Genomic DNA, 72089 nt, shown 5'->3' with positions numbered 1-72089 from the left:
TCTGTTGCTGTTTTGTAGATAGGTTCATTTGTGCCGTATTTTAGATTCTGCATACAAGTGATATCATATGGTATTTGTCTTTCTCTTTCTGACTTCACTTAGTATGATAATCTCTAGTTGCATCCATGTTGCTGCAAATGGCATTATTTTCTTCTGTTTTTTGGCTGAGTAGTATTCCATTGTATATATGTACCACATCTTTATCCGTTCATCTGTCAGTGGACATTTAGGTTGTTTCCATGTTTTGGCTATTGTGAACAGTGCTGCTATGAACATAGGGGTGCATGTATCTTTTTGAATTATAGTTTTGTCTGGGTATACGCCCAGGAGTAGGATTGCTGGATCATGAACAGTACCCTAAGTTATAATTTCTATTTATATTATTTTTATTTAACATATTCATTGACTTAAAATAAGTCATCATGTTTTCTATTGTTTATTAGCATCAAAGAAAAAATTCATATAATTGCAGCTGGCACTAGACATGTAAATGATATTAGCACTGCAAATTTTGTTTTCCATTTTATTCAAATTTCTACTTTGCCCATAATTTCTGTAAGACCAACATTTACAAAACTATCAATAAATCATAATTATAAATGTTACTATCTCAGCTAATGAACTCTTAAAATATTGGGAAGCAGATAAAAATGTACAATTCAAGTGATCAAATATTTTCCTGTATAATGTTACATAACTAGGCGATATTCTTTCTTTATCCCAAATAGTAATTGTTTATCATTTTTACTGTCTCTTGGTCAAGGTAACTTTGAATTCTACTGGTCAAACTTCTTTACTTTGACCAGAAAATAATGACTCTGCCATTGGTAAAGCATATGGTGGGTCACTGTGCTGATAACAAGAAAATATTGTATGCCTTCGTGTATCTAAGATGCCATCGGTTGTAAGACACATAATTATTTATTCAATGTATGAACAAAGGAAAAGTGCTTGAATTAATTGTAAGACAGTGTAAAATGTAAGAGATATGCTGATTCAGAGATGTTAAAATGTGGGACTTCCCTGGTGGTGCAGTGGTTGAGAGTCCGCCTGCTGATGCAGGGGACGCGGGTTCGTGTCCCGGTCCGGGAAGATCCCACATGCCGCGAAGCGGCTGGGCCCATGAGCCATGGCCGCTGAGCTTGCGCATCCGGAACCTGTTCTCCGCAACGGGAGATGCCACAACAGTCAGAGGCCCGCGTACCGCAATTAAGTTGAAAGAAAAGCTGTTTTCTTTGTATTATTATAATATTGTACTTCTAAAACTGGAAGGTGGTTTGGTGTGTTAGTTTAATAGCCTATAGGCTGCAGGCTGCTTGAGCACCATCAGACCACATCACATTTGAACACTCTGCTGTTATTCATAAATTGGGTCTTATGGAAACCTTGGCTGGTTTCAGCTTCTTTTCTCAGATTGGCCTGCCACAATTTCCAGTGAGCTCGCTGTGACAATTTTATGTTTGTTCTTAGGGTCATCAATCTGTAAAAAATTAATAAACAGAAACCTCAATTAAATAGAGGTGGAGACCACTAGGGGGAGCTCTCACACCCTGGGACAATAGCAGAGCCCAACAGCAAGAAGAAAGACTCCTTTTTCCTGGCAAGGACTCAGCCAATGAAAAGCCATGGACTCTTTGTTTACTGCAGGCCTCCCAACTTCCTTTTCCTCTCTATAAAAAACGATCCTTCCCTTGCTGTTGGGGGAGACTTGCACGTGGCTGGCCATGGTTGCAGACCCTGAACTGTAATTCTCTGTTGATCCATCTTTGTGGGAGAAATCTCTGGCAGTCTATTTTTTCAGGTCGACAAAGCCCTTTCCCTTCCCTCCACTTCCTGTCACTCAGATGCTAATTCTATCTGGGTCTTGTAGGCCTTTATGGTTGTTCCTGTGTGCTCACATGGTGAGGTTATGGTGTTTTGTCCTAGATGTTGTCCAAAGGTTTTTGGTTTTGCTCTTCTTGTTTTGGCCTGTCTGGTCTGTTTTTATGGATGAATTAAGGGAGATTCCAAAACTACACCACCACTGCTAGAACTTTACTATAGTCCTTTTTTTTTTTTCCTTTAAACTGCCACTTCCAGCCCATTAAATTAATTCATGAACTTCTGAAGGGTGGGGATCTGCAATTTGAAAAGCAATAGTCTATGTAGTCCATGAATCATGGAATTTATTAAAATACTGTACCTGCATACAGATTATTGTGCTTGTGTGCATCTCTCTTTGGTGATGTGCTGCTATTCACTCCCCTCCCCTCTCCCCATTCTCATCAGATTTCCAAAAAAATCTAGAAAACCTGCTTTAGAACGTGTCCATAGATTAAACAAGATCAACAGAATGTATACCTCAACTATATTGTTTTACAAACCCATTAATCTCCACAGTGTCCCTTTTATGGAACATTTTTTTTTGTTTTTATTGAATAAACGCTGCTTTACATTGAGGGATGCTAAAAGATGTTAAAATAAATATTATTGTATTTATTATAAGAATGCTCTTACATTATTATGTCCTCTTAACAAGTATCTGTAGGAAAAATTTCTCTCATGTCTCAGTTTCAAGAATTGTCAAGTGTCTTAATTATTATTTGAACAACATAGAAGCAAATAACTTATGAGTATTTTTAGGGTATAAATAGTTAAAATACATGGCTGATTCTTAAGCTTTTAGAATTTGATTATAGACAGATATTTTCATATTGTGATATCAACATGAATGCCCCTGTAAATTTGCCTGCTTTTATAGTACTATTCAGCAATATTCATTCTCTATTTATTCTTTTTTTTAAGTATAATTTAAAAAAATATTTATTTATTTATCTTGGCTACACCAGGTCTTAGTTGTGGAACGTGGACTTCTTAGTTGTGGCATGCGGGATCTAGTTCCCCGACCAGGGATCAAACCCAGGCCCACTGCATTGGGAGCGTGGAGTCTTACCCACTGGACCACCAGGGAAGTCCCTTCACTTATTCTTTTTCTTGTCTACTTGTGAGACTCTTTTGCCTGTTGCTGATAATATAATAAAAACCTTGCAATGAAGTACTAAAACATAGGTAGATAATGTACTAGCTTCCTGACCTGGTGAAATGTCTTTATATTTTCAATTATGACAAATCTTGGCTTTTCATCGTCTCAGACAATAGAATGAACATACTTTCACTTTTCTTAGTTGCAGTATTTCCTAGAAATAGGAATCTTTTTTAGAGATACTTGTGTATTTCTTAACATTCTTTACAGGGCAATGTTTCTATCTCACTGCCTTTAAGATGCTGAGATTTCAGATTGTTTGGTTCTCTTCTGAGTAGAAATACTTCTCCATTGATTTTAACTTGAGCCAGTGAAAGTATTATTCCAATAAATATAAACAAAGTTGAAATTTTTTTTTTTTTTTTTTTTTGCTGTACGCGGGCCTCTCACTGTTGTGGCCTCTCCCGTTGCGGAGCACAGACTCCGGACGCGCAGACTCAGCAGCCATGGCTCACGGGCCCAGCCGCTCCGCGGCATGTGGGATCTTCCCGGACCGGGGCACGAACCCGTGTTCCCTGCATCGGCAGGCGGACTCTCAACCACTGCGCCACCAGGGAAGCCCCAAAGTTGAAATTTTGTGTCCTTTTAAGAATATTATTGCAATCTTCCTTTCCAATTACATCCTTTAAAGAACAAGGGGATATGTAAATGTGGAGTTTCAATTTCTTTTTGAGGTGTTTTGGGCCCTTGGGGGAAATTTAGGGCATGAAAATATGAAACAATTTATTCTTTCATCAGAAAAGTTACAGGAATTTCCCATTCTGTGAAAGAATGCATTTTCCTTTTAGACTGATCTGAACCATGTAAAGAGATACCTTGAAAAGTCTGATGGTCGCTATGTACCACTAAAGAGTGCCATCATGGTGTCAGTGTAAATATCTTTATCTTTTTTTTCTTCCAGTTTTATTGAGATACAATTGACATACAGCACTGTGTAAGTTTAAGGTGTTCAGCATGATGATTTGACTTAAATACATTATAAAATAATTATTACAATAAGTTTAGTGAACATTCATCATCTCATATAGAAACAAAATTAAAGAAATAAAAAAAAAGTTTGTGATGAGGGCTCCTAGGATTTACTCTCATATATAACATACAGCTGTGTTAATTATATTTGTCATGTTGTATACTACATCTTAGTACTTATTTATCTTGTAACTGAAAGTAACAGCCTTCATCCAATTCACTCTCCCCCCATCGCCACCTCTGGTAACCACAAATCTGCATATATATCTTTAAAAGTTTTTTTCAGGGGAGGGGGAGGGCTCAGAAAATCACCATGCTATTTTTATTATCAGTATGAAATCTCAATATATAGTAAAGTAGAACTAGGCATTGCCTATACATAAGCCAGATCTACTTTAGTCAAATAACTAATCCAACTGTTTGACAAGATTTAACCAGTTCTTAACCCTTATCAAAATAGATTTGGAGACCACACCCAGAGCCCAGGTATTGATCTCTAAGACCTTTCCACACCATAATGGCTCCTTGGAGAAATGGCTGATTCCTAGAAGGAAACAAGGTAACTATAAGATGAGACAGTAATAAAAAATCTTTATGCTACCTTTATGCTGTAAGGTAAGAAAGAACAAAACAACCACCACACAACAACAACAAAAAAAAAAAAAGAAAAGAAAGGAAGGAAGGAAGGAAGGAAAAAAATACATATGTTACAGCAGGAAGCAAAGAAATAGGTGAGGGAGATTAAGAGGTACAAACTTCCAGCTGCAAAATAAATGCCTCATGGGTATGAAATGTACAGCCAGGGGAATACAGTCCATAACTGTGTAATATCTTTGGGTGGTCACATATTGTAACTAGACTTATCCCTGTGATCATTTTGAAATGTATAGAAACATCAAAACACTATGTTTTGTATCAGGAACTAACATAGTGTTGTAGGTCAATTATCCTTCACAAACAAACAAACTCATGGAAAAAGAGATCAGATTTGTGGTTACTAGAACTGGGGGGCCAGGGGGCAGGCAGTAATTGGATGAAGGCAGTCAAAAGGTACAAACTTCCAGTTAGAAGATACATAAGTACGATGGATGTAATGTACAACATGATAAATATTAATTAATACTGCTGTATGTTATATATGAAAGTTGTTGAGTTGTCATCACAAAAAATTTTTTCTATTTCTTTAATTTTGTATTTGTATGAGATGACTGATGTTCACTAAACTTATTGTGATAATCATTTTATGATGTATTTAAGTGAAATAATTATTCTTAAATTTATACAGTGCTATATGTCAATTATATCTCAATAAAATACTGAGGGTCGAGTTGTAAATGTGGAGGGAATGCTGGAGTTGAAAAATCAGCTTTTGCAACCACCACAGTAGAGATCTGAAGAGGAAAGAATCGTAAGTAGATACTAAGTCTAGAGGATCAGCATATTTGCATAGTCTTAAAGAGTTTCCTCCAAAACTTTTTCTCAGTTACATGGGAAAAATTAGTAATTGCACAGTTGAGAAATCAGAGGACACCTTGACTCGTGACCAAAATTATTATCATCAGTGAAGAACAGATGGACATTGTATGCCCCCTAAGAGGATACAACATCACCAATGCAGTACTCTAACTGGAAATGCACACCCTGAGTCTAATTGTGAGGAAATATCAGACAAATCTAAAATGAGAAATGGTCTATTTGAAAAAAGAAGACCCAATTCTTTAAAAGTGTCAATGTCACGAGAGACAAAGAAAAGCTAAGGAAATGTTCCATTTCCAGTCTTCCTGAAGAAGGCTAATGAGGCTTAACAACTCAATGCCGTATCTGACTCTAGTTTGGATTCTATACTAAAGGAGAAAATATTATAAAGTACATTACTGTGTCAATTGACAAAGCTGGAAGAATGATGGTTGACTAAACAAAAGTAATTTGTCTGTTAATTGCTGAAGTTAGTAATTGTACTGTGATTCAGTAAGAGGATATCCCTATTCAATGCAGGAAATTCACACTGAGACACTTAAGGGAAAGTGTCATGAAGTATATTTTTTACCCTCAAATGTTTCAGAAAAGACATCCCCCACACACACACTTACATATATGTATACACAGATCTAATTATAAAGCAAATGGGATAAAATTTTAACAATATATGAAAGGGTATATAGATTTTTTTTACTGTTCTCACTTTTGCAATTTTTCATAAGTTTGAAATTATTTCCAAATAAAAAGTTGAAAATCTATTTATATCATAAAGTTATTTTAAAATTTTAATGCTAAATATTATTTTAATGATGTAAAAGTTTAGACAAAAATGAAGCTTATTATATTAAATAATTCAAAATCTGAAAAGAGTTAGCATGTAACATTCTGCTTAGGAAGTATTACATTTTATTGATTTAAAAATGTTATTTTTAGTATGATGTGTCTTTATGTATTTACTTATTGTCTGAAAGACACTGATTTAAGGATAGATGGATCAATAGATCAATTGATATATAATATTTTAAGGAAATTCAAAAAATTTTTAATTATAGCTTCTCTTGGAGAACTAGTAATAAGATGGTATTTTTAAGGACAATTTAAAAAATCAATAAAAACCTCACTTTTTCACTTTACTTCACTTTTATTTCAGTTTTTCACTATTTATTTCACTTTTTTCAAATTATTTACTGTTACCTCATGAATATAGTTAATATAACAGCTCTTATCTTAACCAAACACAGGGCTGATAGTTATAAAGTTTTTGAAACACAACCTTTTTCTCCCATAGACACAACATTCCCTTATCAGTTGTAACAAATACCTCTTCTGTTCATTGATATTCAGTTAATAAGTGAATGTTTCTGTTCCATAATTTACATAAGACGATTTCAGTGGACTTTGCTAAATGACACACTGTGCTGACCCAAAGATGAAAGCCTTGATGTTGTTCTTGCTTGGAGAATGTGAAAAATGATGAGCAATTCTAAACTCTTTCCATTTAATTTTCAACAGACATCTAAAGTATAGTTGGCAGCAAGATTTTTGAAACGTATATCAACAGTGGATAAGCCCTTTAAACTCTAAGTTAACCTATATCCCCAACATTGATGTTTTAAGGGGTAGTCATCTGACAGTACGATTGGTAAGCAAAATAATGGATTAATAACTTTGTATTATTTATTTACAGTTGTTATCAATCTGAAATCTGTTAATAAAAACAAAGAGCACACATTTGTAGTAACCAAAACCTCTTTTTCATTTATGAAATTATATAATGAAAAGACCCTTAACACTATACATACACATAGTGAACTTTGTACAAAAATGCTAACTAATTGAATTTAATTAGATTATCATAAAGAAATTAGTAATAGTTGAAGTTATTTAATAACCAATTCCTTGAATGTATCTTGAAACCGAATCTACCTTGTATAGCTAAAATTTGAAGCTATATCTCTATAGTCCAAAGAGTTAGATAATTCAATAAGTAACTCAAATATATAAATTGTTGTCTGCTTTGTTCTAAACAACTAGATTCAGTATTTATAAATATACAAATAATTGACAACCATTTTCAGTTTCCTTCTGTACATTAGATCCTCAGATCTTATTCATCTTATTGTTGAATGTCTGTGCTGTTTGACCAACATCTACCCATTTTCTCTTCCTTCCACTTGTTGTCAACCACCATTCTACTCTGTTTCTATGAGTTTGACTTTGTTTTTTAGATTCCAAACGTAAGTGACACTGTTTTTCTGTCTGGCTTAGCCTAATGTCTTCTATGTTCATCCATGTTGTCACAAATGACACTATTTCTTTCTTTTTTATGGCTGAATAAAGTTCCATTACATATATAATGAAATATAATGTGATATGTATCTCACATTTTCTTTATCCATTCATCCATCAACAAGCTTAGGTTGTTTCCATGTCATGGTTATTGTGACTAATGCTCCACTGAACATAGAAGTGCAGATATCTCACTGAGATAATGATTTTATTTCCTTCATATGTATATCCAGAAGGGGGATTACTCTATCCTATGGTAATTCTAATTTTAATATTTTGAAGACCCTCCATACTGTTTGCATAACAGCTATACCAATTTACATTTTTGCTAACAGTGCACAAGGGTTCCCTTTTCTCCATATCCTTGCCAATATTTGTTTTCTTGACTTTTTGATAACAGCTATCCTAACAGGTGTCGGGTAATATCTCACTGTGGTTTTCATTTCCATTTCCCTGATGATTAATGATCTTGAGCATATTTTTGTGTACTTGTTGGCCATTTGTATATCTTCTTTGGAAAAATGTCTATTCAGGTCCTCTGCCTATTTTCCAATCAGATTATTGGGGGTTTTTTGTTTGTTTGTTTTTGTGCTACTAAGTTGTATGAGTTCCTCATAAATTTTAGATATTAACCACGATCAGATAAATGGTTTGCAAATATTTTCTCCTATTCTTTATTCTTTTATTGATTGTTTCTTTTGCTTTATTTTTTTGATTATTGTTTGATTTTGTTTATTCTTTTGTTGATTGTTTCTTTTGCTGTGAAGAAGCTTTTTAGTTTGAGGTAGTCCCACTTGTTTGTTTTTCATTTGTTGCTTGTGCTTTTGGTGGCATATCCAAAAAATTCCTGCAAGACAATGTCAAGGAATTTTACCCCACATTTTCTTCAAGGATTTGTATGGTTTCAGGTTTTACATAGGTCTTTAACCTATTTCACATTAATTTTTTAGAGTGGTGTAAGATAGGGGTCCAGTTTCATTTTTTTGCATGTGAATACCCAGGTTTCCCAGAACCACTTATTGAAGAGACTATCCTTTCCCCATTGTGTGTTCTTGCACACTTTTCAAAATTAGTTGACCATATTTGTGTGAGTTTAGGCCTGGGCTCTCTATTCTGTTCCACTGGTCTATGTGTCTATTTTTATGTCAGTACCATACTGTTTGGATTACTATGGCTTTGTAGTATAGTTTGAAATCAGCAATTGTGATGCTTATAGTTTTGTTCTTTCTCAAGATTGCTTTGGCTATTTGGATTGATCTTCCCTGAGATCCGATCCTTTCTGTATACTTATTCTCCATTTTTTTGCTCCACTGTGTTGCAGTAGGCCCCTAGGTAGACTCTTGAGCCTTCCCAGGGCTATTTTTGTTTGTGGATAGCTGTTTAATTTGTGTGTGTGTGTGTGTGTGTGTGTGTGTGTGTGTGTGTGTGTGCAAGAGGATGAAGGCTAATATATCCTACTCTACCATCTTACTGAAGTCACTCCTGGGTAATGTTGTAAGGATTAGATATTTGCTAAAAGTTCCAAAGATAGATAGATATATAGATATTATTTTTATTACAGTGTCTAATATATTATAATTATTATATATAAAACATTGGTATATATATGTAATGGGTTCACACATTTATTTAAAAATTTGGATTAAACATCTACTATGTGCCATCACATTGTTAAAAAGTAATAACTGTGAAGAAAATAGGAAAGAAAAGCTAACAGGTAAATTCTAGAACACTTAAGGAGCATCTCTATGGAGGAGTTCCAGAGACCATGATTTCTGGAAACATTCTGCAATTGACATTTGATAGATTGACCCAAACAAAATGATAAATGCCCTCTAGTGGAGGATATAGGTTTACCATGTCTGGTCTAAGTCCAGCCTGCTTCCTTAGGGCACACTTCAGGGCTGAGTTTTGGCCTAGGGAGGATACTGTTTAGGGGTGACAGGGGACGGTGTGTATGAAGAAGGCAGAAAGCAGCAACTTTTTTAGAGGAAACATTCACATTGTTTCTCCTTAGTAACTTTATCTCAAAATTGCACTTACATTTTGGAAATTTTCCTTACTTCTGAGTACTTTGTTTTCACATTTTGAAGATAGAAAATCATGAGAAATTTCAGACTGGAAGGAAGAATGTGAACCTTTGACCATAGGCTTCCATCAGTGTTTAAAATTATGCATATTTCTATTTCTGCTACTTATAAATTGTTCAGGCATAGAGAATATTATCTTAATATTCACAGAAAAGTCAGGTTGTTTTCTTTACCTCCTATTTGGGTCATTCATTTATTCATTCATTCAATGTTTAAAAACCAAAAGAGTTGCAATCAGCACAGTTAATTAGTTTCCTCATCAATCTATACTTGTGAGGAAAATCAGTCAGTACGTTATTTTTCATCTTTTCTTATTTTTGACTTTGTTTATTCAAAAAATCGTTCTTTAGGGTCTTCCCTGGTGTGCAGTGGTTAGGAATCAGCCTGCCAATGCAGGGGACATGGGTTTGATCCCTGGTCTGGGGAGATCCCACATGCCGCGGAGCAACTAAGCCCGCGAGCCACAACTACTGAGCCCACGTGCTACAGCTACAGAAGCCCGAGTGCCTAGAGCCTGTGCCCCACAAGAAGAGAAGCCGCTGCAATAAGAAGCCCGTACACCACAACAAAGAGTGGCCCCTGCTCACCGCAACTACAGGAAGCCCGTGGGCAGCAACAAAGACCCAGTGCAGCCAAAAATAAATTAATTAATTTAAAAAAAAGTCTTTTTTTAGTGCCTACTATGTGCTTCTTGGAGTAGAGGACAGAAAGAGGAATAAGCTAAACTCTTTGTATATAAGAGTGCATTATTTATGAATGCAACTTCCTGGCTCAATTTGTATAATAATGCTATAAAACACTGTATGGTTCTTATAAATTTGGAAATCATCGTTGTTTTTAATAGTTTACAATGTTATATAAGCAAAGCTGTGATATGTTGATGAAAATATATATTAACATACATTATTAATAGTTTAACTCACTAGTGGTCAAAGTTCAGAATCACATGGAGGGTTTGTTAAAATATATTGTGACCTCACACCCAGAGTTTCTGATTCAGTGCATCTGGGGTGAGATCTAATACTTTGTGATTCTAACAAGTTCCCAGAAGCTGCTGATGCTGTTGGTACCAGAAACACACTTTGATTTAAATGAAGGCTCCACAAACTAAAAGGCATAGGCTAAATCCAGGTTTTTTTAATAAATAAAGCTTTATTGAAACACAGCCACTCCCACAGCTATTGTGTACAGTTGCTCTTATGCTACTGTGTCAACATAACATAGTTGTGACAGAAGAGACCTTATGAACTGCAAAGTCTAAAATATTTGCTATCTGGCTTTTTACAGGAAAAAAAACAAAAATACTGACCCCTTATTTAAATGATCACTGTGTTATCGTCTGCTATTCTCACTTAACACTATTCCTATGACTTTTAGTTGAATGTTAATCACAAATCCAAAGCAAAAATTACTTGCTTAAAGCTGTTTTGGGGTACGTACTATGCAGTTTTTAAGGATTTAACAAGTTCCAGAAAGTGTTGACTGAAAAGTAAAATAGAAATTCCTTTTCACTCCCCCAGAGTGTGACTATGCCGGTAAGAAAAGCAGAACAAACTGCAGTGTAAAGGGTAAATTAGTTTGATGACCAGACCTAATTTTTACTCTAATTTTGGTTCCCAGTTTTCCATAGTGAGTATGTTCATTTTGTTTAATAAAATTTATTTTACAATAAATTATGAAAGGAAAAAATTGTCCTTTAAAATAGAAACAACAGTTTCAGTTTTGCAATTTTTTTTAATATCATTTTTTGCTTATTTTTTCAAAACAAAGAGATCTTTCAATATATTTTCCACTGGATCATAAATACAAATGTGAAAGTAATAAAATTACAAATGATAATATGTTATGCAGTGGAGGCTAACACAACACTGTAAGGCAACCATACTCCAATAAAAATAAAATAAAAAAATAATAAAATGGCATCAAACTTTACATCACTGAGGACTGAAAGAGGCCTAACACTGTCGCTACAGCCTTCCCCAATGAACCTGATAGTATACAATATCAGAACTGTAAATGAGCACAACATATGCATGCCTATTTGAAGCATAACTCATTATTTGAGATGAAAATAAGGCTAGACCCTATTGTCCTGTTATGGACTGAATCGTGTCACCTCAAAATTCGTGTTGCAACCCTAACCTCAAATATAACTGCATTTGGATTTAGGGCCTTTATGGAGATAATTAAGGTTAAAAGAGATCATAAAAGTAGGCTCCTATCTGTTAGGGCTGTTGTCTCTATAAGTACAGGAAGAGACACTAAAGATCTCTCTCTTTATTTGAGCTGATGGACAGAGAAAAGGACATGTGAGGACACAGTGAGAAGGCTGTTGTCTGTAAGCCAGGAAGAGAGGCCTCACCAGAAACCAACCTTGCTCTACCTTGATCTTGGACTTCTAGCCTTTAGAATTGTGAGAAAATAAATGTCTGCTGTTTAAACTACCCTGTCTGTGATATTTTGTTATGGCAGCCTGAACAGACTAATACATGTCTCTTGTGCAAAAAGACCTTAGCAATAATCAAACACCATCATTCTTGTAAATATATTTGAACCATCAATCTTGCAAAGGTATATGAAAACAAATCACAAATATTTTAAAGGAAAGGTACTAGAATTTCTATAGCAAAATAGAGAAAAACTAAACAGAAGAGAGAGTTTAGCTAGGAGGAGTAGAAGAAATAGACAAATAAGAAAATAACATGACAAAGATATCCTTCTTGCCTTAAGGGATGGGAATTTACTAGAGGAGACAGATACAGAGAATTAATTGCAATACAGTAGAATAGTGTATTAGTATTCTGTTGTTGCCATAAGAAGTTACCAGGGACTTAGCAGTTTAAAACAAAACTTATTAACTCACAGCTTGATAGATCAGAAGTCCAATATGCAACTCGCCAGGCTAAAATCAAGGCATTGGGAAGCTGCATTCCTTACTGGAGGCTCTGGGAAAGAATTTGCTTCCAAACTGATTCCAGTTGTTGGGAATATTCAGTTCTAGGTGGCCAGAGGGCTGAAATTCTTTTCCTTGCTGGCTGGTGGTGGGGGCCATTCTCAGCTTCTAAAGACAACATGAATTCCCAGACTTACTGTCCCCCTCATTGTTAAAGCCAGCAAAGGCAGGTCAGGTCCTTCTTATGCTCTGATTCTCTCTGACCTCCCTGTCTGTTTCATCTCTCCTGCTCTCTTCTTCTCCCTTTTTCTTTGGCGTTTAAGATCTCAGAGGTGATTACCTTGGGCTCACGCTATCTTAAAGTCAGCTGATTACTAACCTTCATTCTATCTGCAGCATTCCTTCATAGCAGAACCTAGAGTAGTGTTTGAATAACCTGCTGATGGGAATCTTGGGAGGGGACACCTTTAGAGACAGTGTCTGTGGTTATGTTACATGTAGGGTATGTTCAGAACTCTGCACCAGGATTTCTAATGCCTTCACTTGAGAGCAGTGAAATTGTCATCGCGGTGCCTGTCACTTATACCAGTCTTTTTACCACCACTGCAGTGATTGTCTTCAGCACCATAACTCCTGTCACAGGAGGGTATTTAGACAAAGCTCCTTTTAGCTTTACTCTTTCCTTTGCAGCCTCCTTGTCCTAGGACTCAGGTGGGAGTCCTTGGGCATTTGGCCAGAGAGGAATCTGATATAAAATTACTGTGCAGAACGTTTCCCTCTGACGACAATCTTTTATCCTTGAAACAGTCTCATATACACCTATATTTTCTCTCCTAAGGATGAATTCTTCTTCAGAAAGATCCTTGGACTCTCATGGAAATAGATTCCTACCTCCTAGGACCTATAGGTTTGACCAGATATGCCCAAGTCTTAGGATAAAGATAGATTAGGTTAAAACTGAAGTCCTTGCTAGACCATGATGCAAAAATATACACTGGAACCTCCGTTTTCCTTAGGTTTGGGGTACAATTTGTTCAGACTCCCCAGTTCACGCTCTGTGAGAATTCAAAGCCGTCCCCATGATTTCCACAAACTCCTCTCCAGCATATTTCCTCGTGGTCTTCTCTCCCCCTCCTCTACCTTTGCATATTTATCGGTTAGGATTTTCTTTTAGCAGCATGTAACAGCAATGGCTCAAACAAATAGGGGATTATTTTTCTCAGTCTGGCTTCACAATGTCATCATTGCCCTGGGCTCTCTTCTTCTTTCTGTTCCTCCACCCTCAGTATAGGGCCAAGTCTCTTACCCTCCTGGATGTAGACGGCTGCTTCACGTTCATTCTCCTGACCACACTTCCAGTAGGAAAAAGGAAAAAGAGGAGACAAAGAGTCACCTTTATAAGGAAACCCAAATCCCCAGCTGTCCTCCAGCTACATTTGTTAATTAAGAAAAGCAAGGGTACGGCTGTTGGACAGGTATTAGCACTGGCTGCTACAGTGAGTACCTTCTTGCTTCTGATTTCATGCAACTCAAGCAAACGGTCTTGCCATTCACCAGTTCCTACCAAAGATCACTGCACAGCAAATCTTTTCAAGAGTTTCATCATTTTCCTGAAGAGCTGAGATGTCATTGAGAATGGTGAGGTTTCTCAAATGTCTTCCTAGCTCCACCTGTTACTCTTTCTTACTCCTCATTTCACCGGAAGAGGGTCAGGCCATCAGTGCAGAATTCCTGAAACAAATGCCTATGCCAGTCATTAATAATCTCCCGCTCTGCTGCATACACGATGCTCTGATGTAAAAATACAGGTTGTAACGAGAAGAAAATATTCATGCTCTAAATTTACATCATCAAAATAATATTGTTTCCCACATTCACAGGATTGCAATCCCCAGAAAGTCAATATCACAGCCCATGTGGAGAGAAACTGCTGTGAGGAACCACAGTTTCAAAACTATTCTTCTGAACTTAAATAAACTGTTAAAACTCAGTAGGGTTGTAGCGGCATGACAGTACAGAGTCTGAAGCTATTTCATTAGAAGTTAGGAGATCGAGTCCTGCTTTTTTTTGCTGTGACACTGAGAATGATTGCTGTAAGAAGCTGGAAGAGTCTTGTTTTGATCCCCATGTCCCCATCTGTAAAATGGAGTTGGTCAGAATGATCTCTAAGGTCCCAAAAGGTTCTGAATTGTGAGGGGAAAAAAGCTTGTAATCAGCCATTGTTTTAACAGAAAGGAGGAATATTAAAAAAAAAAAAAAAAGATGGGAACTATAAGAAAAAGAAGCCATAGAGAAGAGGCAGGGAAGGAGAGGCAAGGAAGGTAGGAGGGAAAGAATGAGGGGAGTTGGAGAACATCTAACCTGGTCAGGCAGACAGTTATGATCTAAGAGTAGGTGGGACGGAGGGAAAATATAACTACCTCGTACTCCACTTTTGGCTGTGGTGAGGGGATCAGTTCTGTCTTGTTTGTAAAGCAGCAGTAAAAGCTCAGCTCCCTCACTTTCATTTCTGTGCCATATTATATGATGTTCCCTCAGCATGAAGACACTAGTTCATATCAAAGCATTCCTATTTCCATCACTGTGCCTGGCTAATACCTAGCCATCCTTCCAAGCTTGACATAGGAAATATCATCTTTGCAGGGGAGCGTTCAATCTTTTGCCTATCCCCTAACTTTATACGTATTTTGACTTATGTGTTTTTCCTATGGGCTCTTATATTTCCTGTGTTTTCTTCTATCAGATGTATGTTTATATTCAGGTGTAATTATTTATTCATTTTGTGAGGTGCTAAGTCAGCAGGGTTTATTGAGTAGATACTATGAGAGAAAGCACTGTGATAGGTAATAGGGTCAAAGATGAGTAGATAGTGGTGCTTTCAAGGACTGAATAAGACAACCAGGGGAAATCACTTAAAGGGAAAAGATAAATGCTGTAAGATATGCACACAAATCCGTGAGAGCAAAGAGGAGAGGTATCTAAATAAAACTGAAGGAATCAGAGACGGCTTTCCAGAAAAGACTCCTACGTTCAGACCTGAAGACAAAGAATTATCTAGCAAAAATTGATGTACAAGTAGGCATGCCAAGGAAAGGGCACTGCATAGGCAAAGGAAGAGAGAGAAGTGTGGTACAGCTGGGGCTGTGAGAAATCAGTGTGCCTGCAGGAGAGGGTTGTCCTGGTGATGGTGAGCAAAGGATGTTCATGACCATCATGGATACCAAGTTCAAGTTCAAACCCATGAAAGCCATGGAGAGGTTTTAGGTAGGGGTTTGACATTATCATTCACACATGGATGCCACAGAAATACTTTTGTTTTTCTTCTGAAGTGCTGATTTCAAAAAACATACTGAATCGTAATCATGTATTTCTTCTATCTTGCCTAGTAGACTATAAATTTTTTTGAGGGCAGGGATGATGTTTTTTTGGCATCTCTTCACCTAGCAAAGCTTCTGCACATAGTAGGTAGGCATTTACTAAATATCTGTTGAATGAATGAATAAATGAAAAAAATGAGTAGGGGATGTCATATGGAAAGAAAAGTGAACTCGTTAAATGCATCCAGTTAAATTGCAAACAGAATGGAAAATACTTCGATCTCTCTAAAAGCTAGGCCAATGCCTCCTGACCCTGATGCTGCAGTGACTTGAAACCCAGAGCTATTTTTCAATGTCTTAAATCTTGAAAGTAAAAATACCTTTACAAGATGATGAATTGATATTGTTAACAAATTTAGAGAAGAGACAGACATGAATTCCTAAAAGGTATTTACGTCCTCATGCTAATATAATACGTAAATACAGTGTAAGCAATATTTAACAGTAAACTATAATGTTAATGACATGATTTTTAATGAAGAAAAAAAAATCCTTGTCTTGGTCATGGGCATTCTGTGAGGTAATATTTATATCTACCTTTTATTTTACATTTAGATTTCCAAATTTTAAACCAGCAACACTACCCATCCAGTGCCACTTGTAGGATGGTTTCTGGGAGTAAGTAGTAACCAGCTTCCGTATTTATAATTTCAGCCATATTCCAGGAAGAGTAAATGCGTGCAAAAATAATAAGTGGAAAATTGCTGTTGTCTTTCTTAAATAACCATGTCAATGAGAAGCCTAGTTATTCAAGACCCTGAATCTATAACTAAGATCAAACCCCATATTTGGTGTCAGAGAATCTTAAACTACAGGCCTAATTCTTAGAAAATAAATAATTTCAAGGTAACTGGTCTTGCAAACTCACACCTATAAAATACAACAATTTTATATGTGGTTTTAATCTTTATTGCAAAGACCTTCAAATGCTTTATGGACAGATTAATCCTCATAACCTCTATATGGGAGATGGCAAGTATTGTCTTCATCTTATGGAGTGAAAAATTGAGTCATCTAAAGGTCTTGGCTTGTATCCAGTAAGCAAACTGGAACGTGAAGGGGAAGAAGAAAAGCACCTTAAATCTGCTGCGTCTTGGTTTAGAGCTTCAGTCACTAAGGTTTGGCAGCCGTCTTGCTGGTAAATTACAAAATTTATTCCCTCCTGAAATTCAGTCTTGGCAGATGTTTCCTCTGCCTACGGAAGAAACACTTATTCTCCTCCTAGGATTTTCCCTGGTAGAATTTGAAAATGCTGTTGGTAAAAGAGCAACTTTTTTGGTTTTTTTAAAAGTTAAATGTCTATCATTTCACAAAGCTTATATTTAAAAAATCCACTTTTCATGCTTCAAGCTAATATTTTTTTAATTTAAAAATTGACTAGAGTTGTTAAAATGTCCAATAAATATATCATTCATTCATATAAAACTTTAAATGGGATATATATGTGGCATAAAGATAAAAGTATGATGTAAAAAATAGTAAAACCAACACCAATGTACCCACAATCCAGCTTAAGGAATACATTACCAGTAACTGGGAAGCTCTTTTTCTGTATCACTAAGGGGTATCTATGAATGTTGTATTTATCACTTCTTTGATTTTATTTATAGCCTTACCACATGTGAACATATTCCTTAAACAAAAACAACAATATTGTTGAGTTTTGTCTGTTTTTGAGCTCTATATAAATGGAATTATACTGTATGTATTCTTTTGTGATTTACTTCTTATATCATTTTAACTCCAGTATTTAATCCCATTCTGTATATACAATTTATTTTTCCATTTATGTGTCAATGGACTTTTCTGCATATGTATATATATATATATATATATATATATATATATATACACATACATATATATGTATATGTATATATATATATATATATATATATATATATATATATATATATACACACACATATACATATATAGTGCCATTACAGACAATGCTGCTATGGAAATTCCTGGTGGTAACTCTTGTCTTAGTTTGAGATCCTCCGAGAGCAGAACTCGATCTACTGTATACAGATAGTTTATTTGGTAAGTGATCTTAGGAAGCAAGAGTAAAGATGAGTTTGTGAACGATGATCATTAATTCTTATTTAAACAGTTGGTAGAATGTGAATTGTGAACAGATCTCGTTTCAAAGTCTCTGTCTTTTGACAATTTGACTATGATGTGTCTAGGTGTGCGTCTCTGAGTTTATCCTCCTTTGAGTTTGTTGAGATTCTTGTAAATAATGTACTTATTTACCAGTGTATTTTCTCTATCAAAATGTGAGCTCTTAAAAGGAGGGATGTGGCCATATAATTTCTTTATCTCTAGCATTTGCTGTCTAGAACAGTAAGTGCTTTGTTACATTTGAATTAATTAATGTGAAGAAGGTTCATATCCAAATACTATGTACCATGCAAACACAGCTAGACGTAGTAGATCCTCTGGGGTATTTTTATACTATTTAAAGAAATGGATACTTTTCATTACATGGAATTAGTTTTAGAATAAATAGAAATATCATGAATTTCTTGATTTATTCTACAATAAATCTTATCCTATAAGACAGCATAGTGTAGTGGTCAGAGCACCAGCTTCTGAATAAGCCAGCCTGAGTTCAAATTCTTACTCTGCCACTTATTAATTGTGTAGCTTTGGGCCAGTGGCCAGCTATAGGCTTAAATTTCATCTGCAGTAAAATAAGGAGGGGTTGCTATAAGTATGAAATGACATACAAGTAGATGGAAAACAATTGGCATAGTTCTAGACACATAGGAAGCACTCAATAAATTGTATCATTAATAAAATGGTTCCATATATATGTAATATGTGTAAAATAGATAACAAATAAGAACCTGTTGTATAAAAAATAAATAAAATAAAATTCAAAAAAGATAAGTAAAAAAAAAAATAAATAAAATGATTAGGATTCTACTATAGAGAAAACCATAGATCAGTCTCATCAATGTACATAGACATAAAATTCTTAAATAAAATGCCATTTCATATGATTTTTTAAAAAGATTTTTTAAAAAGATTTTTTTGATGTGGACCATTTTTTAAAGTCTTTATTGAATTTGTTACAATATTGCTTCTGTTTTATGTTTTTTGGCCGCAAGTCATGTAGAATCTTAGCTCCCTGATCAAGGGTCCAACCTGCACCCCCTGCATTGGAAGATGAAGTTTTAACCATTGGACTGCCAGGGGAGTCCCCTCATATGATTTAATAAGCAAAAATATTTTCTTATGACCAAATAAATCTTTCCCAGAACTAAAGAATGCTGCAACATATGGGATTCTAATAATAGAACAAATATCTTTGCTTCTGATCTTCCCTCTATATTTGATATGATGTTGATAGAACTGCCAGATGATTTCTCCTAAAATATAATACTCATTGCTTCATTAATCTGTAAGGATTTTTTCCCCAGTGTATTTGCATTATCTATAGAATAAAACGCTTAACTTGAATTCAAGGCCCACATCTGTCTATATTCTGGTCCTCACCTTTAAGTTTTTCTTCTGATATATTCCCATGCTACCAGTAGGCCAGAAATAAAGTGGGTCACCCTTCTCTTTCCAAATGTCTCATGCTTTTCTATCTCTTTGCTTTTGTTCATGTCATATCATCCACCCCCAAAACTGTAACTCACACTCTTTCCTTTGGATCATTCTTCTAAATCTGTATATAACAGTCATATAACAATCATATATTTTGTGTGAATTTTTCTTACTTTTGTAGTTATTGTGCATTTAATGCTATTATTACTTAAAGGACTTTTAATTTTTTTTTAACTAGACTTCAGTCTTCTATAGGAGAAGGGTCTAGTTTCTTTTGCAGACCCTATGTGCAATGCTTTTGGTTACTAAGGAAATATGTGTTGATTTTTAAACGATCTTTACAAATCACACTTTGTAAAAGTTCAGTCTTAGCTTGTAATCTTTTCCAGTTACGGAGAAACCACTTCACTTCACTTTTCAGGAAACTTAATGTGATGTGCTCTGATCCAATGCATCTGTTTGAAGTTCTATTCTAACACAAACTTAAAATTTTAAACTGTATGCTGGTTCACAAGGTGAGTTTATCAAGGAACAGATGTGTCTGTTTCATAGTGTGATAGTTGCTGTAGAAACAAATGAATGGGGCTAAATTATTAATTTGGTGATTTTAGGGTGGAAGAATGAAGACGTTTAGAGTGAGAATATTCTATGTAATGTAAATATAGAACAGCAATTGCAGGAGAGAAAATTTGATTGGAGGAGAACAATCGTTGAGATTCTATGGTCTTTCTCTTCTGGACAGTGTAGGAAGACGAGAGAATGGACTGCCAATGAGATTATGCTTTTGACATCTACCAACCATTCTCCATGAGGAGTTGTTTTTGTTTGTATTATGCAGGACTGGGAAAGAAAAAGGAAATGAGAAAACATTGTCTATCTCTTTTGAGAAAGGAAAAAACCAGCTGCTTTTTTAGCCAGAGTTCTCTAGGTAACCTGACAGAAAAAAGAATAGAAAAAAACTGTCCTGTTCTTATCAAAGGACAGAACAAGAATTCAGTAAAGCATCAATAATAATTGAGGATAAGTATAACGGAGTGCTCGTGCTACCTTCAGTTTCTTTTAAAATTACTTCTTTAAAATGTACTTCGCTCAGTAATGGCTATGTTTCTCTGATATTATAAGGAATTATTTAATGTAGACATATATCACTTTGACCCTCTCTCAGTTACCTTATGTTACAGAAATGTGGATATTAGATCATGAAGATTTTAGAAGCTACCACTTATCTCATGGCAATATATTTTAAACAAAGGCAAAGAAGCTGAAAAGAAATAAACAGCTTCTTGAATATTGAACTCGTGAGCCCATATCTATTAAGTCATAATGTCGATGTTGAGCAACCATGTCAGGAAATCTATCTTATATTTAACTAGAATCCTTATATTTCAACTTTTATTTCTCAGTCTGTCAGTGAAGAATGTAGCCTTTGCTGCAGTGGGATTTACCATGAAACTACTCAAGTTTAGCTTCATGGTTTCTCACTTGCATAGATTCCTTCCAAAGCCCTGGAAGAGACCCTATCATTGTGTCACATTGTTGTAAAATTTGAAAAATTAAGATATTTTAATTGTACTTAGTTAAACTGCTATTACTTTGTATTCATATGTACTCTCTGTCTTGCTTCCCTTTGGTGATAGATGGCGGTAGAATGGCCAGGAGCATTTTAGGGATTCAGCTGAAAGGGAAGTTGAGTGTTGGATACATTTAGTTTGAATATAGGGAACATACTTTCTTCGTGGTTCATTGTCATGTCTAAAAGTAGTTCAGTTGTTGCTAGTTACCCAGTGATAGGAACTGTTTCCAGGACCATTCCTGCATGCTGCCTAGATGACCAACCAGGTGCTGTGAAATGAAGATGTAGGACCAGATGCTGTAAAATGATATGAGCTTATGCCATGGCCCTTGCCGCTGGACCTATGTGGGAACTGAGGAAAATTAAGAGTTGAAGTGTATGGAGCCAAAAGCTCATCTATGGGAAATGCTTCCATTTTTCAGCCATGTAAAATTATAAGCAGGGAATTGGTTCGCACTAACATCTAATCAAAATGGAGATTCTCCTTTGTCAGGAATACTTGATAGTGTAGCATATAAAATTATTAATTCATCATCTATAGTTTTCCTTTTTATTGGGAATCACACAATGGAGAATTTATCAGAATATCTGTTTGTAGGGCATAAACCTGCAAGTACTAAAAAAAAAAAAAAGGTGTATGTGTGAAGTCACATGTTTTTGTGCATCCTAACCTCAATGATTAAAAAACAAATTAAAAAAATTGACCATACTAGAATTGTCTTTCTATTCTCTCTCTACAAAATGATATTGGAGAAATGGCATATGAAGAGACAAAATCTAGGGAGTATAAAGATGTGCTAGACAATCACTAAAAATGCTAGTTTTGAATTTTTGATGTTTGTGATATTTGTCAGTTTTTTAAAAATTATAATTTGTTTTGATTTCTTTTATCATTCTGTAAAAATGTTCTCTTGAGTACCATTTTCTTTCTTTTCTTTAAAATATGTCCCAAATTAAATATGATTAAAATCCCATAAATCTAGTTTTGCCTCTTTATGTTATGTAATGATAGTTAAAACTTCTAATCAATTTAGTTTAAAAAAGTCTGCTGACTCACTCAAATTTTTTAAATGTATAGAAACAGCATAAAAATTCTTCACATGGTGTAAAAGTCACTCATTCTTTTTTTCTAGGAGCTAAAATAATGAGTTCCTTTAATTTTTCTTTATGTATTATATTTTGTACACCATCCCTGTCCAATAGAACTCTCTGTGATGATGGAAATGTTCTACATGTATGCTGTATACTATTATAGCCACTAGCCGTATGTGGTTATCAAGCATTTAAAATATGTTTGGTGAGACTGAGGAACTGAAATATTAATTTTATTTTATTTTAATTAATTTATATTCACCTTGACATAGCCACACAAGTCTGGTAGCTCCCATAGTGGACAACACAGTTTACACTCTTTTTTTTTTTTTTTAATTTTTTAAAATTTTATTTATTTATTTATTTTTGGCTGTGTTGGGTCTTCGTTTCTGTGCGTGGGCTTTCTCTAGTTGTGGCGAGCGGGGGCCACTCTTCACCGCGATGCGCGGGCCTCTCACTGTCGCGGCCTCTCTTGTTGTGGAGCACAAGCTCCAGACGCGCAGGCTCAGTAGTTGTGGCTCATGGGCCTAGTTGCTCCGCGGCATGTGGGATCTTCCCAGACCAGGGCTTGAACCCGTGTCCCCTGCATTGGCAGGCAGATTCTCAGCCACTGCGCCACCAGGGAAGCCCCAGTTTACACTCTTAATCAACTTTGGGATTAACTGTTTGTGTCTTGTCTGCATTTCTATCTAGTCATTTAGTATAGATTGTGAGGTCTTTATGCAGTAAAGTCCTAAGTCCTGACTAACACAATATATATTATTCAGAAAGTTGTGTTTCATTTTTGAGTGATTTCTCAAATTAAATATTCTCATATTCTGATGATGCTGTGGGCATTTTTACAGGCAGGTCCTTGTTTATTATGTTTATTGTTGGCAAATGCTAGAAAGTGTAAAACCATTGTGGAAATTCCTCTTTCAAACATGCTTTTCAACATGGTGAAACAATCAATCAAAGAGTGCTTTATTTGGGGGAAAAGAGGCATAAACTCCAATCAGTAATGCATTCTGCTTTCCTAAAAGTTATGCTTACTAGAACGAGCTTGACAAGAGTTTGACATAGTCAACAAATGGAGACTTTCTGCTATATCAGAATGAATTTAACAGCTATAGCCAGATTATGCTCTACAAGTTTAGAGTGATACCCAAGGCCTGTCCCTGGAAGATGATTGTTTACACCCAAGAGCAATTCCTGGAATGTAACAGGAAGCTGTGCATGACCACAGAGCTGAGCTGGATGCTTCTCCAGGCTTCCTGTTGGAGGGATGACTGTTTTTCATTCCCCTCCAGGAACAGATGAAAATCACTCTGAAAACCATACAGAAGAAAATGCTTATTTAAAACAAATATGACTTCCCTCAGATATACGATTCTTTATAGAATAATCTCCAGATAACTATTACAGCAACAGGAGTTGGAGAACTAAATAAAAACTTCAGAAAAATCAAGAGCAGTCTCGACATTGAGATCCAGTATATTGCAAAGTTACACTGAAATTCAATATTAGTATTGAAATGATTTCTCAATCTTTAGACCCACAAAAATTTACAAAGCCTACAAATTTGATTAAACACATTTTTCATTGTTACTTTCTTTGTATTTTCATGACATTCTTATGTTTTTGTCCACTCTTTTCTTGCCACTGGATTAAAAGAATACAATGAATTTTCTATTGAGTATAGTACTCTGTGTGTATATAATGCTAGATATAGGAATAAAACTGATATAAACCAGCATCAGGATATTTTTTTAAATTTAGTTCATTGTGTCCTGAAGGCAAGTGGGTGATGGCATGTGTATTTTTCAGTTTTCATTTAGAATGGACCATAGTGCTGGGTGTACAAAAATTCAATTTGCTTAAAAACAGAAAGTCATAAAAACACAAAGTAATAACAACTTTTTTGGAGGCTCAGTTTTATTTATTCTTATCTTTTGATTTTTAGATTCTCAGGGTATATGCATTTGCTAATTTTTGTGGCAGGAATCGGAGTTTATGTAGAAATATAATCACTTTCATTAAATTGATATATCCATATAAGAAAAAATCCTGGAGACCACACCAATGTCTATAAACAGGTGAATATATAAACAATCATGGTATATTCATACAGTGAAACACTACACACACTAAAGGAATACACACCACAATACGGATGAATCTCGAAATACTTAGGCTGAGTGAAAAAACCAGGAAAGAAAACACGTACTATTTATATATATCCATAAATATATTTTTATTTATGAATATAAAGCTTATATGGATTTCTATAAAATGCATCCTACTGTATAGTGACAGAAAGAAGATAGCTGTTGCCTGGGTCTGGGGTAGAGTGGAATGTGAGAAGTGGTGTGTGAGAGGAGGGACTACAAAAGGCCAACAGGAAACTTTGGGTGGTCGTTCATATGTTACTTATCTTGCTTGTGGTGATGGTTTCACAGGTATACATATGTCAAAGCTTATCACCTTGTACACTTAAAAAAACACAGTTTACCTTATGTAGATTTTATCTCAATAGAGCTGTTTAAATTTTTTTTAATTAAAATATAGTGCTCTAAAAATTTTGACTACTCAAAAATAAAGTCATGTACCCAAATAGTTTTCACAGTCACATAAAAGAGACTAGGTGAGGTCCTAGTAAGTGCTGAATAAAATACAAGGGATACCTCAAAGAAGCAAATGATCAGTTTCCCAAGAAAAGCACATCAGATGGTATCATCTCCTGTCTCTGTGAATGGCGTCAATCTTCATCCGTTTGCTGAAGCAAGATACCTGAGAGTCCTTCTGGCTCTCTCCCTTGCTCTTTCATCCAATGTTACAATTTCTTTTCTATCCTATACTAGATATATTCTAAATATATCTAATGTCTGTCCTGTTATTTCCTGTCTGCAAGTACTTTCTAAGTAATCTCCCTGCTTCCAGTCTTCTTCCCTTCCAATCCATCCTCCACACGACAAAGGAGAGTAGTTACCTGCAGGGGCCAGGGAAAAAAGCACCTCCCAAATGCAAGAGCAAGAGAGAGAGTTCTAGTGGTAGGAAGCCAGGTAACAAGAGCTATGGCCTTTGGTAGAGAAAGGCCATAGTTGGCCCACGGCCTGGAGGGAAACAGGGAAACAGTTAGGACTTCATATCCTCTTCCCTTCAGTCTCCTGCCCATGACTTTTATTGGTCAAACCCAAACTGAAAATCAGGAAGCCCAGTGGAAGTAGTCCACTAAGGTTGGCCTTCCAAGATACAGAGCAGGGTGGAAAAGGGGAAGAGTAGATCTGGAGAGGCAAACAGAGGTTATATTAGCACATCCTTCTAAAACATAAGATGGATCGTATTATTCCCTTAAGAAAATAGTATTGTGTGTTTGGGGGCTGGGAAGACCTTTGCTCCTACCTTCAAAGTTGAAAGATAATACTTTGTTCATAAATTTGCTGAACTAAACAAACAATACTATAATTTATTACATGCCTACCATGTGACAGGCACTGCCCTAAGTATTTATATATATTCTCTGGTTTAATTCTCTCAATGTCTGTGAGAAAGAGATGCTATTCTCATTGTTTTACTAATATCAAAGCTTATCAGTGTTTACACTGGCATCACATTATACTTGCATAATGAATAATCTTATGTGAATTCACTAATACCTGCAGGGAGGAAGATGGGAAGCAAAGTGACAATTTAAATAATACGGCTCATCCCACCTGCTAGTCCATTTAACACTAGTGAGAGCCTAGAGTTTCCTTATTTTGTGCAATGTGATCCTGAAACACACACCAGCTAATTTAGTGGGTACTTAATGGAAGAAACAAGGCAGAAAGAAAACTGGTGATTATGACTTATGAAGAGATGGCATGTTGTTTTCCAATGGGGACACATTCTTAAAGGGTTTTCAAAGGTAAATTTTGTGTACCTTATTTTCATCTTATTCACTGACTTCAAAACCTAACCCTTGATAAGATAACACTACTTTTAAGAACTAGACCCTGGATTAAAACACAGCCTGGTTATAAAAAGCCTGTCTGATTATAAACTCCTTGCTCTTTAGCATTATTGTATATAGTCTCAAATAAAAGGATCAAAAGTGTCAATTTTTTTCTTTCTCCCTGCAGAATTGGAAGCTTGAGATGATTTTTCTTTTTCTCAGTTTACTGTTACTTAATATTTGGGGGTGCCTGCAACTTGAAAGGCGATGGAAATTTTATAAGTTACCGTTGTCTTTTATTAGCATAGTTTTTATGAAAAGGTACACTTATAAAGTAGTATTCATATTTTAGTGTGTAGGAAATGTCAGATTTTCTATTGGATATAAAAAGTTTATTTCTATAACATAAAATATGTCAGAAAATTTTTTAATGTTTTCAAGACTCATAGCAATTGTTTTATCGTGTTGTTAGTGTTCTTTGTCTAAACACCGTACATAAATATTTAGTGTTAACAATCTAACATTGTTGGAGACCCAAATACATCCATTTTTAGAGCAGAAGTTACTTCTTTTTCAAAGAAATTTTAATGAATAATATATACTGGTTGAGATAATCATATGTTTCTCTTTGAGTCCACACTCCTGCTTTAAAAATTTCCTTCTCATTCATAAGTTACATATATTTATATCAGTGTTACTTATTAGCAAGCTTTGTCTTCATATTGAATTGGAAGTGTACTTTTCTTATTTGTATCTTGAGGATACCTAAAATGTACCTGCAAACAATAGACATGCAGTAAATGTCTGCTGAATGAATGTCTTCAATGACAGCTACCAAGATTTATTCAGAATTTTCATTAATTCCCTTTATAACTGGCCTGCAAAAAATTCAACTGTTCTTATCAAGAGGTGATATAAACTTCTGTTACATGTAAACTTCTGTTATATGGAGTTATAATTGTTATATCTTATACGCTTGAAATAAAAGCTTTTTTATTTTAAGCAGAAAACAACAACAAGACAATCAATGGCAGAATGCACAAATTGGGCCTCCTCAGTAGCAGTAGTGTTCTGTGCGTGTGCATAATACGTTTTGTTGTTGTTTTTTCCTTTTTTTTTTTTTGGCCACGCCTCCAGGCTTGCGGGATCTTAGTTCGCAGACCAGGGATGGAACCCAGGCCCTTGGCAGTGACAGCCCAGAAACCACTGGACCACCAGGGAATTCCCATAATATGTTTTTGGACTCTCAACCACTGCACCACCAGGGGAGCCCTTTTTAAAGGTTTTTAAGTTAATATTTTAAAATCAGGTTATTTGACATAAAAATTAGGATTTCTGGATTTTCTTAAATTCGAAGGTAAGCCAACACAGCCACTGTTCCCAAAGGCAACTGTAGTCTTAGCATTGCTTCGGTCTGGCCTTTGGTGCTCTCTAGGTCACAGGAGTCCTCCCCTGTCATGCAGTGTGAGCATCTTCCCTTACACTTGGCCAGATTCATCATTTATACCAGTCGCCCTGAGCCTGGGGGGTAAGTGAAAAAAGTACTCACACTGAATGGTTTTAAGGGAATCAGCTTCTAGATTTCCATGTTCCTAACATTAGTCTGCCTGAGAACCTACCTGAGTTCACAATAACCCAGGTTATTGGGATACCCTCTCCTCACCCAAATCTAACCGTGGAGGAATGCTCTGGGACATAAAACACAGGTGGCTTGAAACAAAAGGCAAGCCTCCTGTAATGATTAACCAAAGCACTGCAAGACCTCAAGGGCTGCCTATCTTTCCTGTCTTATACATATCTGAGTTCCCGCTGAAGCCTGTTATTAGAAACAGGGTCCATTCATGTTGCTTGAAATTCAGATAAATTCTAGAATAGGATGGTGAGAATAATGACAATTTTTATTCCACTTATTCGTTAATTAATTAATTTAATAATTAGATAAATGCACGGCTCTTGAGGGAAATTCTTTTTATTATGCAACTAAGGAGAGTTTATAAGAAACACTGAGCTTTTTTTTTAAGCTTTCTATTTATTTATTTTTTTGGATTTAAACGTAAAGTTATTTTGAGTCAACCTTATTTTTCATCTTACATCATATGGCTACATGGGTACAATTTTATCAAAATAAACAGAAGGCAAATTAATCATAAAGTCCAACAAAATTGATGGCTTTAGTTCTGATTTTGATAGTTGATTCTTATTTTTAATTATTCTCCAAAACTAAACACCACAATTCAGTGTGTACATACCCACATATTAATTAGAGAAACACCAAATAATGACTGTAAAATTGTTCCTACACAGATAATAAGGTAATTAGGTAATCTACGTACATGTTTGATGAAAACCCCCTTTTTCTTTACGGACAGATTTGGAGTTTGAGTTGCCCCTGTTCTTCATTCACTAATTCCTAGCCTAGTGATTTTTTTTTTTAAGGAAATTATTTTCTTAAGTATATAGCGTTCCACTCTCAAAAAAAACATGGTAACTTAGAATATTCAAATGCTTATAAAGGATTGCCACCTACAAATTACAGAATAGAAAATTTAAAAATAACTTAAGTAAGTATACAATTATTTTTGCAAGATGTTAATAACCAGTTTGCGTAAACTATTGGTAACAATGAAAAAAATCCAGTTATTTAATGGATTTTAAAATATTTTGTCCTTTCTTTTTTCTCCTTTTTCATTACATAAACTGTATTTTTAAACTTGTTTGCCATGTTAAACAATAGCTGTTGCTTTGAAGATGTTTTGTCCTGAACATCAATGTCTCCAGTGGAAATGGTGGCTGGCATGTTAGAGTGTGAATAAGGCAGTGATCTGGAATTGTCTACCTTTCAGTCCAAGGTGAGAGTCACTAACTAGAAACAGAATTCATGATTATGAGTTCAGACAAACTGCTTCTGAAATCTTTGCAAAAATAACTATTTTAGAGACACAAAAGGTCTTATGAATTTCTACGAGAATAATATCTAGCAAGCAAGTCCTAACACTGATCACAAATTATCTCATATTTATTTAGCTCCATTTGTAGCTACAATCATTTTCTGAAGATTACCCTAAAATAAAAAATAACCTGTCCTGCATATCCATGAACAGCTACTCATCTCAAGCTCACATCATCTTTCTCCCTTTCCAGACTTTTTAATTTTTCTCAAATGAACAAACTCTACCCTCTTAGCCTGACTTGAAAATTTTCCTTTATGCCTTTTTTTCTCCATCTTCTCCAAATCCAATAATAAGAAACTGACAATTATTTCTTCTTGTCATTGGTAGCTCATTTGAATTCCCACTGTCATTATCTTGGTCCCAGAACTCATTACTTCACAGCAAGACTGCTTTAATAATTTCTTAGCTGATCTTTCTTGATCGTGTTTCTGGCTTAGTCGATATTTTTATATACCACTGCTTTCTTTACACAGTTTATCTTTCCTACTCAAAATCCTTCAAGATTTCCACTTAACCAAGAAAATAAATTTAAAATTCCCCTGTCTATTGTCTAAGACCCTTCACTTCTGACTCTGGTCTATTAATCCAACCTCATGGACTCATTCAACAAACAGTTTTGAGAGTTACTCTGTGCCAGAAACTGTGCTGGGAAGTTGGCACATAAAGATGTGTAAAGTATGTTTCTTGGTCTTCACAAGCTCGCAGCGCTTCTCAGTAAGAGGGCATTAGCCAGTAACAATTTCCATGGCCTCTTCCACAATTGCAAGTGCCATGTTTTCACCCAGTGACTTCTTATTTCCTTCATGAAACCTTCTTTAACCATCCCAGTCATCCCGGTTGCTTCCTCCTCTGAACTTCTATGCTCTGTTTTTCCCCCAGCTTTATTGAGAGATAATTGACCTATAACGTTCTGTAAGTTTAAGGTGTACAATATGATGATTTGATACGTGTATATATTGCAGAATGATTTAGTAAGGTTGATAACAATAAGGTTAGTTGAGACATCCTTCTCCTCACATAATTATACTTTTTGTGTGTGTGTGGGGAGAATATTTAAGACCTTCTCTCCTAACAACTTTCAAGTAAATAATACATTATTGTTAACTACAGTCACCATGCTGGATAATAGATCCCCAGAACTTATTCAGCTTGTAACTGGAAGTCTGTACCCTTTGACATTTCCCCATTTCTCCAACCTCCAGCCCTGGCAATCACCATTCTACTCTGTTTCTATGAATTTGGCCTTTTTTTTTTTTTGTAAACTCCAAATGCAAGTGGGATCATATAGTATTTGTCTTTCTCTGTCCGATTTAATTCACTTAGCATAATGCCCTCAAGGTCCATCCATGTTGTTGCAAATGGTAGGATTTCATTTTTCTCATGTCTGAATAATATTCCATTTTATTTATATACTACATTTTCTTTATCCATTCATCCACTGAGGAAAGAATAGTGAGGTTGTTTCCATATCTTGGCTACTGTGAGTAATGCTCCAATGAACATGGGGGTACAGACATATCTTCAAGACAGTGACTTCATTTCCTTCAGATATACACCCAAACTGTTGGCCATTTGTGTATCTTCTCTGGAAGAATGTCTGTTCAGGTTCTCTGCCCATTTTTCATCAGATTATTTGTTTTATTGATATTGAGTTGTATGAGTTCTACATATATTTTGAATATCAAGGCCTAGTCTGGTATATACTTTGCATATACTTTCTCTCATTCTGTAGGTTGCCTCTTCATTCTGTTGAATTTTTCTTTGGTTATACAGAAGCTTTTTCATTTGATGTAGATCCACTTGTTTATTTTTGCTTTTATTGCTTCTGCTTTGAGTGTCATACTAAAAAAAAAACTAATGTGACATTGCGCTACATTGTCTGCCAAAAAAATTTTTTTTAAAAAAGCAATAAACAAGATTGAGGTCTTCATATCTGGCTCTGGAGGCATGGATGGAAGTGTCTTTCACCAGGTCCCTGGATGGGTTGGACTGGTCTCTTTGCAGCTGGAGGGGCTAGAGCTGAGCATGGGGCCCTTTCAGGATTTCCTGAGGTGCAGATGTGCTGTCTCCTGCCTGGTCCTTGTGTCTGCAGGACTGCTCAAGGACTATGGCTGGTAGGGGCTGGAGCCAAGTATAGGGTCCTTTCAGGGTCTCTGGGAATGCACACAGGAGTGTCTTCTACTGGGTTCCTAGCTGGCAGGTCTGCTGGTGGACTGTGGCTGTGATGGGGTTGGATGGTCCTTCAGGATCTCGGGGGGTGCAGATGGAAGTGTCTCCTGCTAGGACCTGAGACCCTCAGGATTACTGTTAGTTGGCTTGAGCCAAGTATAGGGCCCTTCCAGGATCTCCAGGTGCACAAAGAGGAGCGTCTCTTGCACAGTCCCTGCTCCAGCAACTGTTCATGTACTGTGGCTGGGATGGGAGCCCAGTTCCTGGGCCTTTGAGAATCCTCAGTCTAACAGAGTTTGCCAGGCTGCCCTCCAGGGGCTCCCATACCATGGCCAAGGGAGGCAGGAGCTGGTTCACAGGCCACTTCAGCATCCACAGCTGGGACAATCTCTGTAATGCCTATTACCCAATGCATGAGTGAGCATGACTGCCCCCAGGTCCCTTGGTGTCCGGTGCTGGTGACAGGACCAAGACAAACGGGGCTGTAATCAAGTCCTCAGGGGTACAGAGCCCTTTCCAGGTCTGTAGGTGGCAGCAAGGACATGAGAGTGTCTCCTGAAGGGTCCCTGAGCCAGCAGGACTGTTCAGACTGTGGCTGGGATGGGCTGGAAGTACAGGCCTTTTCAGAATGTACAATTTGACTATATTTGGTGAGCTTACCTCCAGGGGCTCATGGATTGTGGCCGAGGGAAGCTGTAGCCGGCTCACAGGTCACTTTGGGGTCCACAGCTGGAGCTGTACAACTGTACAACTGTACAACTTGATGCACGGGTGGGAGGGACTTTTCCTGGGCCCCTCCGAAGCTGGTTCCATCTCTGTAGCCCAGACTGAGGTTGGCGAGTCAGCCATCCAGTTGTGCGCTTGCCTTCTCCAAACAGCCCTCCTCAGTCTTGGACTGCACCGGGGTTTCACAGTCTCCTACCTGGATTCCAACACTCTCACGAAGGCACTTTTGTCTATGGATGGATGCTAAAGTGTTGTTGCTGAAGCTAGGGATGTCTTATTCTGCCATATTGCTGACGTCACTCCTTGATAACCTAGATGACTTGTTCTTTTTTTTTAATTAAATTAATTTTTTTTTTGTTTGGCTGCGTGGTGCGCAGCCTGTGGGATCTTATTTCCCCGACCAGGTATCTGAACCTGGACCCCGGCAGTGAAAGTGTCAAGTCCTAACCACTGAACGACCAGGAAATTCTCTAGATGACTTGTTCTTAACCAGGGGCAGTTTCACCCGCCAAGGGGCAGTTACTAATGTCTGGAGACATTTATAGTAGTCATGACTAAGAGGTGGGTGTTACTGGCATCTAACGGGTAGAGGCTAGAAATGCTAAACATTTGAAAAATGCATTGGACAGCCTCCCACAACAAACAGTTATCTAGTCTCAAACGCCAATATCACCAAGATTGAGAACCCCTGATCTGGGTGATTGTTCATCTGTGCATACGAGCTTTTTTTGATTATGCTATAAGCTTATTGAAGTAGAAGCCAATTACCTTTCCATTTACTTTCCTCACTTTTAAAAGACATAGTATAGTGGGTTGAATGGTGCCCCCCCCCAAAAAAAGATACATCAAATATCTGGAAGGTGTGAATGTTGCCTTATTTGGAAAAAGGGTCTTTGCAAGTGTAGTTAAAAGTCTTTAGAGGAGGATATCATCCTGGTTTGTCCAAATGAGCCCTAAATCCAATGAGAAGTGTCCTTAAAATAGACACACAGGAGAAACACACAGAGGGGAGATACACAGACGGAAGAAGAGTAGGAAATGTGACTACAGAAGCAGAGATCAGAGAGATTGGAGTGACGGGGCCACAGCAAGACACACAGAGGAGAAGGTGATGGGAAGATGAAGGTAGAAGTTGTAGTGAAGTAGCCACAAGACAAGGAATCCAAGGAATGCTGACAGCTACCGTGAGCTTGGAGGCAAGGAAGGATTCTCCCCTCGAGCTTCCAGAGGGAGTACAGCCTTCCTACACCTTGATTTCAGACTTCTAGCCTTTAGACTGTGATAGAATACATTTCTGTTATTTTAAGCTATCAAGTGGTGGTAATTTGCTATAGCAGCCTCAGGAAACGTACACACATGGTAAGCACAATGCCTTACCCATAGGAAGTATTGAATACTTAATAAAATTTCATATTTACGATAAAACTGCCTTGCTTCTTTGAAGAAATTCAATTATGTTTCCTTACAAAATCTAATCAAATGCATGTTCTTGTACTTGCATGTAACCTTCCTCAAGGCTACGGTATACCACTAAATGAGACATATTAGACATATTAGCACATGACTGAACAGAATACTACCCATAGGAGAGGCCACTCAATGCAATTATCAGGTGTCGATGTACTAGACAGAAATTCGTTCATGTATGTACTCATTAATTTATTTCAAATGTAAGCCATATAGATGTACCCTCCTGAGCATATTAGCTATAAAATGTAACGTCATTTAGAAGCTAGTTGTGGTTAATGTAACTTGTAGCAACATCGGCTTTGCTCTCTAGATGGCACTATGTTATAAGGAATCAGCCTAAGATCTGCAACTACAATTTTCATATAACTGTTTCTGGAAATGAAGAATGTTTTCCTGCTAAAATCTTCCAAGAAATTATATATAACACTATGAAAGTTCTATTTTACTAAATATGGCTAGGCTTCTGATTTTAATATTCCTGTGTGATATGTACAGATAATAGAGGAATTGAGTTCTAAAACATGCCAGCCAAGAGTAAAGAATCTATCGAAAAGTTTATTTTCATCTAACTTTTTTGATTATCCTGCATACATTTTGTTGGAAAATGTACAAGCAACAAACGAGATAGCTCTGGTTTCTCATGTGAGAACATCCACATAACCTGGGACTTTATCTTTGATATTTATAGGTAAAGATTAATAACCTACTCTCCATTTTACCTTAAAATATAAACAAGATGACATATTTATTCTTTATCCTCATTGAAATTCCACCTTCAGTCTCAGAAAAGATGAGACAAACTACTGCTGTCATCTTTTCCTTAATTCTTTTTTACATTCTTGACCTTCTTTTTTGAAGAATATTTTGTTCTGCCTTGAGTCTCCAGTGACTTCTAGGAATTTAAAAAAGTCTATATTCCTGAAGGCTTTAGTAATTAGATCTTTCTCTATCTGCATAGGTGGTAAACTCATTTGGCCAATCAAATAATCTCTTATCTTTGTCGTCTCCACTTTCAAAGCATTTGAACCACTCTTAAGGTACTTTTTTCATTTATTGTTCTGTATTTTAATTATTTGTCCAACTCTTATCTTCTCTACACTCCTGGGGGGAAGGCATCTTGACTTATTTACCTTTATGCAAATGATACGTGCCTAGTAACTATCTTTCAAATTAAGTGGATTTGGTAGTGCATGATGTGATTTGATTCAGAGAAAAAAAATAGTGTGTTTGTTAATGCCACTTGCAGCAACATGGATGGGTCTAGACATTATCATACTAAATGAGGTATGCCAGACAAAGACAAGTATCATATGATATCGCTAATGTGTGGAATCTAAAGAAATGATACAAATGAATTTACTTACAAAACAGAAACACTCTCACAGTCAGAGAAAACAAACTGATGGGTACCAAAGGGGAATGGGAGTGGGGAGAGATAAAGGGGGGAGAGAGTGGGAGGAGTTTGGGATTAGCAGGTACAAATTACTATATATAAAATGGATAAACAACAAGGCCCTACTGTATAGCACAGGGAACTATATTCAAAATCCTGTAATAAACTCTAATGGAAAAGAATCTGCAAAAGAATACACACACACACACACACACACACACACACACACACACAACTGAATCACTTTGCTGTATACCAGAAATTAACACAACATTGTAAATCAACTGTACTTCAATAAAAAAATAGCTTATTTATAAGTTGTTTTTTTCTGAACATTTAAAAAACAATCTCAATGTCTTTGATTTGAAGTATAAAATGAGATTACCAAGTAAAAACAAATTTTCTTGACCAGGTAAATGATGTGGGGATTAAATTTGTTACTGAGTAAAATTTGGGGGTATTCCAAACCGATTTATTTGAATTATCCCATTTTCCACATACAAATGGTAAACAAATCTATCGCCACCCCTTGCCAATTTCAACCTTTAGTTTTTACTCTTTCCTCAGATCTCAACTTATCTACCAAATCTTACAGGCATAATTATTTGATTTTTAGAGAGATGTTACCCTTTTTTGGTCCTAAAGCACACTGCCCTTCCCATATTATAGCTCATACATTGGATTTTCATTGTTCATTTCTTTGTCTATGGCTTTTATCATTCTTTAAATTTCAAAAGGGCAAAGAACCACATATACCTTATTTGCTCTTATATCCCCAGCACCTGGCACAGAGCCTGCTGCATCATGACCACACAGTGTTTACTGTGTGAATGAGAGCTGGACAACTGATTTAAGGATGAAAGGGAAACTTTTACATTATTAACTTTACAAATGTTGGGATATTTGTTATGTGTCAAGAACTATGCTAAACACAAGAGATAGAGCGGTGAGCATAATAGAAAAATCCTCCTGCCTTCCTGGAGCTCCATTTTAGTGGGGTGAAGACAGGCAAATCAATCAATAAATACATAAGTAAACAAGTGAATACAAAATAAAAGATAGGTAAAAATAGCTAAATGTAGTAATAAATAAGTATATGACATATAAAAATGAGGCAGGTGAATGCGACAGAGAATGTTAATGCAAAGGGCATGAAGCAGAAGCTGGCTTGGCATGTTTCCGGAACACAAAGGAGGCTGGGGTGAGTGAACTAGAGAAACAGATGCAGTTGGAAATGTGACCAAAGAGGAAACCTGGTGTCAGATAATAAAGGACCTCGTAGAACCCAACAAGGGCTTCGGATTTCATTCGAGATGGGATGTCTTTGGACCGGAGTGGTGGGGCTGAGGGTAGCAGGAAGTGGTCAGATTTGGTTTCTATTTGTTAGAGCTGTCAGACTTTGCTGAGGGAATACACGTGGGGTATGAGGGGAAGGGAGGCATTAAGGATGACTGCAGCGTTTTTAGTCAGAGCAACTGGAAGAATGGAGCTGTCATTTATTGAGGTAGATAAGAAATGGAAGTTAAAAAACAGATGTGGGTATAAGGAGGCTTTTGCCTTTAAGGCGGGATGTAGGACAGCAAGTGTGCCTGTTAATGGATGGTCCCCTAGTGGGGGAACAATAGACAGCTAGTGGGAAGCAGCCGCATAGCACATAGCACACGGAGACCAGCTCAGGGCTTCGTGACCACCTAGAGGGGTGGGATAGGGAGGATGGGAGGGAGACGCAAGAGGGAGAGGATATGGGGACATATGTATACATATAACTGATTCACTTTGTTATGCAGCAGAAACTAACACACCATTGCAAAGCAATTATACTCCAATAAAGAAGCAAAATAAATAAATAAATAAGGATGCAGAAAAGCGAGGCAACAATTCCAGGAGTGTTCTTTGATTTGGTGAAAAGTGTTGTGACCCTACACAAGTGAAGCAGTTGTCTTAGATAGTTCACCTCATGTGCGAGGATATAAAGGTACAGAAAGATTGGTAGGATTAGTAGGTTTGAAGCTGGGAGCATTTGGAAGCTCTCTTATGAGTACTTTTATTTTTTCCTATGAAATAAGAAGCAAGATTATCAGTGAAGAGAATAAATGTTAGATGTTGGAAAAGGGAGGAAAAGGTGCAGATGATAGGTTTTTAATATGAGATGAATAATGTATCATACATGATATTATTCCAAGTGGCTAAAAAGAATAAATAGCAGTACAGCCTTCATGACGTGGTTACATTTCAACTCTCTCTCTCTATATATATATATTTTTGCCTGTCACAAGACAGTTTTTAACATTTTAACATCTCTGAAAGTGGGCTGCAACTTACAGTTTAATTGGCTGCCCTTTTTCTCTTTTTTTTTTTTAACATCTTTATTGGAGTATAATTGCTTTACAATGGTGTGTTAGTTTCTGCTTTATAACAAAGTGAATCAGCTATACATATACATATATCCCCATATCCCCTCCCTCTTGCGTCTCCCTCCCACCCTCCCTATCTCACCCCTCTAGGTGGTCACAAAGCACCGAGCTGATCTCCCTGTGCTATGCGGCTGCTTCCCACTAGCTATCTATTTTACATTTGGTAGTTCAACTCTATATTTTTAAACTAAAAGAATCTAATGGAAAAACTAATAGTTTACCAAGAAAGTTATCATGCTTTGATATTTAACTTTAGTCGAAACCAGATGATTTAAATATAATATGAAATTCTCAAATTGTCAGAAACTGCAAGTATATTGAACAGCATAAGAATGTTGTAGGCTGAAGTTGGCTCTGCCTTTCTTTTTTTTCCTTTGCTCTTTTGAGTGAGTTGCTTCAGTTACCCAGATGTAAAAGGGGTTATAATATATGCTCTGACCACTTCTGTGGACTTTTGTGGGGAATAAGTAAAATAATAATATAAGTTAAAATAATGAGGGCTTCCCTGGTGGCGCAGTGGTTGAGAGTCCGCCTGCCGATGCAGGGGACACGGGTTCGTGCCCTGGCCCGGGAAGATCCCACATGCCGCAGAGTGGCTGGGCCCGTGAGCCATGGCCACTGAGCCTGCGCGTCCGGAGCCTGTGCTCCGCAACGGGAGAGGCCACAGCAGTGAGAGGCCCTAGTACTGAAAAAAAAAAAAAGATTCAAGTTAAGATATTTTGTAAGTAGTAAAATGATATATCAACCTAAGGTTTAATTATTTTATTGTCGTTAATTCTGAGAAAGTATTTTATATAGGTCCAAATATATTGTATGTTACAGTATTAAAAGCAAGATGCAAAAGGTCTAAATTGGCGCGGGGAGAATAAAAGTTGGTGATGATTTTTATAAGGATCTCTTTCCACTCTAAAGACATCTTAAGGAATTTCGGTTCCATTAACAATTTAGGTCTATGTGTCTTATGTTCTACATTAGTAGGGAACTACCTCCTCATCCTAGCTGGTGTCGTCTTCAGTCTGCTTTCCTTTTCATTTCTTTTTTTTTTTTTTTTTTTTTTTTTGCGGTACTCGGGCCTCTCACTGTTGTGGCCTCTCCCGTTGCAGAGCACAGGCTCCGGACGCGCAGGCTCAGCGGCCATGGCTCACGGGCGTAGCCGCCCCGCAGCATGTGGGATCTTCCCGGACCGGGGCACGAACCCGTGTCCCCTGCATCGGCAGGCGAACTCTCAACCACTGCGCCACTAGGGGAGCCCCTCTTTTTCATTTCTTGATGGAGGTGTGAGTTAAGCAACTTCTCTATGAAGTTCTCTTTTTGTCTCCTTTTGAATAATAGCCTTGAGCCATACTAGTGCCGCTGATGGTAACGTTCAGCGTCCCAGGATTTGTTTCTAAGTAAAAGTGAGCTGGCTTCCAGATGTATAGGTAGAGTGAGTTGTATTTGATAAGATTAAGAACTCTTTAATCCCAGATACAATATTCTAGTTAAATGATAACATGTCCTTTGAACATCGTAAACAGTAATACCTTGATTCCCTAGGTGATTCGGAAAAAAAAAGGATTTGCTTTCTTTACAAAGTAATCATTCCATGTCACTCATGAAATAATTCAATAAATATTGGATGCTCAGAGAATAATTTCACAGCAGGCTTGATATTAGTAGTAAAGAGGCATAAGCAGAATGTATTTAAAGACTATGAAAGGTATTCCTTAGTTATGGTAAATAACATTTTTTGTATCAGTGTCTTTAAGCAATGGTCAATGCATGCATAGATAACTCTGTTCTGTTTGTGAGGTTATGAAAACAGGAGGAAGCTGCAGGAGGCTATGAAGAGACCTAGAGTAGCTCTAGCCTGGTGGCCTGAGTGTAGGTTCTAAAGTCAAACAGCTCAAAAGCTGAATCCCAGGTCCTCCACCTGAGATTGCTGTGTAATTCTGGAAAGATTAGTTCGATCTCTGAATCTCATTTAAAAAAAAGGAAACGAAAAAGGTCACTATTTATGAGCCAGGAATTTGAGCATCAGTGCTAAAGCGTTACATGAATTATTTCATTTAGTCTTCATAACATGTGCATGAGGCAATTACTATTTATCCTTATATCTTGTTGATGAGGCAGCTAGGTTGGGAGGGCTGTAAGAACCTTGATTAAGATCACACATCAAATGAGTGACAGAAGCACAGCTCTATCAGAAGAGGCAGACTACAGATCCCATGCTCTTAAATAGTGAATTAAATAATCTCATTAATAAACATCATGGAAATACCAGACCTTGGATGAAACATCTGAGAATGTCTAACACAGCTCGGGGTCCCATCCACTGGTCTATAACCCTATCACCTACCAGTGGTGGGCTGAATTCCAAGATGGCTCCCACTGTAGTGCATACACCCTGTAAAGTCCCTGGGATTGGGAATATGAGGATTTCACTCCCATGATTGATTTATGTTACATGGCACAGTGGACCTTAAAAAGCGAAGATTTTCCAGGTGGGCCTAAGCTAATCACATGATCCATTTAAATCTGGGCCTAGGGGTCAGAGACCAAGTCAGAGGAATTGGAAATGGGAGAGAGATTGGGCGTAAGGGAGGTTCTTCATGTCTGGCTTTGACAACAAAAGAAACCACATGGCTTGGAATGTGTATGTGGAATGTGCGTGGCCTCTAGGAGCTGAGAGCAACTCTTGGTGGACCCCCAGCAAGGAAATGTGGACCTCAGTGCTATAATCACAAGGACTTGAGTTCTTGAGAATCCCGAACGAGCTTGGAAGTGAATATTTCCCTCAAAGATTCCAGATGAGAACTCAAGGTGGCCAGCATCTTGACTTGAACTCTGGGAGACCCTGAACAGAGAATCCGGCCAAGTCTTGTCCAGACTCTTGACCTATAGAACTGTGAGCTAATAAATGAGTACTGTTTTAAGCCATTGCTTTTGTGGCAGTCTGTTACACAGCAAGAGAAAATGAACGCAATGCCTCAGAGTTGGTGGTGATGATCAAGTATCCAGTATGCCTCGTTGATTATCAAACCATGATCATTTCCATGGTAAAGCATTAATTTTCAGTCAGTTTTTATTAACTTGAGAATGCAGAGCTGATAAAAGAACTTAGCCTCGAGACAGCAAGTGGTACATACAAACCACCGAACCATTCTGGAAGAAGGCCTGGAAGTGATCAACACAGGAGGCACACACAACTGAGCCAGGAGATCTAGGGGTGGATATTCAGGGTCCTTAGCAAGTTCAAACTCTAGGATTCCTTGGGGTAGAACTTAAGGGTGAAACTAAAGGGCAAGTCCTGCAGTGGGGGGAAGGTATTTAGGATGGACAGGACCCAAAGCAAAGTTTTATTTGATTTTTTTTCTCACATTGGCTTTGCCCTTAATATAGTTTTATTCTAATTAGACTAATATCTAATCACCTTGGTTCAAAATAATGGTATTATTTTCGAGTCAGTGCTTCTACAAGTCATCAAGTCTGATTGATACTGCCTTCTACATTTCCCCTACATTTCCATTTCCTTTCCAGCCTCTTATTCTATCCTCTGGTGACTGGTTTCTATTAAAAACCTCTACTTGGCCATCTGCAGGCCCATTTCTGTGCATTACCACCAGATGCGTCCTGCCCAAACCTTTCGTGCCTCACGTCACTCCCTCGCTCATAACTTCTCAGGATTCTATCTCGCCAAGATATTTGGTCTTTCGGCTTCCCTCACTTTATGCATGAGGAAAGTGAAGCCGGAGGGGTCCACTTCCTTACTCAATGTCAGAGCAATCAGAGGGCGAAATAACCTAAACAAGATCTCCTGATTTAGTTCAGTGCTTTTTCCATGACACGACTCAACTTCTCAGAATGGCTTCAGGGTTTTTCACCTGTATTTCCAACCTTACTTCCCCATTCTCAGTCTCTTTAGTTCTCCCCGTGAATCACCCACTCCAGACAACCCGTTTCCCAACTGTCCTGGGAATGTAGGACTCACCGTATTCCACCTAGTGGATGCTCCCTCGTTTTTCTTTGCCTTTCGTAGTTTTGGTATTTTTGCTTGCTGGTCGCTTGAACTCACACCGGTTCCTCCTTTCTCTGAACCTCGTCTGCATCCACTGTTTGTATCACTCACTAACACGTGAAGATCACAAGCCACCTCACTTAGTTGTAGACGATTCACGGCTGACAGTCTTACCTTTCCAAGAAGATTCTACTTTCCAGGGTGATATGTATGGTTTCTCTTTCATTTGTAGCCAGCTCCGTGTACAGCATAAATAAATAATATATTGAATTAAATTAGTCTTATTGTTCTTCTGCACTGTTTGCATTCTAAATCAGCTAACATTTATCGAGAGCTTATCAGCTATTAGTCAGGGGCATAAGAGGTGAGGTAGGCTAAACCTCTGTCTCAGATGAGCCCCCATTCTAATGGGGAAGTGAATTGCTCTGAAGTAATACGATAAATACATTGTGCAGTGAGTTTGGGGGTTACACTATTCCTATTATCAGTCCACTGATTACAGAAGGTGGGGTATCATGGCGGGTCTGGATCTTGTCATGGCTTTCCTCAGATGCAGCTGTTGGCTCACACAGCGATTTTGTCGTTATACATGCTATACAGGTTTCACGCTCTAGACAGTCCAACACACTCAGATAACTAAAAATACTGCAGCAAAGCCACATCCTAAAGGACTTTGCTGCAGCATGGATCCAATTATTCTAAGTAAATAACCTATCCAATTAGGTGTCGTATGGTATTTTCATTTGAAAGATGCTCTGGTCCAGAGCCAGTTAATTAAAAAATCTATTTTCAACCAGGTTTTAAACATTTCAAACAAATACGCCTTTACCTTATTGTGAACAAGGTAAAGCTTAGAGTATTGACCCTTCAGAAACATGTTGTCATTTAATTATAATAAATTCTGTTTAAATTATAATAAATTCCATTGCTTTGACGATGGCTACCAATGAAAACAAATCTTTTCCACATAATACTTTCTAAAAAGGCAAAAAAGAGAAAGACTGCAGAGTCCAGTTGACAAATTGCAGTCGGTCTGCACTAGGGTACTTTAGTACATCATTCAGTATCACTGAAATGTAAAGGAGCTTTGTTAGGCTTGAAAAATTGAGGACTTGGATTTCTACCCAGTTGCAATAACACAGTGTAGCATTGTTAGCTCTGATTCAAGTGCAACTGATCAAAAGGTTATTGAATATTCCTTGTCTCTCAGCCAACCCTGAATGTCTTCTCCCTGACTAGAATATTTGGATCCTGTTTTTGTTCATTAATGCTTATCTTACATTCCACTCACTATCATCATCTACCTTTCTCAGTAATTAGCTAATTATGTTTTAAGATAATTAGTTTAATGAAAGTGTGGGAAGTATGCAGTAAGAATCTAAGTGATATTGTCATGACCTCTACATGTCAATTAAGTAAAAAAAATAAGCAACACCAAAAAAATTAAAAAGAAGGAACACTTACAATATTATGTATGTTCAAAACACAGTGTGTGTGTTGCTGAATTACTTCACAAATGTGAATAATACTTTCAAGCCACTGGGGCAGCTTTTTGGCCCTTACAGATATAATGCTTGTTGCTGCTTGTCCTGTTTATGGATTTCTCAAGTACAAATAGGAAAATATAGAGAACTTCAGGTTAGTAAAGTAACTTTTTTTGGGGGGGTACGCGGGCCTTTCACTGTTGTCGCCTCTCCCGTTGCGGAGCACAGGCTCCAGATGCATCAGGCTCAGCGGCTGTGGCTTACGGGCCCAGCCGGTCCGCGGCATGTGGGATCCTCCCGGACCGGGGCACGAACCCGTGTCTCCTGCATCGGCAGGCGGACTCTCAACCACTGCGCCACCAGGGAAGCCCAAGTAACTATTTTAATAGAGGGACTAGAGTCATACTTGTAGTATTTCTCCATTTTAAAAAAAAGACTATACAATTACATTGAACCTAAACCTAAATGCTTTTTTCCTTCCTTCCTTCCTTCCTTCCTTCCTTCCTTTCTTTCTTTTGCTTTCTTTCTTTTGTTCTAGAAACGTATATGTATATATGTGTGTCTTTACTGACCATAGCACTCTGTTAATTTCGGTGTAAGAAAAAAGAAGTGTATTGGAGATGCTTTCTATCTATAAAGAGGTTATTCTTCTCTTAGTGGCAGCCATGATAATGTGCCTCTCAGGTCCTCCAACTACAGGGATCATAATTGACCAAGGACTACTGTTCCTTTGCATTGAGTCCATGCTTCCTAGAGGCTGTTCCCAGCCAATGGCTGAGTCCAGCTGAGATACTGAGGCAGGCCTATTCCTGGGAGACATGGGACTCCTATGCCAGCTGCCTTTGGTCCACGGACATCGCCTGAGTACTTCTGAACCTTACTCTGACAGCATGGCCATCCAGGACACTTCCACCTGGACTTTCTTCCCATTCTCCTCCTTTGGGATCAGCGTCTGGATGGTTTTCCCAGCCTCCTCCAACTTGTTCCCTATTTTCTTTCTCAGGCATTTTTCTCAATAAAAAATCTTCGCACATTTAATCTCATCTTGATATCTTATTCTTGGAGGACCCAGCCTAACACATTAGTGATTAAATGAAATACTCAGGGAAAATGAAAAGGAACGTTATCAGGTAGTACAAAATAAGAGGCAAAACAATATAGTTGAAGAGGTCACAAAAATGATATAAAGTACTTGATTCACGTGAGTAAAGGGAGGATGCATAATGTGTATGAGTCAGTGAGCATTCTGAATGAGTGCAGTACAGAAGAATTGAAGATGGGTTTGAAGGGTTTATTGAAATCAGATTATAGAGGACATCAAATATCATGCTAACGAATTCTGCTTGCTTTTTTCCTCTGTATTCCTTCTCCTGAAAATGTGACAGCAGAGGGGCTTCAAAGGTTTGAGGATGCTGGGCACCAGCTGATGTTTCTCTTTTGGGTTCTTAGTACAGAGGCATGACTAGTATCTGGTGGAGTTCAGAAGCCCAAGTCCAAGAGGAAGTCTGTGAAGGGGAACCTTGATGCTAGCCTGAGATTTGGGATTCTGACACCTTGGTAGTTTCCTGGAGAGCTTAAGTATTGCACACATATGCACAACAGACTGCTTTTGAGACTTAAGTCTTAGTTCTCTATCAAAAACAGACTGATTGGCTTCTTTCTCTTCTTCCTTCTAGAAACTGGGTTACAATTAGCAGTGTATGGGCCAGAGTTGAAGAGTTTTGACAACACAGTGCAGGCTTTATTTGGCAATGATTGTGCTTAAATGAAACCAGAAATTTAACATCAAAATCTGAATGTATGTCTGTTTTTGAATAATCAGTTTATTTGGCTAGATTTTCATTCCTCTTTGACTGCAAAGCTGGAGTTGAATAACAACTACTCCGTTTGGAGAGGGCAAGGGTTCTTCAGTGTGCCACGATGCCCACTTTACCTGACAGTCTAACATCTGCTCCACGCTGTTAGTTTACATTCCCGTCTAGTGTTGGAAGCCTTTTGAGTGTGTGACCCCACCTACATTTCAGTCTTGCTTTCTAGATCTTTCCACACAAGTGTCAAAAAGCTGTACCAGCTCAGCCACACGGGCAGCATGTTTTTGCTTTCAGGCAATAGCTTTGTGTGTATGAATTAAGACAGCTGAAATGCATTGGATCCCAGAGAACTTTGCTGTGAGATCCTTCTTGTCTGATCAAGACATAGAAAGGGAACCATGTTCTACTGAGCACCAAGAGAATTAAGTTGACAACAACGGCAACAGAGCGTCCATGCGATTAGCATTAAGACCAATGGTTGCAGAGTCTTGCTGAGGGATAACCCAAGTCCTGCCCTCATCTAGAGGTGATGAGGAAGATCAGTGTTTATTTGAGGATACATGTAATGGAAAGTATTGTACAATGTATCATAATGATTTTTTTTAAATTGAGAATAGTTCATTTACAGTATTTACAATACTGTGTTAGTTTCAAGTATAAAGTGATTCAGTTATATATATATATATATATATATATATATATATATATATGTAAAGCTTTTTTTTCTTTTTCATATTCTCTTCCATTATAGGTTATTACAAGATAGTGAATATAGTTTCCTGTTCTATACAATAAATCCTTATTGCTTATCTATTTTATGTATAGTAGTTTGTATCTCTTAATCCCGTACTCCCAGTTTGCCCCTCCCCATCCGTCTCCCCTTTGGTAAACATAAGTTTGTTTTCTATGTCTGTGAGTCTGTTTCTGTTTTGTATATAGATTCATTTGTATTATTTTTAGATTCCACATATAAGTGATATTATATAGTCCTTGTCTTTCTATCTGACTTATTTCACTAAGCATAATATTCTCTAGGGCCATCCCTGTTGCTACAAATGACAATGTTTCATTCTTTTTATGGCTGAGTAATATTCCATTGTGTATATGTACCACATCTTTTTAAGCCAATCATCTGTTGATAGGCACTTGGGTTCTTTCCATGTCTTGACTATTGTTATCATCATGTTGTATGAGGGTTCATCTTTGTTATATGAGTACTTGCATAATCTTCCTACAAAGGTCCAAAAGCATGTATCAAAAGGCCCCAGGAGCCGCTCCTTCTGTGTCCCAGGCCACAAGCCTTACATTTGATTTCTCTGGTCATTACTCTTACCATACAGCCCCATAGATAAGGAACCGCAAGCGTTTTCTGTAAAGTGCCGCATAATAAGTATTTCTAGCTTTGTGGGCCAGATGAGTTTTGTCACAACTATTCATCTTTGCCATTGGAGTGTGAAAGCAGCTATGGGCATTATGTCAACAAAGAGGGATGATTGTGTTGCAATAAAAGTTTATTTACAAAAACGGGAAGGGCAAGATGTGGCCAGCAAGTGTAACTTGCCAACCCTGCCATAAGGCATATGAAAAAAAGATACACTTATTACAGCCTTCAAAGCCACAGCTAAATTCTCCAAGAATTTAGGGGAGTGTCGTGTCAGAACTCCAACCACCACTCTACATATTCCAGATTTCCTCCTTCTCTGGTTAAAATGCAAGCTTGTCTATACTTCTACAATCTGCTTCCTGGAAAATTCTGCTTTTCGCCTCAACTCTCTCACTGAACTCTCCATCAGTTTTGTCCTTCCTGAGTCACCATAATTTTTGGTTTTAACGAACCCCTGATTCTCCCGTGAGCACGCTGGCTCTGTAGCCTGTGCAAGTGAAGGCAACACCTGGAACATGGCCTCTCATTTCACTGACATTTTCATGTCCCCCAAACTCAACATCACTTCAGCTGTCCGCTCTTGCTACTCCCATCACCACCTCTGACATTTCTATGCCCGTTATATCCAAATCTGCAGTCCTGACAAGAATTTCAACTTGCACGTCCTACTGCATAACTGATATCCATTCAGAGACCTAACAAACAGCTCAAACTTAAGATAGCCCACAGTGAATTCTTTATTTCTGTCCTTAAACCTGTTTCTTCTTTGCCTTCCAGCCTTAGAAAATGACCCCACTTTACCCTCAGCTGCTTCAGTCCCAAGCTTGTATTCTTCTTTCTTACTTATTTCCCACATTTAAGCCATTAAAACGCATTCCAGCTCTCCTCTTTTCATTATTAGCCTTTAGACTATTCCACCTTCATCTTTTCCCTGGATCCCTGGAATAACTACCAATAACCTCATCTCCTGACTCTCACTATTCATCGTCTACACGTAGCGGCCATAGTCAACTTTTTTTTTTTTTTTTTTTTTTTTTTTTTTTCGGTACGCGGGCCTCTCACTGTTGTGGCCTCTCCCGTTGTGGAGCACAGGCTCCAGATGCGCAGGCTCAGCGGCCATGGCTCACGGGCCCAGCCGCTCCGCGGCATGTGGGATGTTCCCGGACCGGGGCACGAACCCGTGTGCCCTGCATTAGCAGGCGGACTCTCAACCACTGCGCCACCAGGGAAGCCCCATAGTCAACTTTTAAAGCGTAAAGCCCATCACCCCTCCTCTTTAATCTTCTGATCTAAAAAAGAGCAAACTCCTTCCCTTTTTTCTGTTAAGCTCTACCCAGTGTAGACTATATCACTTGGATTTCATTCTTAGCATTTCCTCTCTGCTTACTCACCACGGTGTGGTGGCCTTCTTTCCACTCCAAGCTCATTCCTGTCTTAGCGCATCTGCGCTTGCTCTATCATCTTTCTGGATGGTTCTTTCCGTACGTGTATCAAAACTGAATGTTTCTTGTCATCCAGATTTCAACTTAAAAGGTATCTCCCCAGACACCCTGACTACCCAATATGAAACAGCCATCTTGTCTCTACATCATGTCGCCATATTTTAATTTTCTCCACGGTATTTATCTCTATCATGGCTGTTTTGTTCATTTACTGTTTTATGGCTTCTGTTATTTTACCTTGCTAAGTTCAGACCACCTCTTCCTTTCCTCTTTCCTGCCCATTCGCCTGTTCTTCCTGTTCTTCAATACTTCTCTAGCTTTTGCCATCACGTTCTGTTCTCCCAGCAGGCCTCATTGTGTGCAGAAACTGGTGGGGGTGGTGTTGTGTCCCTACCTTCTGCTTCCAGTGGGTATTGCGAGAGTGTTACTTCTCCTGAGTCTTTCTGGCCCAGAAGCTTGTGGAGGGTAGACCCGCAGAGTTGGATCACTTGTTTCCTTGCTTACGCAATAACCTTAGCTCTTTATAGTCATCTGATTGTTTTGCATGCTCCCTACACATCAGCCCCTTCTAGTTTTCTCTCCTTGGTTTTGGTGGTAAATTGTCTCGACTGTCATTTCAGCAACTATCCTACAAATAGCTCTGGCCTCTGTTCTTTTCATCACACCATCCTGGCAAGTCGTCATTTCTAGATGAATCCAAATTCTATGCCATTATTCTGCTCGATAAGACTTGCTGGAGAAAACTGAGAAGGTTGGTACCATTAGAAACTTAGAGTCATCACCTCACCTGGGCCTTCAGTACTGCCTGGTAATCTTTTTTTTTTTTTTTTTTTTTGCGGTACACGGGCCTCTCACTGCTGTGGCCTCTCCCATTGCGGAGCACAGGCTCCGGACGCGCAGGCTCAGCGGTCATGGCTCATGGGCCCAGCCGCTCCGCGGCATGTGGGATCTTCCCGGACCGGGGCACGAACCTGTGTCCCCTGCATCGGCAGGCGGACTCTCAACCACTGCGCCACCAGGGAAGCCCTGCCTGGTAATCTTAATATATTTCCCAACTGGACTCATGCCCCTGTGCACCACACAATTATTTCAAATATCCACCCCCTCACTCACAGCAAATGAGCTCACTAGCTACTCAACAGAAAAAATAAAATAAGTTCTGAGAGGCGCTCCCTCAACTTTCCACCACTAAACCTGCAAACCTTTCTTCCTTCCTTCCCTCCTGTCGCACTGGCAGAGGTGCTCCTCTCTTGAATAAGGCTGTGTCCTCTCTTGTCACTTTGGAGACTATTCTTTCCTCCTTACCAGGACCTGGCACTGCTCAGTTATTTTCTACTCTGTACCTGATGCTTCTGTCTCCTTCCTGGGTCTCCCCCATTCATTGTTCTGGCCGGGTTGAATTTCTCTCAGTTTCTGGCATCCAGCCACCTTTTGTCACTCACTCTTTTTTCCTCCCTCTTCTGGAATTTTCAGCACCTTCCTCTACCTGCGACACTCCTGGTCCTCTATGCTGCCACTCCCACCACATCCTCTAGCTGATCTGTGTTCCTGTCAGAGTTCAGCTTAGGTGAGCTCTTCCAAGTGGCCTTTTCTCTCTGCAGGTTATATTAGGACCTCTATTGCTGCTTCCATCACATTTCGACCTTCCTCTTTCTTGGTACCATGATAGATATAATTTTTTGTTTGATATTTATTTTCCTTGATTCACTGAAAGCTCTAGGAAGGAAGTGACGATAAGTGGTTTGTGAACCACTCTTTATTTGTAACTAATAAAGTGCCTGGTACAACCCTGGCATTCACTCATGGATACATGTTGAACGAATGAATGAATCAAAGAAGGGGAAGAAGCAAGGAAGAGAAGTAGGGGTAGAGGAGGAGGGAGGAGGAAGAAGAAAGGACAACGAAGGAGGAAGGACATCCCAATGAAAAGCACACCCTAAAGCCTGGAGTGGCTTTGGCTAAGGTATTTATTTCATGCCTCCCTTCACTAGGTTGCCCCATGGCTCCCAATAGATGGGATGCCTCTTCCCAACAGGAAGGTGCTCCAGACGCACTCACTGTGTTATCTGGAATGCTTGGGTAACAAGCACTCTGATGAAACTCATCAAAGATGGAGTAACTCCGTGCTGCCCCCAAACCATTGGCTTCTCCAGCCTGATGTGTCTCATACTCCATTTCCTAGTGTTGCTGTTGCCCAACGAGTCTGATGTTGATCACACCTCCTTGAGGGTGGATTTGGGCGCAAGGTGCTCCTCTTACTGGCCGTAATATACCCCTTACGATGAAGTTTTAGGTGGACTTTGGCTTGGATTGGAGAGATTAGAGTTTGAGGGTTGTAGTCTGGGGCAGCAGTTAGGAAGGTACTGCAATGGATGAACAAAGTGATAAGGATCTAAATGAAAGTGGTGAGAACTCTGACTTTACATTATTAGATCATGAGTATACTATTGAATATTAACATACAGCTTAAAAACACGAAAAACAGAGGACTAATTCAAGCAGGTGTGTTCTTATGTGTTTCCACAGAGTGATAGGCTGAGAAATTGGTAAATTTTTTTTAAAAAAAGCTAATTTGAAGACATCAGATTGGGCTAGTGAATAACAATAACATCACTTTAAGCAAAGGAGAACATATTAAAAATATAAGTTTGCTATTTTAATTAGTAACAAGTTAAAAGAAAAAAAGAAAAGAAAATTTTAAAATCCTTAAGAATTCAATTATAGAAACCTCTTAGATAAAATGCTATATGAATTTCATTTTCTTTTTATCATCTTTACCGTGTCACATAAAGAGTACCAGATGACATAAACAGATGGACTTGTCTTATATGTTACAGCTTAAAGCCTTCTCTAGCATTTCTGGGCCATATTCATAAACATAGGATATGGTAGAACTAACTTGCATCTGCTTACAATCTTTGAGAACTTCTGTTAAGATTTATTTTAGTAAGTTATAATATGGCAAGGCTTTTTAAAACTATGGACAATATTGTGTCCACTTTAGAAATAAGGTCTGAAATATATTTTAATACTTCTAAGTAACTATAAGTTTGCAGAACGAAACATGCCTTTACTCAAGTTTTCGTACTGGTGAGCATTCTTAAGGAAATGATTGTTTTTCGAGGATAGTTTCAATTCATGAAGGGAATGGGAGAAAGACATGGAAGGATTCTTGTTCTATTTAATAATTTCTGCAGATTTTTATACTTTTCAAAGCATTTTAGGATTACCGGTTTCACTCTTTACCTATGTTTTGCTATTTTGATAAGTAGGACGGTTATCAGCTGAGCAAAAAAGCAAGCTGCTTTGTCTCCATTAACATTATGAACTTTGAGAAAAGAATTTAGCCATGTCCGCTCTACTTGGCAAGAGTTTGTCTGATTTTAGTCAAGGTAACCCTTGAATGTTGTACCAACATCTATAAACTGACAGGAAATGTCCCACAGGGTCTCAAGGAATTCTTAAATAATTAACATTAATTAAAAGAATAGGATCATATTTAAATAGTTATTATTTGGGTTATTGAAGAAAAAAATTCAAACTTCATGAAATTCACATCTAGTACAATTAACTTTTATGGAAAATTATTTATTGTCGTAAGGCATTTAATAAATTGATTTTGAGTTGTGTAAACAGCAGGAAGAAGCATGCTTTCTGAGATAATAGTCATAGCTTTCAGATTCTGATTACTTGCTGACTACTTCATGATTTTAGAATAAATTTAATAACTTTTAAAAAAATGTTTAAAAAACTAAATTTAAACACTGGAAACTGTAAGCCTCAAAGAAGCTCCAGGTCACGTAGTTATATACAGAAAAACATATATTCACTTTTCAAGCAAGTGTATGTAAAAGACTGTCTTTTAAGTAGGAATCATTGAGTAAGGACAGCTCCCTGAGTTATGTCCCTAATGTAGAACCTAAAGGATATACCTGTTTGCCATTCCTATAATCAACAGCTGCAGATGTTTAGAACTGGGTCTGAGAGAAAAGGTACCAGTTGATGAGTCAAATGAAAAATGATAGTTTAGAAGCCAAAAAGTGGAGGTTTCTCAACCAACAATAGAAAAGAGAGGTTGAGATATGAAAAGCACACATTCTTTTATTTTTTATTATTGGAATATAATTGCTTTACAATGTTGTGTTAGTTTCTGCTGTACAACGAAGTGAATCAGCTATACATATACATATATACCCTCCCTCTTGGACCTTCCTTCCCCGGCCCCATCATTCATGTGTATTAAATGTTTTTGATTTCTAGTAGCTGAGGGTAGAAAACAGCCTGTGATACTCACGGGCATCCTTACTTATATTCCACACCAGTGTTTTTACTTTCAGCTCCTAATGATGGGTCTGAAGCCCTAGAATTCAGTAGTGCCATCAGATTAATAATGTCACCCAGAGAATCCATTAATGTCAACCTCTATTTCTCTGCAGCGAAACCTCCTTATTCTGAATTCCTTCGAAACACCTTTCCTCTTTGTGGGGTGCTCAGTTCTGAAATATGCAGTTCACAATGGAAAAAGATTAAAAAAACTTTGACATTCTCCATTTTATTCAGGACAAAGAAATAAACGCGAATGTCTCTCAAGTTTGTGATAGGTGACCTTTGTTGTCTTGACAGGGAAATGTAAAGCCACCCATTTTTATATTTGGCTTCATAAGATACGTGAGGTAGCAATGTTTAATAGCCCAAACTGACTGGTGATTTTCTTTCTGGTTGACCCATTAAAATTGGCTGAAGATAATGAATTCATCCATCACTTATGACTAAGTGTACTGTCCCCTGCATGCACTCAGGATAATAGCATTTTAGAATGAAGGGTATTAAAATCAGCAGATAAATCTAACGTTACTGGGGAAAGTCATTTCATGATGATCACTCAGAGGTCATCATTATGCACATTCATACCAGTTTCCAACGGGTTGAGGCTCAAAATTGGAGGAGAAGAGGGAAGGAAAGACGCAATCTCTTTCAAGTGACATCAGTATTTTTCAGCTACTAGTTTGCCCAGCCTGTTTTAGGAATAAAAAGAGAGAGAGAAAGCAATTAGAGTGTTTCCCACTTCCGGTCCTGTGGATTTTTTTTCCTGCTTTTCACGAAGTTGAACTTTTATATATCTGATTAATATTAAGCTACATGAAAGAATAATCTTCATACAGAATAAGACTGAAGCCTGCTGAAGAACAGAAGTGTCTATGCAGTTCCAGGACAAGCTGTCTAGTGTAAGCTGAGGACTTCCTCAGCTTCCTCCTGGCCTCCACCATTTACTGCCTGCATCAAGTTTGCACAAGTTATTTATTTATTCTCTGCCTTGGTTTCCTCAACCATAAATGGGGATAATAGGATTAGCTACCTGGTGAGTTTGAGGTGAAAATTAAATGTATCTTTATACATAAAATATTTGTTATAGTTCCTGGCACAGATAAGTCCTCAACAAAGGTTATTCATGGTATTATTATTATTATTACTATTTTTCTGTTCTGACTAGAAATGTGAAAAAATAAAGAGTAGATGTATTTTGTGTGTTGACTTTTCTTGTTTTTCTTTGTTTCTCAACTAATTGCTGTAGAATACTCCCTAAACCAGCTTGCATTTTTCTCTTATTGGGTTTTATAGCCCTCTTAATCAGAACTACCCTTGTTTAATCAAACCAACACATATACTTTAGAAGACTTGGGATCTGCAAGTCGAAATATTGGAGTTAGCATATAGTGGGGGCAGGGGAAGGGGAGGGGCAAGAAGTGTGGAATTGTCAGAAACCTCTGCAATATGAATGGTCTGATTTATGGTTCTTCCATGATGGGAGATCATAAAAAGACAGGACCCCAAGTGTCACTTACCTGAAACCTCTGTCTACTGTTCATTATGAGTGACTCCTGTTACGGTAAATGACCATGGTGAAGGGAAGTGGATGTGGGAGAAGATACTGCAACTAGTTTATAACACAGGAAATTCCTCTCTGTGAAGTAGATTTCAGGCAGGACACCTGGTTGCAACTTTGGTTAAAGAATACCAAGCAGGGCTTCCCTGGTGGCGCAGTGGTTGAGAGTCCGCCTGCCGATGCAGGGGACATGGGTTCTTGTCCCGGTCTGGGAGGATCCCACATGCCGCGGAACGGCTGGGCCCGTGAGCCATGGCCACCGAGCCTGCGTGTCCACAGCCTGTGCTCCGCAACGGGAGAGGCTGCAGTGGTGAGAGGCCTGCGTACCGCAAAAAAAACAAAAACAAAAGCAAAAAAAAATACCAAGCAAATCAAGCAAACTGGCTCCTATGGAGCCAGAAAAGCCATCCCAAAGCCCCTAAGAGAGGCCAAATTCCCCTAATCTGTTTTCTCTTTACCCTGGGACCCTTTAGGAGCTAAGGCCGGGTCCTCTTTCCTGATATGCCTGTGGGGAATATATTCATTTTTCTCATCATCAGCTTTAGAAACCATAACTGACCACTGTATACATGGGAGACACGCTGATAGAAAGTTTAGCTTATTTGCAGCCTATCTTTATCAAGAAACATTTATTTAATGGTTAAATAGTTAACATGGTTAGAACCTGCGATGACTAATACAAGTAAGACATAATAATCCTTGCCCTCAGGATCTCACAGTCTAATGAGGGAGGAAGACCCTATGATATCATGATGCTAGTTGGCAACTTAAGCATAAACATTGCTCTAGAAACTGAGAGGAGGTAGAAGCCAGTTGCCCAAATAATCCATTGCTGCTGACTAATTTTGTTTAGCCTCAGCTTAAATTCATTCATTTAAATAAAGCTCATTTAAAGAGACAGATGGTCTCAAAAACGAAAATATCCCTAGACTGTTTCCCCCAGTTAACACATCTTGATAGAACTGAATAAAAATGGGGCTTCCTTAGGCTTTAATGTTTCTTACGTTGTAGCACCAAAGGAGGTGCTCCTATTTCAGCAAGGACTTCTTCCTTCTAGGCATTCTTGGTCTCCATGTTTGCATTTTGATTCTTTTTTTTTTCTTTTTAATAAATTTATTTATTTATTTTTGGCTGTGTTGGGTCTTCGTTTCTGTGTGAGGGCTTTCTCTAGTTGTGGCAAGCGGGGGCCACTCTTCATTGCGGTGCACGGGCCTCTCACTGTCGTGGCCTCTCTTGTTGGGAGCACAGGCTCCAGACACGCAGGCTCAGTAGTTGTGGCTCACGGGCCCAGTTGCTCTGCGGCATGTGGGATCTTCCCAGACCAGGGCTCGAACCCGTGTCCCCTGCATTGGCAGGCGGATTCCCAACCACTGTGCCACCAGGGAAGCCCTGCATTTTGATTCTTTTAATATTTATAGGACAGCCATAAGGTGCTCTGCATGGTCACCAGTTATACACATCTTGTTGAGTTTCACTCTTAAAAAGCAACATTGGAGCATTCCACAGAGATAAATATTTATTGGTGGAATTATATATCAGAAGAAATCATTTAAATTCATTACTCACTGTGCCCCTGAGCTATAATCCTATTGTATAGAAAGCACAACTAAGAAACCCCTGCTCCAATGCTGTAACTTGGGTTTAGAATCCAAGACAATTAGTGCACTGATGTAAATTCTATATTTCACAAGAAAGATTATTATTACTCACCACAGTAAATTGAAATGTAAACGACAGGGAAAATGTGCTGTTAAGTGTTTTGACCTGATGGCTAATTTAAGTACATGCTGCAAGCCTAGTGGACCATTTCTACTAAATTACAAGTTTGAATATTTTTAAAAATTGCAAAATTTTGGTTGCACTGTAACACATAAAGGTCTAACAGAAATTTGATGTCATTTAATATAAGTATCTATTCCTCATTTCTTCTAGATACACTTAGACTTATGCCTCCTTCTCGCTCATCTATTGTCTTTTCTGCCCACACCATCCCTAGAATGGGTTTGGTGTCCCCAACCTAAAAATTCATTCTCAGTTCTGTAAATCATCTCTTTTTTTGTAGTAAAATACACATAACATAAAATTCACTACTTTAGCCATTTTAAAATGTACAGTTCAATGGCATTAGTTCTAGAACTTGATCACCACCCCAAAAGGAAACCTCATACCCATGAAGCAGTCGCCCCTCACTCCCTGCTTCCCCTGGCAACTGTTAATATACTTCTGTCTCTATGCACTGGTCTTTTCTGGATTGCGTAGGTACTCCTGATGACCAGTACTGTACAGCACACAAACACTCTAGGTCAGCCTGGAGGGCCAACCTTATTCCTATTTGGAGAAACTCTCAAAAATTTCACCTCTTCGGCTTCCCTGGTGGCGCAGTGGTTGAGAGTCCGCCTGCCGATGCAGGGGACACGGGTTTGTGCCTCGGTCCGGGAGGATCCCACATGCCGCAGAGCGGCTGGGCCCATGAGCCATGGCTGCTGAGCCTGCGCGTCCGGAGCCTGTGCTCTGCAATGGGAGAGGCCACAACAGTGAGAGACCTGCGTACCGCAAAAAAAAAAAAAAAAAAAATTTCACCTCTTGCTCAATTTTTTATGCATGTCCCAATACTTACCTGTGGGGATACTGATAGCCTGGATTTTAACTCTGTTTTGCCTTTTCACAAACATTTTGTTATACGGGACATCCAACATGTTAAGTATGTCATCTGTAGCTATCGGTGGATGAATGTGAAGATCATGGGATGGTACAATTAGTAATTCCTTCAGAGGAAGAGAGCTACGACTTGGGGTTTACTTTACACAGTGATCCTGGAAGTCAGCAGATGTTTATTGAAGAGTAAGTGCAGAGTGCTGGGAATGTATTAAGGTAACATTTTTAGAGATTATGTGGGTGGATTCACAAAGCACTCAATCCCTCCAGCAGTTAAGGAAAAATACTGTCTCTTCAGCTTCTTCACCAAAGAGACCAAATAATGTACTGGACTCTTTGGATATTGGACCTCACTTGGATATTCTACTTGTTCTTTTGTATCAGCTACACTGCAAAGGGGCATCCTTTGAGTAGGGCTGGAATCAACAGGAATCTTTGTAAGTTGTGCACAAAGTTTTGACTGATGACAGACTATGTAAATGATGATTTTTCCTATTGACATCTCTGGCAAAAGGGAGGCAGCCTCCACCTGGAGGTGGCCCTTGGAGCTTTGGAATTATCCGCCTAACCTTGTTACCGAGTACACTGCTTAGAGAATGCAAAGCAGTTGGCTACTAAGATCTTTTGGAAACTGAACGTCTGACCCATGTATGCCTTATAACTCTCCAGCCTGATGTGCCCATTTTATGGTGGGCTCACTGGGACTCAATCTCTAACGAGCTGGAAAGGGCAGTTGTCACTTGGAGGGAAACTTTATCCTCCATTTAGCCACCTGAAGCAAAGCCACTGGCTCAAGGAGGACTTCAATTCTCTGAGGATCCCCTAAAGACCTGTGCTTAGTTCAAGGGATGGTTCGGCTAATCTGAAACTTGATGGTGTCCCTGGGCTTCTGCAGCTGTTCAACCTCAATGCCGGCAATGCAGGGTCGGAAATGGAAGTGATCACTCTAGTCAATGGACAGAACTCAAGGTCATCCTCATAGCCCTGGTTGATACTCTCCTTGATGAACCTCATTACATTTTTACTGACTCTTGGCTGCTTAGTTTGCCACGTGGAAAACTATAGACAGATTGAAGATACTCCTCTGTGGGGCCATGAGTAAAAGATGCAAATTATGGCTGGTGATGAATCAGCGAGTCACTTATGTAGACATCTACTGTAGGAGTGTGTTCCCATGAAGTTGTCTGCAATCAAGCTGCTGATGGAGGCTGTGCTGCCCTGAGTGACAGCATCATTGCCTGTATCCATCTTCATACCAGATCTCACAACACAATGACCATGATAGACTGGACACAGAGTGGAGGACTCCATGTTTCTGATGCAGAGGCTACCATTGCATGATGGATTTATGACTCCTGCTAAAGGTTGATGGGGAAGCCACTGTACATGGGGTATGGTTCCTGCCTACTCCTGAGAGACTATCAGACCTATGACCCCCTTCTTGGGGCTATTAGTGTAACCTGATCACTGCTGACACTTTCCAGGTTGTGAAGTTGTTGCAGTTTGACCAGCCAACTCTGGCCACACTACTGTAGCCCTTGAACTAGTCTATATCATATTTCTGCCTTTCTAGACCACTTATACTCTGCCAACGGAGAGGCTCTATCACAGAAGCCATACGATAATGGGTGGTTAGTCAAGCTATTTGAGAGATTTCCCATGCTCCGGACCATCCACTGCCTTCTGGTATTTCGAGTACTGGAATGACTGCCTCAAAAATTAACTCAAAAACATTTTTGACTCTACTTCCCTCACCTCCCCCCTGATCCACACACCTTAGTAAAGAAGTTTGATTATGGAATGCATCATCTTTGGAAAGGGATTATCTCCTCTTAGCTGCTTCCTGTGTTATGATTAAGGTGGAAAGTGTCAAGTAGGAGAGTTATACAGACCTATTTTGAAAATTCTGGATTCTGTCCTGACCATACTGGGTATGATATTTCTTTCTTCTCCTTCATGCCATCTCCACTCTACTCTGGTTTATACACTCTTGGAGGGCAGCCTAGCCTAGGAGAATCAAACTTTACTTGGTTCAGTCCCCTGGATTCTCTTGTTGGATTGACATGGCCAAAGATCATACGGATAGTGACCACTTGGCTGAATAATTAATCACTGAATTTCCCCAAGATAGTCCACATAGGCTAAAATGGGGAGCATAGTAGTTCTTTCTAAGATTTATGAAAAAATCTTTGTCCTGCTTCTGCCTGACCCTTCTTGATGAAAGTTCTGGATGCAGGAAGAGGATGGTTGGGAAAAAATGGTGAAGTTATAGCTACTGGAATAGGACACACTGCCTTTTTTAGGGGTGTGGAGGGTGGGTAAAAGGAGAGCAGCAACCTGGGGAGCGAACACTGTAGACCCTGGGGGTTACAGGGGAAAGAGGGACATTATTGATCTCAGTCTTTCAGAATTAACCCCAGAGCTTTCCTCACCCAGGAAAACGTTATGGTGTGTTTCTCCCAAACTGTTGTGAGTACCTTGAAATAAACTAATTGCTGGGTCTTCCGTCTCTTGCCACATGACTCTGACCATAATTTGATCTCTATTCCCCAAAACTTTACCTAGGATTCTATTAGAAGCATCAAAGATGGCCCAAGATCCTGAACTTCCCATGCAAAACACCTGTCATTACCTCAAGCACCTGTCATTACCTCAAGCACCTGTCATTACCTTATTGTCATCTTTTCAAGCCCTGTTCCTGTAGCCATTAAGGTGGCATGGAAAAACAGGCAGGTTGGACTAATAGCCCTAAGGCAGCTCTATGGACTGAACGCTGGTGTCTGATCAAAATTCATGTGTTGAAGCTCTAATTCCCAATGTGATGGTATTTGGAGATGGGGCTTCAAGGAGGTAATTAGGTCATGAGAGTGGCAACCTCATGAATGGAATTAGTGCCCTTATAAGAAGACACAAGAGAGAGATAATCTCTTTCTCTACCACGTGAGGACACAGCTAAGAGACTGCTGTCTACAAACTAGGAAGAGGGCTCTCATCAGAATCTTGATCTCAGAATGTCCAGACTCCAGAACTGTGAGGAATGCATTTCTGTTGTTTAAGCCACTCAGTCTATGGTATTTTATTAAGGCAGACTGAACTGACTAAGATAGACAGCATCTCCAAAAATAACAGATTCAATTATTTGAATTGAACTGGGAACCCTGAGGCTTTCCAGCCACCGGAGAGGTCATGTAGGAAGCATCGTTACCTGTGTCCCCTGATTGATGTTGGTCCCAGTTGGGGACCCCAATAATTGATTTGGTTCTGGCCTCTGTGGGATTAATTATTGTGGCTGACAAAATGGTGTACTAAAGAGAAAATTCTCCAGAAGACAAGATAGTACAGAAACGAGAAAATGTTGGGAGACAACTTTCCATAGGTTTTTTTGCATATTTTGTGACTAGAAGGACTAACTGTATATTTTGTGACTAGAAAGACTAACTGCCTTTGTTCTGGATGATCTCTTAAAGGATGTTTGTATAGCAAACAGCCTTGAAAGATGGAGATATTGTCTTTCTCTGGAGCAAAGGGCGGTTCTTCTTCCTGCCTATTACAAAAGATTTGGAATCCCTAAACTCACTGTGCTTCCATTTGTAATGCAATCCCCTTGATGTGCAACTGTCACCTTTGCATTATCTCACGGAATTGAGACTTAGGAGCCAGCATAAGAAAATTTAAACTCTGACTACTGCTCTTTATGTGAGTAATAAATTGCTTTGTCTCTGATCCAGGAGTGTTTTGTTTTTTGCCAGCGTTCATGAAACTGGCAGGATCTCTTGTTAGCTTGCAAGAAGGGTAAAAATTTCAGATTCTTCACAGTTCCTGACAAGCATAGCCTGGAATTGGGTCTAAGCTGTGATGTGGATAGCAAAGTTGTTTGTGAAAACAAAATTTTCAAGGATTGAAGCCAGATCCACCAGCCAGAACTGCTAATGGAAATGTAGATCATGCCAATATGCTTTGAGGAATCAGAGGAGTGAATTTGAGGTTCTGTGACTGGTTTTGCTTAAAACGTACAAATTTTTGGTGGGCTAATGAAGTGATTTTCTATTTTAGCTAAATTGATTGAATAATCTGAACCATATTATTTCTTAACTTCACAGAGCTGACACACTAAATTTTTCTTGGTTATCGCAGCAAAGCAAGACTACCTGCTCATTCCTAGATACTTGGACAAGTAACTACAACACAGTTCTCATAATAAAAGCCAAGAAAAAAGCATAGTCTTACAAACTGGGTTACAGTTTTGAAACTGAAGAAAGATCGAGATTAGATCCCCCATTATCGGAAAGGGGGCACCATTGTAACAGAATCAATTGATTTGGGAAATAATGCTGAAAGCCAGTGAGAGTCATGGGGCACTGGGTCTGGGTCTGGGTGATTAAAAAGATGATTCAGGGTACAAATGGGGGGTTTAGGGTCAAAGAAAAGACAACACTTCATGGTGAATAGTTAATAGAGAGAGTGACATAAAACTAAAGCCCACCCTCTGTAGAAGCCAGACGGCCTACCTGTATCTTGTCCAGCTCCTGCTGGAGGGAAACTGGCGTGTGGCTAAATCTGAAGATGTGATGACAGAGCTGGAGGTGGGATGTGTTCTGCAATCAGTGGCCTGTGCAACTGCCAGGAAAGTCTGGGCGAAGGGAAAGGAGGCAGGAAGCTCTGTGTCCTGGAGTTTACTGTCTGTGAGAATGATGCGCCCTTAAGGGGCTAAGGGAGCGGGAAATGGGAAACTGCTCCGGGAACCAGGAATGATTGCCTAAAGGGGGTCAAGATAGTGCCATCAGCGTGCTTAATTTGCCTTCATAATGTCTCTCCTAGAGCTTCCAGCAGGCATAGTGAGAAGACTCATCTCTACATGCAAGGGACAGACGCTTATTGTTATCATTGTCGTTACCTTTATTATTACAGGAACATTTATGATTATGTCACGGTAAAATATATATTTGAACCAGCAATTAATGAAACTCTCTCATCTTATTACTTTATCGTGTTGAAAGTGACATAAAATAGTTTTATTTCTATTTAGCTCCGATGAATAAATATGGATACTTTCCTTCAGTAGCAATATTACTTTCAGTATTATCTAGCCAAAGATGGGAGAAAAGATCACTTTGGAAGAATGGGCCTAACTAAATATATAGTTTTATTTTCAAAGTCTACAATATGCATTTGCATTATCAAAATATGAATAGATATAAAACATGGTTGTAACTTTCTAAATTATACCACCCTGGGGTAGGGAGACAAAGATGAAATGTGGGTAAATTCACAGTGGACTTCCTGAGTTCTAACCTTCAATTTTATAACTGTACTCATTTTGGTTTGCATACTTTATTATTCTTCTTATTTTGGAGGTGGGGGGAAAAGAGATTATTCAGGGAAGTGTAACAAATACTGAATGAAACTCAAACTGAGAGTTGATTATAGAAGAGCAGGGATCAGGGGTTCTGTCGCCAGAATAAAGGCCTAAAGGGGTCTTGGTTCTTCTCACTTTCATGTCTCCGTGCTTCACACCTTACACATGCTTTGTGCCTCCAACAAGGTTACATCTCAGATACAATGTGATAATCTGCAAATGAGTTATCACCCCTTAAAAATTTCAAATAAAATGACTCTCAGTCATTGCAACAATGACTTCCTTCCCTTCCTTATGGTTCCCCTGCCATAGTAATGTCAAGACCCAAAGATCTGCAAAAAGAGTCAGTTTCCATGACTGCTACAAATGAAGAGGGGAAAAAAAAATCAGAAAAAAAAACCCAAAGCCAAAACCAGGAAAACTGGCTTAGTTGTTCAAGATCAAGGCTAAAGAGTTCTTTTCTCTAATTTAGATATCACTGCCTTATTTGATAAACTCTTCACAAGGCAGTGAAACAAAGGCAGCATGGATGCGTGAACAGGGTGATCAAGCAGCACCAGGGGGCAGAATTGCTGGCCACCAGCCTGGTGCCAGTTGGGATAGTGGGGTTACAGGTCTCCCTGCACACAGCATCTCCTCAAGTTAGGAAAAGACCACAGATTGGACACTGAGCTTTCTCTTCTTAGATTTTGAGCATTGTTTTCCCTTTAATAACACTATATGAAGTTATAAATATACCTTCAGGGTAATGCTTAGCATGAGAGAATGAGATAAGAGTCTCAAGGCTGCTGTGGTCACTGAGGGTAAATAGGAAAATTATTCCCAGAGTAAGAGAAACATTTTTACCTCCAGCTCACTTATTGCCTTATTTGTTGGGTTACCTTGTTTGTATTCCTTAAGTAATTATTAGCTAACATCTTAATATAGATCATTAGAAAAGGGGGCATGATAATTAAAGGGGGAAGAGAAGGGTTTCGATACAAACTTGGTCTACTTCTCAGTTTTGCCCAAGGTGGGATCAGCTCCAAGGACTGGAGAGAGTCTTTGTCTCCTTCCCACCTCCAGTTCTCCGCTGTCACATCTTGTGCACACTCTGGGCCCCCAACAGTGATATCCCTCCGGCACAGAGCTGTACAGCCCAAGCCTCCTATGGAGCTTATATTTTATCATGCCAGGAACTTTCTGCTTTCTATGAAAGTAGTTCTTTGGGTGAACACTCTGTCTATTCCTTTCCCTAAATTCTTGCTCTCAACTGAAAAACTGCCTCGAACGCTACAGAAAACCTACATAGAGAACAGAACTGGGAGAAGAACAGAGACAGTAGCCATCTGTTGATTTGGCTATCCTAATGCAAATTGGAAAAGCTTGCTTTTTTCTTCTTGAAAAAGATTTGTTTCATTCTGAAATTATATAATGCATAAAGTAGTTAAAAAGCCCGATGTTAAACTAATAATTTCTATCCCCGAACTTATAAAGTGATGTGATTGACTTTACTCACCTTCTAGCATATAAGACTCCAAATAAATATTTTCAAAATTAGAATACATAATAGGAAGCTTTATTCTTATTCAAATGATAGTATCATTTTCTGAAAATTTTAAGATATACACTTTTGCAATTGGCTTCAGAAATGAATTACAACCAGACCAAAAATTACTTTCACTATATAGCATATTTTCTTGCCTCTTTTTCAACTTTTCATCAGAGTTGGAGCCATGTATCTCCTGGCTGTTTTCAAAATTCAAATCTGTTGTCGACATAATTTGTCACCTTTGCATTTTTCAAGTCATTTTCTTTTAGTTTCAAAAGAGATCCATGACCTTAGAGTATAGCGGCAGCAATGGAAGAATGTCGAAAGTCTCCAATGAAAACAAGGATTATAAAAAGACAACACTTATTTAACTTTTTGGCATGTGGCAGGCTTGTTTTTAAAAAGTCACTTTGCTAAATATCCGACCCCCTATATTTATCTGTCTTCAAAACTATTGCGATTGGGCTTCCCTGCTGGCGCAGTGGTTGAGGGTTCGCCTGCTGTTGCGGGGGACACGGGTTCGTGCCCCGGTCCGGGAAGATCCCACATGCCGCGGAGCGGCTAGGTCCGTGCGCCGTGGCCGCTGAGCCTGTGCGTCCGGAGCCTGTGCTCCGCAACGGGAGAGGCCACAACACTGAGAGGCCCGCGCACCGCAAAAAAAAAAAAAAAAAAAAAAAAAAAAAAAAAAAAAAATGCTATTGGGATTGATGGATACTAACTTTGGATGTTAGAAGAACCCCCTGAGTTTTTGTTTATTTGCTTGTTTATTGCTGTGAGATTGCTTGTCACTTGCTTTGAACCATCTCCTTATTCTCCTATAAAGATGCCAAAGCCAGGAGCTTGGCAGAAAGGCAGTCAGCTGTTGTTAAGAGATTCTTAACTGAAAAAATAGACTCATGTTCCTCCTCTAACATCTCTGCAGCTATTTGTAAAATAAAATTCTAGGGTATTTTTGTAAGTGGATGGCGTACAATTCTCATAACCACATTAGTTAAGGATTTGCAATCTTTAGTAAGAAGCTCTCAAGAATTTGAAAACAAAATCAGAAGTAGGCCCTCATAATGAAATTGTTACCAATAGTCAATATATGATGGAAGATAGCCCACTGAAGTAAAAAGAATGCTATTAAATTAACCCATTTTAAGAAGGCATTTGTAAATGTATTAATAATAATGTTCTTGTTTTTGTTTTAATATTTAAACCCTAGCAAGATGATCACAGGGGTTGAATGCAGTGGGTCCCAATGCCAGTCTATGGATAAGCTGCATCAGAATGACCTGGGGAATTTTTAAATTGTTATCATTTAAAATGTTTGACATGGTCTCTACAGACTATTAATTTAGAGCTATTGAATCAAAATTTCAGAGACCAAGGAATCCTTAAATTTAAAGACTATTCCAGGTCATTCTGATGCAGCTGGGCTTCGGACTGCATTTGAGACCTCCTGGTGCAAAGGAGGGTATCCTTAACAATGGTCTCAGAGAAACTACAGAGTAGAATGGACTTTTGAGAGCAGAGAGGAACAACACACAATCCCTGCTTCCCAGAGCTCTGGGTAAGGGAACAGGGGTTGGTGTTGGGGGTTACCGAGATCGAATGCTGTGCAGGCACCAAACAGAGAGGAACCGGAACATTTCTGGAGAGTCCAGAATGGACTTTCACAAGTGATGGTTGAACTGAGTATTATGGGATGTTAGATTAAGCAGGTAAATGGAAGATACAGGAGAGACACTTGGTGTGCAGAAACTCTGGTCTGTGAGAAAGCATGTGCTTGGCAAACTGCGAGTAATTCTTAGGATGGAGAGAAGTGGGGGAAGCTGAGAACACTGAGGGGGCAGGGACCAGATTTGAAGAGCATCATATGTCATACTAAGGAGCTTTTGTTTTATTCAGCATGAAGTGAGTGTCATTGAATGATTTCACACAGAGAAGCGACAAGATCAATTTAGCATTTTCACGTGCCATTCTGAGGGCAGTGTGGGGAGTAATGGGGAGCTGAGTGAGGTGAGAGTCAGAGCAGTTAGGAGGTCATCGCAATAGCCCCAGTGAGAAAAGAGGGTCTGTGGCAGCATGAGAAGAGAGGAGGGAATATCCTGAGCAAGTCGTGAGCACTCCTTACAGACACAAGAATTACTTCTGCCAAAGCCTCCCAGTAACGCAGGGAAGCAATGGTGTGACCTTTGAGGTTATAGTCACTGAGCCCTGAGCATCCCACCGTAGCACCACATTTCTTTGCATTGTTAGAAAACATCTTTTAAAAACATGCTCATTTTGCATTCCACATACTTTATGCATTTATTTTCATAAAATGTGATGTGTTACATTATTTGTTATGATGAAGATGACAAGGGGAGAAGGGTATTCCAGGAAGATTCATTATGTTTATTCTGTGCCTTCGTATATTACCTGGTATGATGTCACTGTCCATGGATGTCCTCATATTCCTGTTTGAAAATCACAGAAGGGGACAGGCGTTAAAAAGGCAGAATTAGAGGAAACCATAAACAGGAGGAAAAGACAACCCTCAGAATGGGAGAAAATATTTGCAAATGAAGCAACTGACAAAGGATTAATCTCCAAAATTTACAAGCAGCTCATGCAGCTCAATATCAAAAAAACAAACAACCCAATCCAAAAATGGGCAGAAGACCTAAATAGACATTTCTCCAGAGAAGATATACAGATAGCCAACAAACACATGAAAGGATGCTCAACATCACTAATCATTAGAGAAATGCAAATCAAAACTACAATGAGGTATCACCTCACACCAGTCAGAATGGCCATCATCAAAAGGTCTACAAACAATAAATGCTGGAGAGGGTGTGGAGAAAAGGGAATGCTCCTGTACTGTTGGTGGGAATGTAAATTGATACAGCCACTGTGGAGAACAGTATGGAGGTTCCTTAAAAAACTAAACATAGAACTACCATATGACCCAGCAATCCCACTACTGGGCATATACCCTGAGAAAACCATAATTCAAAAAGAGTCATGTAACAAAATGTTAATTGCAGCTCTATTTACAATAGCCAGGACATGGAAGCAACCTAAGTGTCCATTGACAGATGAATGGATAAAGAAGATGTGGCACATATATGCAATGGAATATTATTCAGCTATAAAAAGAAATGAAATTGAGTTATTTGTAGTGAGGTGGATGGACCTAGTGAAGTAAGTCAGAAAGAGAAAAACAAATACCGTATGCTAACACATATATATAGAATCTAAAAAAAAAAAAAGTGGTTATGAAGAACCTAGGGGCAGGACAGGAATAAAGACACAGACGTAGAGAATGGACTTGAGGACACAGGGAGGGGAGTGGGAAGGGTAAGCTGGACGAAGTGAGAGAGTGGCATGGACATATATACACTACCAAACGTAAAATAGATAGCTAGTGGGAAGTAGCCGTATAGCACAGGGAGATCAGCTCGGTGCTTTGTGATCACCTAGAGGGGTGGGATAGGGAGGGTGGGAGGGAGATGCAAGAGGGAGGAGATATGGGGATATACATATAGGTATAGCTGATTCACTTTGTTGTAAAGCAGAAACTAACACACCACTGTAAAGCAATTATACTCTAATAAAGATTTTTTTTTAAAAAAAAGGCAGAATTAGAGAATTTGGGTGTGGGAACTGGGGGGATGGAAGTGTAGGACAATTCCCAAGTTTCTGACCTGGGCCCCTGCTTGGATGACGATGTCACTGATCCCTGCTGGGTGGTCGGGGGCGCGCAAAGAGTTCCGTTTCTTTAGGAGAAAGGGCGACAAGGAGGAACAAGTTTTTTCTGGAGCAGTGAGGCAATAATGGTTCCATTGTGGCATGTTGCTTTTGAGTTGCTTGTAGGCACCTGAGTGGAGGAGAAGATACACAGGTAGATCCATGGCTCTGGGCTCTGGAGAGACACTTGATTCAGAGATACACAGACATTAGTTGACAATAGTTATACTTTGAAATCATCTTTACTGATACTAGAGATGGATTTAATATTTGCTTCCTGGATAAGTCTAGTCTGTTAACCTCGCTAGTTTCCCAACTTAGTATTTGAAAAATTAAACAGTTCTGCTTTGAGACAGTAGGGGTCAGAGGAGGTGACTACAGGGTTAATCAGAAGGGAAAATATTCTGTCTCCTTGGTTAAGTCAGGAGCAATTCTTAAGGACGCAATCCTCTGCTATGTGCTTGCTATATTCAGTAAAAGATAGAAAATGAAAATTGCAACAAAATGTGATGATAGGAAACAAAATGACAAGAGGAAACAAAAGAAAATACAGGTCAAAAGCAGTAAGAGAAATAGGTGAAATAAACAATTTAAGAGAAAGTACAAATGAAATAAAAGCAGACTAAACCAGAAACAAAAACTAATGTGAGCTATTTATTTTAATCAAATTTTATTGTGACTTTTTTATCCTAAAGAAATTTATTTCCAAAGGAAACACCTGAAAAACACACACAAGCAAAAAGAAAATTAAGCCATTCGTAATTTAATCTTCCGGGAGATAAACATTGTTAACATTTTGGTTCATATTCTCCTAGGTTTTTTTCTCTATACATGCCTCCCACCCACATGTTATAGGATGCATACCACACAAGTCTATAGTATATATGCACATTTACAACAAATGTATACATGGTAAAAAATATATATCTATGACAAAACAGTGTATATTAGATAGTCACATACACGCTAAATATAAACCATTTAAAATTCTAGCAGAGTAGAGGATAAAATTAAATTAATTAAAAGCAGTATACACTAAGTAAAATAAGTTTTTTTTAAACATCTTTATTGGAGTATAATTGCTTTACGATGTTGTGTTGGTTTCTGCTGTATAACAAAGTGAATCTGCTATATGTGTATATACATATCCCCATATCCCCTCCAAGTAAAATAAGTTTAAATTCCAAAGCTAAAGCCCTTAGGGTGGCTAGGGCTCTTGAGTTAGGACCCCTTGAAATCTTCCCTGAGCCTCCCTCCTTAGAGTTATATTTCCCTGTAGGGGATCTTTAGCAGATGGCCTTTGAGCTGAGAGCAGAAGGGCAAAGGGCATGCCCTTTGCCCTCTCGGTGGGTCCCTGTATTCTCTTATGCAGCTGTTGGAGATGCTTATCAGCCTTCAAAGGCCGCCTGCAGGGAATCCCTGCTGGGTGCCTACTGGCACACAGAAATCCCCTTTGTTTGGAGGGTCTCTCTCCCTCCAGAAGCCAAACTGACCAACCCGTGTTTAGCCCAGGACAGTATATAAAACCCTTTTAAATGCACCATCTCATCTGATCTTCACAATAATCCTGTGAGGCAGGGATAATTTTCTTGACCTTTTTTTTTTTTTTTTTTTAGGGTATTAAGTCAGTTTGCTTAAGAACACAAATAGCTAATAAGAGGTGCAGCCAAATCTCAAACCTACACCTCTGACTCCAAATCCTATGACCTTTGCTCTACGTTTACAGAGCCCCCTGCTTCTGAGTAAATAAGATCGAGATTCTGGGTTTCCAAGGCTGAAAGCCACACTTGCACTAATGATGCCTCCACCTTGAGATTTTGAGTCTCCTTGGAGTGTTCTTTAAAAGAACTACGTGGATCTCAGTAAAAGCACAATAAATATTTGTTGGAAAAGAAACAGATATATTTTATATTTTGAGAGTCTTTGCAAAGTTTGAGTCCATCTTTCTTTGACGTTCGATTCAGAGGTATCTTATCTCTTTTAGATCTCAGAATCATGATCTTATGATTTTAATTAATGAGACAATACATTTTTTTAAAAAAGGCTTTCCCAATGCAAACAGCAACTTACTAACTTAAATTGAAACAAACTAAGCTATTGGGATAAGGGTGCAAATTTTGACACAGAAAGAGAAAATACCAGATACTGGGCAGCAAAAGGAGTGTGAGGAGCAGAGGAAGAAGCTTACAAAAGTTAGAATGAGGACATTTCTTTTATAATTTTGCCCAGGACTTCCCCCATCTACACCTGCTATTTTTGTACTTTCTTTATGAAATTATCATAGTGGAGTTATTTAGCATGCTATAGACCCAGCAGACTATGTCACTTGCTCTCTTGCCTTCTACCAACCATCTATCAACTACCCTTTTCCTCAGTATATTAATGGGTATAGAAACAAGGCATTCGACCAAAGGAGTTTAAACGCCTTTTATCTCCAGGATAGTGCTTTTTAAATCTGTGATGCAGCTGAACCCATTCTTTAAACAAGCACTTGTATGGAAGCCCAGTAAACAAAACAAAAGCAGAGCTGATGTCATGGGGGTGGGGGCAGGAGAGCAAGTTGCCATCTCCTCAGGCCCTTGCAGCCTTTGTGGCAACCTCTGTTGTGGGGTCTAACTCCTAGGATTTGAAGCAGGTTGAATCCTGCAGTTTTATTCTCTATAATATAATGAAACAACAAGACAGAATATATTCTATGTGTCTCACCTGGCTTCACTAAAAAGCAGAGCTTGGGGCAGTAAGGGATCTGAGTGTCACATAAACTCAGTGCCATAAAAATGGGAAGTGGTAAGACCAACCTGTGTCTAGTAACATTTCTCTCTATTTTTCTTAGGAAGTGTTCATTGTGAACATAATCTCACGAGAGAATAGATGTTCTGTCATTTTCAGAATTTAAAGAATGGGATGAATAACTTTTAAAAATACTGTAAATTGCATTGTATATCTTTGATTTGTGGTTTAGCTCCACCATCCATCATGTTAGGGGATAGAAGGAGACTCTTGATCATCAATCTATCCTCCCACTCTTGTCAGTGTTTGTGTCCTCAGATGAACATAATCTGTTTATATTATTTGTTTTCTGAAAAGGTTTGAATACATTGAAATATAGAAGCTTTTATTTTATGCACATATTTTGTAGAATTGCATGGTTTTGGAACTTCTTGTGGTTAAAGTTTGGCCAATCAGAAATGGAGAAAATAAATTACATATATATATTATATTATATGATAACCTCTAAGTCTGTTTGCTTTCTACTGGACCAGAGGATATTAGATTCTTTTGTACTTTTATAAATCACATGGTGAAATATTTATGAAGTTTTTGTGAGAATCATATAATTTCTAAAGTGCTCTTTCTATTAAGAACAGAGATTTTTTTTTTTATTGAGTAATGTTTCACACTCAGCATTCTTCTGCTTCTGTGTAGTAGCTAGAAATCTTGTGAGGAGTTTTAATTGAACATGAACCTGGCATTGCTTTCTATTTCTCTTTTGTGAATAGTTTTTATTTACCCTCATATTTGCACAGTTTTTCTCTATACCCAATCACATCCTTCATTCATTTTACGGTGTTCCCCCAATCTTGACCTTTTAGGTATACAAGTTTTCCAGAACTTGGCTCCAATGAAACATCTCTTAACTTATTCATAGATACACAGCAACTATCTCTGCATCCTAGAGAAACTTAGGGGATGCTGACCTCATTCTTTCTCCATAATGATCTCATTGGAAATCAGAAGTTCCCTTAAGTTATTTTCATCCCACACTGTTTTAAAAGCCCTTCATATATGCAAGAAAAGTTGGAGGTATAGGTATACAATATAAAATGTCTACTTTTTGAGTTTTTAAACAATTATTATGAGAGGAATTTGTTTAGAGAGCTTATGGGGTGGAACACTATGGATGAGAGCATGGTTTCAGGAGCAAACAATTCCTGTGGACCAGGCAACTTCTATGAAGGAAATTATCATATAAAGAATATACAGAGTTTTAAACTGACCACATAGGAGTCTCCATGTTTCTATATACATGGAGACAAGGTTAGTTTTACCATGAATTTTTATTCTCCAATATCTTTCTTTGGCATTACAGGGCCTGTGTGATCTTGTTGCTAGCTTTCCCTTTTTTGATCCTCATAACAGAGATGGTAATTCCGAAGATGGCTACATTAAAGGAGTCTTGTTAAAATATGAGTGTGAAAGTGAAAAAAAAAAAAGGAACAAAAATTATGAGTGTATTCTATGAGAAGACACCGATCAGGTTTGCTGCTCCTTTCCAAGTACAGATGAGTATGACATCAGCACACACATTCTGAAATGCTCAGACATTTGAAATACCAGCCTTTTTGAGGCTTTCAAAGTTCTGGCTTCTCAGGACAAGGTTAAAGAAAGGAACTGACTCAACACCATTGAAAAAAGGAATAGATTCAAACTTGAACTCAAAAGCTCTGTTTTCAGTTGAGAAGGTCTTATTGCTAAAGCTTGGTTCTGTTCACAGGCTGGACACGCTGATCAAGCCCACTTCTTTTGTAACCTCTTATGACTGAATATGTGTAGATAGTCATATGTGACCCTTTATAATGCTTCTGTTTTGCATGCAATCTGATGGTTATGGGTTTTTGTACAAGAATTTCCGTTTGAGGCTGACCTTTATTCCTGGTGTCATATATAGTTCCTCTTAAGATATTTATTGCAATTACTTATGATCCCTTAATGTGAAGTTTTGCAGAACAGTAACTGCCGTCTCTTGCTTTGTTCCCACTTTTTTTTTTCTTTTAAAATAACAGACTTTACTTTTTAGAGCAGTTTTAAGTTCACAGCAAATTTGAGTTGAAAGTACAGAGTGGCGCCTGAGCTGGTGGGGCCGTGGCCACCCTAAACTGGGACAGCACCACAATTCACAGCAGGTTCCATGGGCCTGCGCCACCATCAGCTGGCCAGAAACTGCAGAATTCCTCACATAAAACCTGAAGCAGGGATTTCCCTGGTGGTGCAGTGGTTAAGAATCCGCCTGCCAATGCAGGGGACACGGGTTCGAGCCCTGGTCCAGGAATATCCCACATACCACAGAGCAACTAAGCCCATGCGCCACAACTACTGAGCCCACGTGCTTCAACTACTGAAGCCCGCATGCCTAGAGCCTGTGCTCTGCAACAAGAGAAGCCACCGCAATAAGCCCGTGGACCACAACGAAGAGTAGCCTTCACTCGCCGCAACTAGAGAAAGCCCGCACACAGCAATGAAGACCCAACAAAGCCAAAAATAAATAAATAAATTTATTGGAAAAAAAAAGAAAGTACAGAGAGTTCCCACAGACCCTGGTCCCCACAAGTACATGGTCTCCCCCACTATCAATATCCTGCACCTGAATTGGTACATTTGTTGCAGCCGATGAACCTGCATTGACACATCGTTATCACTCTAAGTCTATAATTTACATTAGGGTT

The sequence above is a fragment of the Tursiops truncatus genome, chromosome 18 (genome assembly GCF_011762595.2).
Source record: "Tursiops truncatus isolate mTurTru1 chromosome 18, mTurTru1.mat.Y, whole genome shotgun sequence".
NCBI lineage: Eukaryota > Metazoa > Chordata > Mammalia > Artiodactyla > Delphinidae > Tursiops > Tursiops truncatus.
Note: the sequence above shows the minus strand (reverse complement) of the source record.